At 36.7% G+C, this 72,089-nt stretch overlaps 4 protein-coding genes and 1 long non-coding RNA gene across 5 annotated transcripts; 2 read left to right on the top strand and 3 right to left on the bottom strand.

Annotated features, from left to right (window-relative positions):
- Positions 1 to 32,361: 32,361 nt before the first annotated feature.
- LOC121737447 lies at positions 32,362 to 36,107 on the bottom strand. Its single transcript, XM_042129125.1, has 6 exons — positions 36,093 to 36,107; positions 35,756 to 35,963; positions 34,955 to 35,155; positions 34,805 to 34,873; positions 34,371 to 34,553; positions 32,362 to 34,058 (listed from the first exon to the last, which is right to left on the bottom strand). The coding sequence occupies exons 1-6, from the start codon at positions 36,105 to 36,107 to the stop codon at positions 32,362 to 32,364; spliced, it is 2,373 nt and encodes a 790-aa protein (XP_041985059.1).
- A 4,411-nt stretch (positions 36,108 to 40,518) lies between these two features.
- Positions 40,519 to 42,812, top strand: LOC121736975 (cuticle protein 3-like). Its single transcript, XM_042128467.1, has 4 exons — positions 40,519 to 40,530; positions 40,954 to 41,336; positions 41,737 to 41,867; positions 42,631 to 42,812. Exons 1-4 carry the CDS (start codon positions 40,522 to 40,524, stop codon positions 42,741 to 42,743), a joined length of 636 nt encoding a protein of 211 aa, XP_041984401.1. The 5' UTR covers positions 40,519 to 40,521; the 3' UTR covers positions 42,744 to 42,812.
- A 768-nt stretch (positions 42,813 to 43,580) lies between these two features.
- On the bottom strand, positions 43,581 to 47,193 carry LOC121736978. The gene is made up of 3 exons (XR_006037089.1): positions 47,140 to 47,193; positions 43,746 to 43,754; positions 43,581 to 43,594 (listed from the first exon to the last, which is right to left on the bottom strand). It is a non-coding gene; the product is annotated as an uncharacterized LOC121736978 (long non-coding RNA).
- A 5,326-nt stretch (positions 47,194 to 52,519) lies between these two features.
- On the top strand, positions 52,520 to 56,224 carry LOC121737446. The gene is made up of 5 exons (XM_042129124.1): positions 52,520 to 52,528; positions 53,918 to 54,063; positions 54,298 to 54,516; positions 54,890 to 55,020; positions 55,554 to 56,224. The coding sequence occupies exons 1-5, from the start codon at positions 52,520 to 52,522 to the stop codon at positions 56,222 to 56,224; spliced, it is 1,176 nt and encodes a 391-aa protein (XP_041985058.1).
- Positions 56,225 to 63,046: 6,822 nt separating this feature from the next.
- LOC121737445 (cuticle protein 2-like) lies at positions 63,047 to 65,891 on the bottom strand. The gene is made up of 5 exons (XM_042129123.1): positions 65,874 to 65,891; positions 65,036 to 65,233; positions 64,746 to 64,957; positions 64,206 to 64,336; positions 63,047 to 63,240 (listed from the first exon to the last, which is right to left on the bottom strand). The coding sequence occupies exons 1-5, from the start codon at positions 65,880 to 65,882 to the stop codon at positions 63,047 to 63,049; spliced, it is 744 nt and encodes a 247-aa protein (XP_041985057.1). The 5' UTR covers positions 65,883 to 65,891.
- Between the last annotated feature and the right edge of the window lie 6,198 nt (positions 65,892 to 72,089).

Here is a 72,089-nt window from a genome sequence, read left to right as displayed (position 1 = left end):
ATCATAACAAAGCACTATTTAGTATTGTTATGTATGTCTGTGAGTCATTTGCCCATGAACCTGTAATCACTAATAAGCTCTGACCTTATCTAGTTAGGACCCTGGATGTCATTAGCTGACAGGTTAAGAATAACATGATGGTACCAGATGGTATATTTAGTTATGAATGGTAAAGATTTTTAAAGTTTTAAGCGTGGGAGAGCCATGCTTTGGCGCAAATGGGCTGGCTCGACCGGAGAAATACCACGTTCTCACAGAAAACCGGCGTGAAACAGCGTTTGCGCTGTGTTTCGCCAAGTGAGTGGGTTTACCGGAGGCCCAATCCCCCCTTTTTTTTCATGAAATAAAGGGGCAAACGAGCAAACGGGTCACCTGATGGAAAGCAACTTCCGTCGCCCATGGACACTCGCAGCATCTGAAGAGCTGCAGGTGCGTTGCCGGCCTTTTAGAGGGAATACGGTAATAGGGGAGGGTAGGGATGGGAAGGGAAGGGAATAGGGGAGGGTAGGAAAGGGAATAGGGGAGGGTAGGAAAGGGAATAGGGTAGGGGATTGGTCCTCCGGTAAACTCACTCACTCGGCGAAACACAGCACAAGCGCTGTTTCACGCTGGTTTTCTGTGAGAACGTGGTATTTCTCCGGTCGAGCCGGCCCATTCGTGCCGAAGCATGGCTCTCCCACGTAAACCCCTACCCTATTTCCTTCCCTACCCTCCCCTATTCCCTTCCCTGCCCTCCCCTATTCCCTTCCCTACCCTCCCCTATTACCCTATTCCCTATTAAAAGGCCGGCAACGCACCTGCAGCTCTTCTGATGCTGCGAGTGTCCATGGGCGACGGAAGTTGCTTTCCATCAGGTGACCCGTTTGCTCGTTTGCCCCCTTATTTCATAAAAAAAAAAGATCAAAGTTTAGTTTTAGCTAAAACCGCTTCCTTTATCATCAAAATATTATTGTCTGAAGTTGAAAGTTATTAATGACTAAGAAATATTACTTTTGTTTTAATAAAATGAAAAGTTTAATACTGAATTTGCAGTCTCCATTTTCGGTGACGGTAACCAGTTTCATTAAAATCACTGACACTAAATATATAATAATATTATGTAGGAAATAGTAACTATAAAATATGAAAATCATTAAAAATAAGATTAGTAATAGTAGTTTGAGTAAGTTAGTGTGAATTTGACGTTTGCTTACTCAAACTTTGGTATATAGGCTGTAATTCTAAACCGGCTATACTCAACCTACGGCCCGCTGGGACTTCATCAGTGGTCGGTTGAACCTTGAAGTTAAACCATTTTAAATTTCAGCCCCACCGGCAAAATCGTTGTGAAAACCTTGAAAATTTCCACTTTTAATTCGTTAATTTTAAAGAATTATAAGTATGATCTTGAGACTAAAACTTTTTGGTTGAGACCCGCCAAAACTTGTTAGTGGCCCGTATAGAAAAAAGGTTCTGTTCTTAACTGAAGCTGCGGTTTTACCGAACATGGCAATGGCCGAATGGCCGCGAGGCTGCTGGCATAACTTGAAATACTATTTCTAACATACAATTATATTATATGCAACACTCCGGTTGAAGTTCTGAGAGATTCTCTGATCTAATCATTTTCTATGAAATAGGTGCTGTTCGTGAACTATGCGTGGTGAAGGAAATCCCATGTGCGGCGCGGCGTGATCTTTCGCCACGTTAAAACAACGGGTTGCTCTCCCAGCCAACGCCTCCGTGGTCTAGTGGTATAGAGCGCGGCTCTTGACTCGGAGGTCGTGGGTTCGATTCCCTCGTTGGAAACATGTTATTTCCAAGTTTGGTTAGGACAATGCAGTCTGATCACCTGATTTTCTGACAAGTAAGATGACCCATGCGTCGGATGGGCATGTAAAAAGTCAGTCATGCGTCTGATCTCTCGCCAGTCGTATCGGTCTTTCGTCCCACTGGGTTATAAGAGTAAAGGAATAGAGAGTGCTCTTGTGTACTGCGCACACACTTGGGCACTATAAAATTACTCCTGCGTAGCTGGCCTGGTTTCAATGAAACCGGCCACTGTCACCGAAACCGGTGTGGGAACTATTATTATTATTATTGCTCTCCCAGAGTGCCGACAGAAGAGAAACTTGATAATTTGTTTTCGTCGCGCAGATCCATATTCCTGTAAAAAGTACAGAATCAATTTGAAACTGATTCAGCAGAAAGTACAGGATCGATTTAGTTAAACGATATGGGACGCTATGAAAGTTGAAAGAATCAGTGTTAGCTATGGCCACACTGTGCACTTTCTTCGATTTTCGTCATCAACTTTCATATTGGCGCATTCAATAATTGAATGCGTCAAGGAACGCAACGCCAATATTGTCATTTTTGAAGTTTTGGATACGGTCAGAGCATGAGGCATGAGGCATGCCCGCAACGCATGCCGCGTTGCGGGCATGCCTCATGTGCGATGTTGACTGCGCTATAACGCATGCCCTTGACGAACAGAAAAAGGCACAGTGTGGACAAGGCTAATGGTTTGTTGACTCCTACTACGGTAGACGCGACGCTGATTCGACGCATTATACTACTTCGTAGGAATTTTTATGACGCTTTTCTATGACTTTAATGAATCTCTCCAGAGAACACAGGAACCCCGAAGATGGTACGCCTGCAGTTTGAGAATATTTTAGGTGACCTAATTCTCATCCAGGAGATGCGAGTAGCAGGAGATCGGTCATTTTGGCGTTCATTGAGAGAGGCCTATGTCCAGTGGACGAATATAGGCTGATATGATCATGATGAATTCTCATCCGTAGAAATGTTTTAATAAAATTTGAGAAAACAATATTGTCATTGTCAAATTCTGGCCTCGAGTTAAAGATGAAATTATACACCGCTTACTGTAAAAGTTTCATTATGAAGGTTACTATAATTATCACAACAATAGCCAGTCATTTGATAATAGTAATATGATCCCGTCTAATTTTATTTCAAAATTTTGGGTTGAGGTACAAGTTGGAACCGAGCGGCACGCGACAACTGCAGACGACGTGTCGTCGCGACACTACTGGTTTCTATGTATTTCTATGAAATACCCTCCGCAGCGCGCGACACGAAGCTAGCGACACTTATTTATAGAAGTACATAGAAACCAGTAGTGTCGCGACAACACGTCGTCTTTTTTTTATGAAAATAAGGGGGCAAACGAGCAAACGGGTCACCTGATGGAAAGCAACTTCCGTCGCCCATGGACACTCGCAGCATCAGAAGAGCTGCAGGTGCGTTGCCGGCCTTTTAAGAGGGAATAGGGTCATAGGGGAGGGTAGGGAAGGGAATAGGGTAGGGGATTGGTCCTCCGGTAAACTCACTCACTCGGCGAAACACAGCGCAAGCGCTGTTTCACGCCGGTTTTCTGTGAGAACGTGGTATTTCTATGGTCGAGCCGGCCCATTCGTAGAGGTCTGCTGCAACTTCATGTAGCCTTCCAACTTGTACCTTTATACTTGATTAGTGTTTTGGAATCCATACCCCATTCTTAAATATGGAGTATATTTAAATCATGTCAGTATAATATCTGTCGGTCGTCGGTTCACTGAGTGCAATGAAATCTGGTATGTAGATACATTATGTCCCGGGAGTGGACACAGGATACTTTTTATGCCGGAATAAATGTACGGTTCCAGCGATATACGACGGAGTTGTGGGTGTCACGTAGTATATCATCATCATAATATTAATACGCGAACGAAAAACTTTGTAACCCTTTTTATGAAAAATGGGGAAACGTAGGTGAATGAAATTTTGCACAGTTATAGTTTATATGGTGAAGGAGTGCATCGAACTAATATTATTTTGAAATTATGCTTTTATCATACATTTTTTTAACAAATAAAACATTACACACACTACAACACACACACATGAGACATGATAGATTTTTGAGTGACAAGCCTATACATACGAATTATACTCTTTTATTTATGGTTGAAGTCCGTTGACAACAAATTGACAAATTAAAAATGGATTATAGTTTTTTTTATGGAATCTAAGATACTATTAGACAATGCTTACACGGCCAGTCTGAGATCAGCTAAGTCCCAGAGACAAAAGTTGGAAAAAATTATAAAGTCAATATTTTTTACAAAATGTAGGTAGTAGTCCTAAACTCCTAATATCGTTAAAATTAAGGTCGAATTTCGACCATTGGGCGATCTCTAGTTATTATGTTATAATTACGCGAAAGTCTGTGTGTCATTTTGTATGTCTTTCTGTAACCTATTTTCGCTTAAGCTAATGAATTTATTAATATTATGGTAAACGCCTCCGTCGTCCAGTGGTTTAGAGCGTGGCTCTTGACTCGGAGGTCGTGGGCTCGATACCCGAGTTGGAAATATGTTATTTCCAAGTTTGATTAGGACAATGCAAACTGATCACCTGATTGTCTGACAAGTAAGATGATCCATGCGTCGGATGGGCATGTAAAAAGTCGGTCCTGCGCCTGATCTCTCGCCAGTCGTGTCGGTCGTTCGTCCCACTGGGTTATGAGAGTAAAGGATAGAGAGTGCTCTTGTGTACTGCGCACACACTTCGGCACTATGAAATTAGTCCTGCGTAACTCGCCTGGCTTCAATGAAACTGGCCACCGTCACCGAAATCGGTGTGGGAGTTATTATTATAGAATGCTGCTTGGGCTGCCATGGCGCTGCAGTGCGTCAAAAATGTTTGCTGAGTCTGGCGTTGACGGCTTTCACGCAGTGATGCGCAAAAAGGTAGCGTCGTCATTGCATAGACTTCGTAGCAGTGAAAACAGCATTCTGAAGGTCATTGCCTCTAAATTAGACTGTCCCATTCAAAAATACTGGATGGAGATAGGGATAGGCTTGATGTCGTAAATATTATACAGACTCTACTAACACTACTAACATATTTATATAAGATAATTGTTACTAACTATCTCTAACAAATCTATGGACAAATTAGTCTGAAATAAAGTTTTATTTATTTATTTATTTATTATGGACATTAATTGGTTTATGCCTGAAGAAATAACAGATATACAAACACACAAATGTTCAAATGAATATTAATAAAAAAATTAAAAAAATAAAGATGTCTTTATTTCAGGTATCAAAGACCCATAACATGTAAAAATTTCATTAATTTAGCATTACATAAAAATTCAAAAATCCACAATTAAAATTACCAATAATCTAGTTCATGCAATATAATTATGATAAAATAAACTTAAATGAAATTAAATTGATTAAAGTGATTAAAGTTATTATTATTACTGTAGTATTATTAAGCATATAACAGTTTTGGTTTTAAAAGGCATTTTGTAACTGGATGCACCTATTTCTACCTAAGCTTAATCTATATTTAACAAACATAAATACAGATTAACCCACGTCGTAGGTTTGACCTGATGCACTAAATCTAGACTAATCTTATGCACCTGATAACTAATTTCCAATTGCTAAAGATGTGCAAATTGTGTGACCTGAGACTCGCACGCACAGTGATTTATAGCATGCCTGCCTAGCATACGCAAACGAGATATCTCACATTCGAGATAATTAAAAACTACTCGTCTCATAATGTCAAAATCTCGACATTATCTCGACAAAACTCTATAAAAGTGTGTTATTTCGATGATAGATGTAGATCTACTAGATAGATAGATGTAGAGCATGACAAACATTTTTTCTCGCGTAGGCGAGAAAAAATGTTTGTCAAGCTAGGGTCAATAGAGATGAAGAGACAAACCATCAAAAATCAAGAAAACATCAGTGAGATATCTCGTTGGCGTATGCTAGGCAGGCTGATTACCTTAGACACCTATCAGACAGAAAGCGGTCACGCGTTCAAAAGTTCTGCGTTCGCATTCTGCGTTCGAGAGGTCAGTCACACAAGAGGAACTCTGACGCGGTCAGAACGCCCTCTATGTGAGTATAGATATACAGAATGTTACAAAACTAAGTGATAATAATTTAGGGTGTGTACGTATTCCTTGTAGAGAGTTCACTGTGAAAGTAGCAGTGCTGAACGACCAAATTTTTTTTCACTTTCGTATCTGCAAACGCCTCAGCGTCACGAGTTTCCCCATACAAAAGTGAAAAAAAATTGGTCTTTCAGCGCTGCTACTTTCACAGTTCTCTACAAGGAACACATACACACCCTAAAGTATTATTACTTATTATTACACTTAGTTTTGATACATTTTGTATAACGTAATACAACACAAAGAACGCAAAGCTGACCGCTTGAATGCTTGACCGCGTGACCGCTTTCTGTCTGATAGGTCACTTAGTATGGCGATCCCAAGTATATTCTTCGAAGAAATAGACATAGAACTTAGTAATACCCTTTTTAACCTTTGGATACGGAACCACTAGAAGTAACACCCACCGTTTCTGACTCTTTGCAGCAATAAGTCTAAAAAATATAATCGGCCAAGTGCGAGTAATTGGACTCGCTCACGAAGGGTTCCGTACCGTTATAGAGCAAAAATAGGCCAAAAATTGCGTTTTTTGTATGAGAGGACAACTTAATTCTTTATTTTTTTTATATTCTTATTCATTAATAAAGTATACATATAATCAAGGATTTTGTAAAAATTTCAAGTGCCTACCGGTTACTATTATTGACATCTAGCAAAAAGGCCAAAAAAATCACGTTTGATGTATGGGACCCCTCTTAAGTACATATTTTTTTACAATTTTCAGTAATAGGGTCCGGACTCTCGTTTTTAACAACAATGCAAATTAAAGGACTGCAGCTGCTAGAGTACCTGTTTTAACTAGATGATACAAAATTGCAAAATTACTTTGTAGTATGTAATGACTACTGATATAATTATATTAATAGATCAATTACATAGTTCCGTCTTAAAATGGATCACGCTGTAAATAGTACTAGTAGTAGTACTAAAGCTAAATGCTAATACTACAGAAAATAGCACCAATTCCTAAAAAAATGGCCATTTTCAGGAAATGAAATCCGACTTTTTTTTTAATTAACTAATAACGACGACGACGACGACGACGACCTCCGTGGCTCAATGGTTAGAGTGTGTGGCAATTCAAGCCGGGGGTCGCGGGTTCGAATCCCGCCGAGGGAACAAAAAGTTTTTCAATGTTCCTGGGTCATGGATGTGTATTAAATATGTGTATGAAATAATAAAAATCTTAAATATATGTATAGTATAAAAAAAAGTATTAAATGTATTTCCGTTGTCTGGTACCTGTAACACAAGTCCTTCAGGTACTTAGCACAGGGCCAGACTGACGTGGTGTGAAGCGTCCATAGATATTATATTATTATTATTATAATAAATAACCCTCTACTTTTTGTATTTTAAGTCGGATGGCGTCACTCCAATGACAAAAAATGTAGTTCACAACGCCCTCTACATTTTTATTTAAAAAACTTTTACCTAAAACCAATAGTTTCCGAGAAAAAAGCATTTCAAATTTTTTTTATTGGATTTGTCAAAAACAGCAATTAGCGCGCCCTTTTTTAATTTTTCTGTGCCTCCCTAACGATTCATCACGTCAACTAACGGCAGGTCTTTGTTCCGAGGGCAAATTACAATATATTGATTGTACTAGGACGAGAAACTTTTTCGAATGAACATGAGACCTACTCTTCCCTCTCCTGCGCAGCACCAGCGATCTAAATTTTACGAATTTTAATCAGTTCATGTGCTTGATAAGACTTTAAGACGGGGATTAATCTCAATCAAAAACGATAACCTTGCACACAACCAAAGACCAAGCGTATATGCATCGCAATAAGATTCATTTTAGCTTAGCATAAAACTATAGGTTCTCGGGCGGATCTTCTCTATTTTTGCTGTTTTTTTTAAATATCTTTGGAAATAAATATTAAGAAACAAAATTGTTCGGTTAAAGAATTTTTAATATAGATTTACTAACAATTTATTCAAATAAAATGTACAATTATCCTAGTTAATACTTATATTTCGATGAAATAGAGTTTTTTCGGAGGTAAGTTTGTAAATTAATTACAGCCAAAGTATTACGTTTTATTAAAATGTTTATGGTTTAAGGTATTTTAAATATTGTGCTTTATATCTCATATTTTTTAACACTTCGTTATTATATTGGAACTAGGTAAACCGGGAGTCACGGAATAACAAATTGGGGTTTATCCTCGCCTTAAGATTTGTTATTATCAACTAGATAACGTCCGCAACTCCGTTGCACTAAAATTCGATCCATTCCGTATATTTTTCCGGGCTAAAAAGTATCATAATGTTAAGTACTTTCCCGGGACAAAAAGTATCTCCATACCAAATTACAACAAAACGGTTCAGCGGTTTGGGCATGAAGAGGTACCAGACAGGTAGACACAAATAGACAGACCGACAGACACATTTTCGCATTTATAATATTAGTGTGGATCCTGTAAAAGTGCATAACGCCGCTAAAAAGATTTCGATTTCAAAAAGGTATGCAAATTTTTAAAACAATTATAAGGATCATAATAACGCAATTTCACGATTCGTGGTAAATGAAGACATGAAGCAATTGTGTTATCCGTAGGCGTTATCATAACAAAATCATAGCAATTACAGAATCACAAATTCTGAAAACATACGGGCATATATTCCAATTTTTATCACGAATGCACTTTTGAAAAGTTCTTCAATTTGAAATTGTTAGAACCTCTTATTGATCATTGAAATTAATGAATTAATATAATATGTATTATCTATTGTAATTTTACCTCGTCAGTCTGATCTCGTGCTAAGATCTCGAATAAATTGTGTTGCGGCCTACGAAAGACAACGGAAAAAGCTTTTTACTGTACTGTGTATACTATAATTTAATTCGTAAGTAAATTATTACGAATTAAATTAGAGTATACACATACTTAATACATATTCATGGGCCAGGAACATTAACGCTCGGGGTTTATCCATCGGCTGTCGGTTTTCGCGCGAGCACAAACGCTCGTTTGGACAATGCGCTTTGAGTTCGTGTACCGTCCACACTGTTGACGCTAAATTACACGTAATCTTACAATACACATAACACAATTCTGGACCCGGCTTAATACATAGGCAGATGCTATTAATGATACTATCATTTACTCTAATAGTACAACATCAGAGAAGTTGGTTCATAGGAAGAGAGCTGCGGACCTACGTAAACAGCGCTTGCGCTGTGTTTCCCCGAGTGAGTGAGTTTACCGGAGGCCCAATCCCCTACCCTATTCCCTTCCCTACCCTCCCCTATTCCCTTCCCTTTCCATCCCTACCCTCCCCTATTACCCTACTTATCACTCTTAAAAGGCCGGCAACGCCAATGGACACTCGTAGCATCAGAAGAGCTGCAGGTGCAGCTCTTCTGATGCTGCGAGTGTCCATGGGCGACGGAAGTTGCTTTCCATCAGGTGACCCGTTTGCTTGTTTGCCCCCTTATTTTATAAAAAAAAACTGCCTAATATGAATCAATTTCTCCAATGGTACTCATGGTACATGTACAATGAAACATAAACGTGTTTTACTAAACGCAGCGATTTCAATCGTTATTTTCACCCGTGTGTACACAACGAGTCGCGTGAGATATCTTATTGAAAAACCATTCATTTGTTTGTCCATCTTTTAATGTTTATATTAGCAATTGTTAAGCAATTTGCATTAACTTATTAATGCTTGTGTAAGTTTATTCCCATTGTATAATTAATTCTTGTAGATTGTAGAGTAACATGTTGTTTGGAACTTTGTGCGTGTGAATTAATAACTCCCACACCGGTTTCGGTGACGGTGGCCAGTTTTATTGAAACCAGGCCAGTTACGCAGGAGTAATTTTATAGTGCCCAAGTATGTGCGCAATACACAAGAGCACTCTCTATTCCTTTTTCTCTCATTACCCAGTAGGATGGAAGACCGACACGACTGGCGAGAGATCAGGCGCAGGACCGACTTTTTACGTGCCCATCCGACGCACGGATCATCTTACTTGTCAGACAATTAGGTGATCAGCCTGCATTGTCCTAACCAAACTTGGAAATAGTCATGTTACCAACGCGGGAATCGAGCCCACGCCCTCCGAGTCAAGAGCGACGCTCTTAACCACTGGACCACGGAGGCGTTCATGTGTGTGAATTAAGATCACCCAGTGAGTCTACATTATTTTGCGATAAGTATAAACGACTTTATAAAAATAAATATCCTGCAGTGATGTAGCTGATGATTATGAAGTCTTAGTACAAGAGCACTAGATTTTTTTTATTGCTATCAAGCTATTTTTTTAGTGAGTAGCTTCATTTTGATAAGACGAACAAAATTTTATTTTGAGAAAAATCTCGAAAGTGGTAGCTAGCAGAAAGGATTTCATACTTTGAATTGATGGTCCTAAAATATGGACTGTTTTATTAGTAGGACAACGTTACTGAAAATTATATGACTATTAATCTATCAATATACAAAAAATCAGCTCGTTGGGGTTCCGTTATAGGGTTCTGTAATCAAAAAAGCTTGGTTGATGAACTGAACTGAAACTGAACGTAGGTATTATCTCTCATAATAATTTATATCAGCTTTCAAACAAAAAAAATCTACATCAAAACTGGTCCATCGTTTGGAAGCTACGATGAATTGAATTTTTAGTATGTCTGATAGTATGATAATGTTAGTGTTACTAAGGGTCAATTCAGACCACAACGCGACGCGTAGATGCATTTCTAAATTTGTATTGATTAGACAGATTTGGAAGACGTCTGACACAATTGAAATCTGTCAATTCAGTACAAATTCTTGGTAACGAATCAACGCGTCGAGTTGCGGTCTGAATTGACCCTAAGGAGTAAGGAATGTTAGTGTTTAGTAATATTAGTAAGTTTACTAAAATCCGATGATATGATGGGATGTAACAATGTAGCGTCTTCGGTCTGGGTGGCTCGGGTGCACCTTTCACTAACTGCATCTAAGCCTGTGTTCATAATGGACTGAATAAAATTAAATTGGTACTCAGTTATTTAAAATTTTATTATTTGGAATTAGGTTTTATTTAAAATATAAGGTTGTTTGTAAAAAGTAAATATATGGATTTTCTATTGTTTCGAAGTTTTTAATAACATTATAGGAAATTGAAAATGTACCTATATTTTTTTTTATTTTTAGTTACTTACTAGATGTTTCTTGGAAGATTATACAGCCATCCAATTTTGAAACCACAGGACCGATTTCATGAAATGTATGGGACATTTCATGAAATCGGTCCTGTGGTTTCAAAATTTATTCAATGCCACTCAAAACAAAACAAAAAAATCTTTTTTTTGTAATAATTATTGTGTAAGCACGAGTACACAACTAATCTTTAATAAAATTTAACCTTTTCTATCCTTTAAAATCTTAACATACAGAGGATATATATTTTTTTGTGGCATTATCTCTTTTATCCTTTTAGGAACGAAGCGTCATTACCAAAGGGATTAACTGGTTTTGATCTTATTTATTTTTTATCTGTTAGAATTCAAAACATTCAAGACAATATAAGTATTATTTTCTTGTTTTTTTTGTGTGTTCATTTATTTATTTATTTATTTATTGAAAATCACAATACACAGTACAATCAAAATAATTATTACAAGGCGGTTGTTTACATTGGTATCTAAGCTGGATTGTAACGTAAAACTATGTGCATACAACTAATCTAAATTTATTAACAAACTTAAGTTCCTATAATACTATATTAATAATTATAGCATGATATTGTGTTATGTAGTAATGTTAAGTATATTGTAACCTGTTGTATTCATTATATAATAACTAACCTTACTAACATAATTTTTAAGATATTGTAAGTAACATGATTACTAACACTATCACTAACACTACTAACTTAGTCTAAGAAAATTTGTTAGTAACTAAATAACTAACACTTATGGATGAATAATGTCCGAAATAAATGATTATTATTATGAACACACCTTTACTCACGCTTCATTGATAGCATAGGTAGCTCACGGCGATGCACGGCGTTATATTGAGAGTGTGCAATACCGGAGCGCCATATTTCATAGCGTAACTTCCTGCGACTTCGCTCGTTTTGGCCTGTCCTATAACCGGTCTGTGAAAGTGCTGAAATTCAGTAAACGGACAGCAATGTCCAATAACTGTATGTTTGAAAAAGAGTTGCATTGTTTCAAGTTACTATGTTGTATCTTCTTATATAAATAAAGTAGCAATTTTAAAGTTTGAGTAAAACTTGAAGAACCAATTTTCTATAAACACAAAATATTTAATAAAAAATCGCAGTAACAGTTTCAGAAAAAAATGTATCCAGCAATATGTTTTTCTTATTTACCTCAATTTTGCTCTCATATTTAAAATAAATTACAATTTAACTAAGCAATTAAAATAAATTACAATGGAGCACTTATTTAAAGTTGTTTAAATATTTTATTACAATATTATGTCCAGCAAATGATTTTAAATATAACCTCGTTTCCCAAGTCATCTCAAGTTTCATAAGGATCATTAGGTTTTGTATTAGTAATATCGAAGCAAAAACTTGATAGACCGACACAACATAGGACCAGATTGCTAACAAAAACTAAATAAAGCCTTCATAACTATTTCATTAAGTTCAAGTGCAACTAAGACGATGAAAAAATCATTTGTTGATGTGGCAATATAATCCATATTAATATTATTACATATTTTTATTAACGCCTCCGTCATCCAGTGGTTCAGAGCATGGCTCTTGACTCGGAGATTGTGGGTTCGATTCCCGCGTTGGAAACATGTTATTTCCTAGTTTGGTTAGGACAATGCAGGCTGATCACCTGATTGTCTGACAAGTAAGATGATCCATACGTCGTTGGGCATGTAAAAAGTCGGTCCTACGCCTGACCTCTCGCCAGTCGTGTCGGTCTTCCGTCCGACTGGGTTATGAGAGTAAAAGGAATAGAGAGTGCTCTTGTGTATTGCGCACACACTTGGGCATTATAATTACTCCTGCGTAACTGGCCTGGTTTCAATGAAACCGGCCACCGTCACCGAAACCGGTGTGGTAGTTATTATTATCATTATTAATATTATAAATGCGACAGTGTGTGTCTATTACATCTTCACGCTCAAACCGCTGGACCGATTTTGCAGAAATTCGGTATGGAGAGAGTCCCGGTCTGTATCCACTTAAGATACTTTTTATCCCGACAAAATGTACGATTTCTGACGATTTCCATGCGATAAATGAAGCGCAATGGAGTTGCGGGCCTCTTCTAGTTTAGTGATAAACTAATAATGTCCCAGTTAATAATATTAGTATACTTAGATAAAAGGATTACAGCGGAAAACAAAAATTATTAAATTCCCTTATAAAAATTACACCAAGCAAAAACCTAAGGTAATCTAGATCAAAGTTTTAAGCTATATTCAAATGTGAAGGGCCTTTGACCTAGCTACATATTTAACGAGAAGACGATCCGAAGGTGAGATCGAAAAAGGCTTCGCGCTATCGCATACCAAGGTGACTGGTACTTCAATAGGCAATCAGTGATTTGGACGATAAGCGGATAAGTACTTTCTGAGACGTCAATTCGACGAAATCTATAGCAACATAAATAAAAATTAATTTAAATTTTGTGAGGCTCGCTAAAAATCGAGAACAGATTTGCTTAATTTGAGTCTTGGAATATACGTGGAAGGCCAGTTTATTGTAGGTATTAGGGCTTACCCTCACGTACCACAACCACACCATAACCACACCACTTTGTCGGGCGTATATGTCGTATTGTAAATGAACTGGACTATTCACATTTCACACGTACCACATATTATTTTTGCAGTCGTTGTCGATCTCTTGTATGATACCGACCACATCGCAACCACAAGCGAACTAGTGGCCGACCACATCGCAACCACAACGTTGCGTCGATGCAATGACAGTATGCGCACACCGCCCGCGCTCTCCCCCCCCCCCCCCCTCCGTTTCATTGCCTTTCGTACATCAGTCGTAACCACATCGCAACTACTGGCAACAACGCAACCACATCGACATTTTGTCGGTACCACAACGCAACCACTGCTTGACGGTATTTTGTCGTTGCGACGTGGTGTGGTTGTGGTACGTGTGGATTGGCCCTTAGGGGGAAGACATACGAACCATCTAGTCATCTAGTCTTTAATAATATGATCAGAAAAGCCCCAAAGGTATAAGTTTTAAGTTTTTGTCACCACTCAAGTTTAAAAGCGTTAACTTATATGTATGGCATCAACACAACGGCATAATATGACCGTGACTAATATTTACTCAATCATTATCTTAGAGGACATTAATTTTCGTCTTTGACTGAAATTATCCAGAAAATATTTTTCTTTACTACATTAATCTTGATTCTTGTCCAAGTCAAGTTTCAGCAATAATTCTAAGTATTTCGTATGTACGCATTAGCCTAAAACTTACAATAATAATTTTCTGAAAATCATTACCACAAAATATTTTAGCATTACTCTGACACTTATTGATCAGAAAACGTTTAAATTACCTATACACAATATAAATAACATAAAGTAGGCCATATTGATACTAAGTTAATCGGAATGGGCGTATGCACATTACTTTTACATTAATTTTCTAAAATGGCCACTTTAAGTGAATTATACAATTTTGATACAAATATTCCACACTTTTTTTTTTATTTCACCCATTTTACATATCAGCAGAATGACGCGCACGTTCTTCAAGAAAACTGTCCGAATCAGTGATTTTTTATTTGATTTCACATTGGATCTTTCTACTAAATCCGAAATGAAACGTAATTTTCCTATAATAATTAATCTACTCTCTGCTCTAATTGTTGTTAACTTCTTCCATTGTTCCTTGTTATATTTTATAATAAAACAACAAGATGAACACACACTAATTTTATTAGGATCACTTCACTGTACCAAAACTCAACACAGAATGAATCTCTTGAGAAGGACTCTGCTCTCCCTCTATTTTCCCCTCTACTTCGACCACCTAAAATGGCGGTTGCTCCTGATTGGTCAAAATATTTGACCAATAGAAGAGCAGTTTCCTGTTCAAGAAAATCATTATACTTATTACAAATTATAAATTAAAATATTGCAAATATCTCATAAAATATTATACATTTTAATATAAATAATAACAATATTAAACAATTTTTAGAGTCATGTTAAATAGTTTATAAAGGTACCGGAAATTGCCAAATATTTTAAGTGCATAATTATAATTCCTATAAAATATAATAATTATACTCAGTAACATTACAATTCGTCCATCCTGACTAATAGTCACGTCCTCGTGACTGAAGTAATTATAAATTGAAATAACACTCGAATCAACGATTTGACATGACCCAATAATAACTAAAACTTATATTATGTATTATATTAACAATATGTATTTATTTTAAATTTCATTATCAAATATTTTCAATTTAAATACCATTTCATATATATAAATTTAAAGCACCCATACTAGACCATACTAAGCTATCTAAATTTCATTCAAATTTCAATACTAGACCATACTAAGTTACATACTATAAATTAATTTATATATTCCAATACTAGACTATACTAAGCTATTTAATATAAATTCGTATAAATTCCAATACTAGACCATACTAAGCTAAGAATAATATAATATAAATTCATTTAAATTCCAATACTAGACCATACTAACCTATTTTTAAATAATTAACATTTTTTACATTCCTTTTATCCTTCCATTTCAATACTAAATCATAAAACATCCTTCCAACCATTTATTATTATTAACTTTTGTATTTACTTACCCAAAGTACATTAAAACAATTTAGTAGAACAAAACCTTTTACATCAATAATCACAATATCATTATAATAATAACCCCCTTTTATTAATTCACCAAGAAAAGAACTTACTAAAATCATTTAAAGTTAAATTTACATTGCAAGTTGCTATAACTGTCAAGATGATAATATATTTGTTCATTGAGCATTATTAACTTCATTATTTTCATTACGTTCATCGCATATACTATCACAACTTGTATCACTAAAATTATCATCACTATCTTCAAATCTTTTAAAATTTAACCATGGATGTATACGCTCTACTGGATATATACCTTTGTAATTTGCTTTACCCTTTCTTTTTGTTATAGGAGTATCTTCTACTAAAAAACGATCATTTTCTAGTTCTTTTACAATTCGATATGGACCAAAACATTTCTGTACAATTTTTTTACTCTTCCCTGGACAAACAACGGATCTTTCAACCCTAACAAGATCTCCTTCATTAAATTTTCTTGGATTACAACGACTTTTATTAAATAGAGCCCTCTGTCGTTGTTGATCCTTTTGAATATGTTCACTTACTTCATCTCTTATTGCTTTCAAATTATTTGAATCATATTCTTTAGCATCATCAACCACAGATTTAAGTAACCCATCTGATATTCCACTCAACTTTTTTCCAAACAACACCTCGGTTGGGGTACGTCCTAACCCTTTATTGATCGTATTATTTAAACCCCATTGTACATCTAAAACCTTTTCATCCCATAAATTTTCATCGCGCCCATGATTCATAGAAGTTAAAGCATCTAAAATTGTACGATTGTATCTTTCCACTTGCCCGTTTGCACGTGGAGTGGCAACTGCATTCATAATATGCTTAATACCTAAATTTGTAAAAAAGTTTTTTATCTTTTTTCCAGTAAACGTAGAATACCTATCCGTTATTAGTCTAGTTGGCAAACCAAAAGTCGCAAAATATTCTCTAAAAACTTTTATTGTGGTTGAAGCTTTTGTGCTTTTAACAGCTTTAAGAGATATAAATTTACTAAAAGCGTCTATAATCACCAAGATATATTTGTTTTTGCTTTTACTTTGATTAAAAGGACCCAAGTGGTCTGCATGAAGGGTATGGAAAGGTATAGATATTTTTTCTATGGAATGTAAATAACCAGATTTCTTTCCAGAAGGGACTTTACTATGAGCACACTCTAAGCATGATTGTACATATTTTTTAATAAATTTGCGCATTTTAGGAAACCAGTAATCTGTAGAAACTTTTTCATAAGTTTTATCAAATGAGAAATGACCAATATCGTCGTGACAATATTTTAAGATTTGCCAACGTACTCCCTTAGGTACGAGCCATTTAAGTCCATTTTCAGTATTTCTATAAATATTACCATTTTTAAAAACGTAATTCTTTTTAACTTCTACCACATTACTAGCTTCTGAATCTAATAAAATTTCTTTTATACGTTTTATTTCATTATCACCTAATTGAACTGTTTTTAACCAATCACTAGTAATATTAAGTACAGACGGAAATTCTATTTCATCAAAACCCGTGGAAATTGGATTTCTACTTAAAGCGTCTACATGGTTCATACTTTTGCCAGATTTGTAAACTATGTCACAATCATATTCTTGTATAATACTCCACCAGCGGGCAACTCGAGGAATCATATCGCGTTTTAGAAAAGTTGCTCTTAGAGAATTGCAGTCGGTTATTATTGAAAATGGCATACCCTTTAAATAAGATTTAAATTTTTCTAGTGAAGCTACTAATGCTAAGGTTTCTAATTCGTAGGCTGAAAAATGTTGTTCCTCTGGAGATGTCTGCCTACTGTAGTAAGCAACGGGTTTCAAGTCACCATTCGGTTGTTTTTGTAATAGGATTCCACCAACTCCCCATTTACTGGCATCTGTATGCAATTCAGTTATGAAATTTGGATCATATAAAGCCAAAACTGGACGGGACACTAATTTTGATTTTAATTCATCGAAAGCTTGCTGTTGTTCGCTGCCCCAAAGCCAAGGATGATTACTTTTTGTCAATTTTGTTAGCGGTCTAGCAATAACAGCAAAATTCTTTATAAATTTTCTAAAAAAACTAGCTAAACCGATAAATTGTTTAATATTGTGAACATCTTTAGGTACCGGAAAATTTTCAACAGCCTCAATTTTCTTTTTGCCCGGCCTTATACCATCAGATGTAACTTCTAAACCTAAAAAATCTACAGATGTCTTAAAGAAGTAACATTTCGATAATTTTAATGTTAATTTAGCCTCACGAAATTTTTCAAAAATTTTTTCAAGTTTAATTAAACCATCATTAATTGTTGCTGAAGGCACTAAGATATCATCCATATACGCTACAGCTGTATTAAATCTTAATGACCCTAATGCCTTATTAACAGTCCTTTGAAATATAGCTGGCGCATTAGCCAAACCAAAAGGCATTCTGTTAAACTCCCACTGACCATCGGGAGTAACAAAAGCAGTCTTTGGTTTAGAGTCTTCACTTAATGGTATTTGGTAGTACCCACTAGCCAAATCTAACGTTGTATAGTAGTTATTACCGGCTAATCTATTCATTTGATCCTCCATATGCGGTAAAGGATAATGTTGTTTTATTGTTTTCTTATTTAACATTCGATAATCAACACATAATCTTTTATCGCCTGTCTTTTTCTTTACAACAATAATGGGGCTAGCATAGGGGGAATTTGATTCTCGAATTACTCCGCTTTCACAAAGATCATCCACCATTTCCTGTACTTCTTGTCTTTCTTTCTGAGAAAGCCTATACGGCCTGTACACTACGGGTTCATCATTATTTAAATTGATAGTCATATGTTCTATGTCAGTACACCCCAGTTCATTTAAATTTACAGCAAAACAATCTCTATATTTATTTATCAAATTTAAAAGAGCTAATTTGTCACTATCAGGTATGTCTCCTATGGTTAATTGTTCTAATTTAAAAGGGATGTATTCGCTACGTTCTACTCTATTTATTTGGAATAACTCGAAAGAATCTAATACAATATCTGCTCTAGCAATTAGTTCATCCTTATTGAATTGTATTGGTTTATTTGAAAGTGGAGAAATTAGAATAGCCCCTTCCCCTTTTTGTAAAGCGTAAACACCTTCTTCAACAAGATACTCGCGATTAGGTTGATCTCTGTAACTACCACGTACATAAATAGATCCATCATAATCCGATCCACAATAGACACGACAAACATTAGTTTGTGATAACGAAATACTGTCTTTTACTTTTAATTCCAAACGTTTAACATTAATTTTTTGGCAATCATGAATATCCAAAACTAGAAGCTCCTTATCAGTTTTTACCATTCGAACGTGTTTTTGTTCGCTAAAAGATTGACCAATCAATAATGAATATTTCAAAAGATTATCAGGCACAATTACACACGAAACGAGAGCCTCTACGTTTTGAATTTTCAATTTTGCTACACAAGATCCCAAAGAATTTACAACAGTGCCCCCAAATCCTACCATAGATCTATTATCAAATTTATTCCATTCTTCAAAAATTTCTTTTGCGTCAGTCTCTTTGATAAGTGTTAATTCACTACCTAAATCAATGAGTCCTAAACGATCTACTCCGTTAACCGTAACAGTTTGTACATATTTATCAAATGAACTTTTATTGCTCTCATTAATAGTCATGACATTTTTTTCTGGGATTTTGTTACGATAACATTCTGTATCTTCATGCCCTATAACAGAACACTTGGAACACCTTTTAATAGGCTTAGGGCACTTAGATACAGGATGTCCCTCCTCTTTGCAATTATAGCAACGCAATGCAGATTTAGTATTAGTTATAGTCTTTTTTAAGTTTACAAATTGATTATGGTTTGTATTTACCACCTTTTTATTAGAAAATCTATCAACTCTATACATTTTTACATTTCTTAAGTAAGCTAATAGTTTATCTGGGTCATTATACTGTGCTGCTTCAGCGCCAGCACGAACAGATCTATCATCAATGCCATGTAATATACAATCAACCGCTCTTTTACCACTAATATCGCAACGATTTATTAAAGCAACTTTTTCATAGAAGTAGTCCTCTAATGACTCCCCAAACTTAGCTCTCCTATTAAGCATTTCAAACAGCATTTGTCCGTAATTTTCTGTCGCAGGAAAAGCAGAACGCAACTTATCTTGCCATTCAGACCATGTAAACAAAACCGACTGTAATCCTTCGTACCATTTCTTGGCTACTCCTGCCAACTTTGGTAGAGCGTAGTGTATAATTTGCCTATCAGTCCAACCGTAAAGTATTGAACATTCATTAACTTTAGTCAGCCAAGTATCGACGGTCTGATTCTTCATGGATGGATTGAATTCAGGAATAACATTAATATTAGTAAAGTTCTCTTTGGAACTTAAGTTACTATTGCTAATATCCCTCATAAAATCAGTAAATTGTGAAAACAGCTCACGCGCTCCATCAGTGCTCGCACCACGATCATCTCGACGTGACCGGTGTCGATCCTCCCGGCGAGGTCGCTGTCGAGAGGGACTGCGGCTCTGACTGCGGTCCCGAACATGACTCGAACGTGATGCCCTATTCTTCGGTCGTGACGACGTGTGATGGGCTGTATCTCGTCTTGAAAATTCTCGACTGCGGCTCCGTTGTCGGCATCCTTCTGCGGGTGAAATGCTCCTTGCACACGGCAATATAGGGCTTCGACTGCGCCTGGAAGAACGGCTGTATCTCGAAGTTGAATGTGCAGCTCGACGGCCAACACTATCTCTACGAGGAGTGCGTAGCTCTCGCCCTCTATCATCGTGACGTATATTTGATGCACGCCTTGAATTTTGCCTTGCAGCCTTGTAACGAGACCTGAAATGGGAAATTTATGCCGACATAAACTGCTCAAGTAAATAGATGTAATAAGTGTCTGCATTTAAGAATATTAAAATTAAAATAAAATCAGCAATTAATACATAATGATTTGCTATATTTATTGTTTCATTTAACTGGTAAATTTACATTTATCACTAATTAAACCTTGTTTATTGATCAATCGCGAATAAAGAATTCATATGAACATTTTAAATTACAAATTTAAACGTGAGGGTAAAGACATTATTGTAAATAATAATTATGTTGTAAATTATAATAATAATAATAGCAATCACAAATTATTTAATTAAATTTGAACATTTTCCCATCATTAAAGATGACCAAATAATGCTAAAACATTCTAAAACATTGTCATAAGATATTTAAATTTTAATATATTTTATATTTTTATAATAAAATAAATATGAAAACAGGCTTATAGCTATAAAAACATTACTTACGTGTTATCGTCCCGCTTCTGAAAATTGTTAACTTCTTCCATTGTTCCTTGTTATATTTTATAATAAAACAACAAGATGAACACACACTAATTTTATTAGGATCACTTCACTGTACCAAAACTCAACACAGAATGAATCTCTTGAGAAGGGCTCTGCTCTCCCTCTATTTTCCCCTCTACTTCGACCACCTAAAATGGCGGTTGCTCCTGATTGGTCAAAATATTTGACCAATAGAAGAGCAGTTTCCTGTTCAAGAAAATCATTATACTTATTACAAATTATAAATTAAAATATTGCAAATATCTCATAAAATATTATACATTTTAATATAAATAATAACAATATTAAACAATTTTTAGAGTCATGTTAAATAGTTTATAAAGGTACCGGAAATTGCCAAATATTTTAAGTGCATAATTATAATTCCTATAAAATATAATAATTATACTCAGTAACATTACATTGTTTATCTGTGGTCACTGCCATTGGTCTTACATTTACTGTATACTTTATTTTATATAAATATATAATAACTTTTAATGTAAGACTGTTTGGAGATCCGTATAAATGAAAATAAATTAAGTAATCAAACAATAAAAGTAATCATTTTAGATTCCCGTATCAAAATGCGTCTCAAACTCGTCTCTGCATTTTTTTCCATTTTATTTAAGGGACTTTTTTCACAGTGTGATTATGTCAGTCCCATCGTAGCCTATACAATATACATTAGATACTATCTATGTTGGCTATACAATGCAAACAACATACTTGCAGCAACTGATTTTCGTTCGGACAACAAACCGTGAAAAAAAAATATATCCACAGCCGAACATATAACCTCCTCGTTTTTTGGAAGTCGGTTATAAAGCACCCGTATCTTGTAAATCTCTCTGCATTTATCCATTTTGAATTTAAGAACACGGTTAGGTTATTCTACTATATGAAACAATACTATGTGTAAAATAATATAAAGTATCGACACAGTAATATATAATAGTGCATTCCACCAGCCTCTAGACTCTGCCGCCCGCAATTTAGTTCGACACAGTTACCGCGTAAAGCTGAGGACACACTGAGAGATGCTTATTTACTAGACGACCCGGTGAACATAGTAATACTTTCCTCCTGAAATAAACCTTCCCTGGTTCTTACGAATATTTCAAGACTAAAATTTGGCAAATCGGTTCAGCCGTTCTCTAGTTTTAACGAGATTAGTAATCTACGAAGTTCTTATTCTATAATGAGGTGCTGAGGTGACAATTTTACCTTTTTTTACTGTTTAAATATTCACATTTCACACTGTTAAATATTATACGTATAATATTATCATTCTAAATACAATAAAATAACATGAGCCACTTTTTATAAACAATAAAAATTCAAATTTATAATTTAAAGCAGGTAATTTATGAATCAAACCATCTACTCTAAGCTTAACAAGGTAAAATGATGAAATTCGTAGATAATGTTATATTAACATTTCCGCATACTGATCGCATTAATTAACTAACGCGCACACCGTCACCCTTCTTTACTATTTAATTACACCGTAATTAATTAACCTTTACTATGTAATTTTAATGAAAAATGAATTATACCGTAAAAGGTTCGTTATGATATTATATCCTTATTATCTGTCACACTATCGTCGATTATGGGCAATCAAAGACGAGTCCCCTTAAGGGCCTTCCCTACGGAGATTCCGGAATTTACCGTATTTAAAGCCTTATAAACTCATAATTTGAAAGCTATAAAGTTAAAATAAAAATACAGCAATAATCTTCAGTAAGTATATCAACATTCCTTTCCCCGTTTCAAAGTTTCTAATTTTGTTTTTTATGCTCATGATATCAGCCTCCAAAGTAAAACCAATATATTAAAATTCAAGCATACATTCAGCATCTCCTTAGGATTTACAAATTACTTTTATTTGAAACACACGCCAATAGATCGACAATATCATAAACTATATATTCCCCGTTTTAAATTTTTTTAGGTCAATTTTCAACTAAGATAAGTAAAAAATAGGGTTTTTGTGCGATCTCGGCAACGCGGAAAATATATGGCCAAGGTCGTTTTCTCGGGGGAAGGCCTTAATACTTCATAGTCCCTTTTAACCATCATAGGCCAACGTAAAAACATCAATCTGTGGATTGTGCACTCAACGGTCAAAAAGCGTATTACCTATCATGCTTACAAAACTAAGTGAAAATACTTTAGGGTGTGTATGCGTTCCTTGTAGAGAGTTCACTGTGAAAGTAGCAGTGCTGAAAGAGCAAACTTTTTTTGGTGAATTGTATTGCTTGCCAGCGCGTTATAAATTTTTCCATACACATGAAACAAAAAGTTACTCTTTCAGCTCTGCTACTTGAAAAAATATTTCATCGTTCAGCGCTGCTACTTTCACAGTAAACTCTCTACAAGGAACACGTACACACCCTTAAGTATTATCACTTATTTTTGTTACACATGTATAGAAAACTAAAACACACCCTAAAGTATTATCACTTAGTTTTGTTACACCCTGTATAAAAAATAAAAATGAATCGCAAAATATGAGTGTAAGCTCTTATCTTGAGAACGCCTGAACCGATTTCGAAGTCCAGGGTAGCTTTATATCGAGAAGTGGAACGAAGCTAACTGAGGCTTCAGTTTTGAATAAAAATAATTTGATTGTGAGAATTGCCGTAAAAATACCTGTAACCAGTATACCCACAGCCTTACAGAAGGGAACGTTCAAGGCCGCTCATCTCTATTTGCAATAATTATCAAATCTTAACATAACATGAGATAGTTTACGATCACGACGGCTCGTCGGGTCAGAGTTTTGTAATTTAGATTGTACTGTAAGCGATATGTTTAATGCCCATCCTAAAATATCAATTACCGCAGTCTGCAGGTTGATTTTGCTAAGCTATCTTACTTCATAAGCTAATATATGACGCACGCAACTCTGTTGCGTTTAAATTATTTATCGTACGGGAACCGTACATTTTTCCGGGATAAAAAGAGTCCTATGTCCCTTCGAGGGGCTCAAAGTATCTCTATAACGAATTTCAGCAAAACCGGTTCAGCGGTTTGGGCGTGAAGAGGTAAGAGACAGACAGACACACTTTCGAATTTATAATGTCAGTATAGATTACTGCAGTTTGATTTGTGATGGGTCTGCGACATGGATAGGACATGTAATAGGTTCTATTGTACCCACAACTCTGCCTAAAGCGGGGTGTGGAGCACCATGGGGTGTTAGTGGGTTGGCCGTACTGGGGAATGCCACATACGGGGGTATATCCCCAATCCGCCGAGGATGTGTAAGCATTTCCTCATGAAAAAAAGGTTGAATCAAAAATCAGATTCAACATTTAATTCAATGGATACTTAGTTTGTATAGTAATATGAACAGTTCAGTTAAGTCAAATTGTATTCAATAGTAAGTTCGTTGCGATGCAATTTATCATGCGCTGGTTCAGATCGTCAGATCAATTTAAAGATGTTCATCATACTGCATACCTCTATAAGATTAGGACGAGTAATACCTTTATTAAATCTAAATAATGCGTTGGATTGATTTAAGAACGATATCATTAGTAAAATTAATATCGAAAGATACGGAGTACCCCCGGGTACCTTACTTTGACTGATGGCTTTTGTAATTTATGCAAATGAAAATTCTGCATAAATAAATATGAATTTTAAATTTTGTTAGTCTCGCTGAAACTCGAGAATGGTTAGCCAATATGGCTAATTTTAGTCTAGAAATATTCGCGAAAGTCTAGGAAAGGTTTATATTACGAGGAAAGTGTTACTAAATTCACCGGGACATCTAGTAAGGTAATCTAGTAAGGTAAAGGATGTTTGCTGATGCAGGAGTCGACGATTTCTATGCGATTATGCGGAAAAAGGTAGCGTCCGTGGTGCATAGAGTTCGGGAGAGCCGGAATGGGGTCCTGAAGATGATAGCGGAGCGAATTGACTCTCCACTCCTTCGCAGACTCACTGAGCTACATGTCAGGGTAGCAAGATGAGCTGATGAGCTGCATTGTGATTATTTGTTTAGTTCATAATTATTTTATTGTCAAAAAATATTTATAATATGGGCTTCTTTGTCTGAAAATACATTTTATTTATTTATTTATTTAATATTTATTGTGATATAGAAGGAATGTCTATAATTTCCGATTACAGTTTACACAAAAGTCAGAAGCTATTACTGGGGGGTCAGTTAGGCTGTTGTAATGTAGATTGTATGATAAGCTATGATGTAAGTAATCATTGCTACGTTTTACGTCATTTGACCATTATGACTCCGTATGACCTTACTGATTTCATTAGTAAAATTAGCGTAGATATTTTAAACTAGTTGACTCTCAAGTTACCCTAGTTAGCCGTCATGCCCACGTTTATCGCGTGGGAACTGTGCATTTTTCTGAGATAAAAGTATCCTATGTCCTTTCCCGGGACTCAATATCCATAACAAATTTCATCAAAATCTGCTCAGCGGTTTTAGCGGGAAGAGATAACGGACACACAGACAAAATCACTTTTCTCATTAATTATTACAGTATATTCAGAGCGAAGTAACCACTCGTCAAATACTGTAGTGTCAACAAGATTTAAATGTCCGTATGTTTTCCCGAGCACATAGGTTATTCTTCCAACGTAGTCGGCCTAGTCCTGAGGAATGAGCAAGTCAATACTCTGGGACCTAATCATGTGCTGGTTTCCTTCCTTCCTGGTTTCCTTCCTTTACGTCCATATAATGTACTTGAGATCTGAAAATCATTGGTACACGCCTTTTTTTTATGAAATAAGGGGCAAACGAGCAAACGGGTCACCTGATGACACTCGCAGCATCAGAAGAGCTGCAAATGCGTCGCCGGTCTTTTAAGAGGGAATAGGGTAATAGGGGAGGGTAGGGAAGCGAAGGTAAGGGAATAGGGGAGGGTAGGGAAGGGAATGCAGTAGGGGATTGAGCCTCCGGTAAACTCACTCGGCGAAACACAGCGCAAGCGCTGTTTCACGCCGGTTTTCTGTGAGAACGTGGTATTTCTCCGGTTGAGTCGGCCTCCACCCGGGATCGAACCTGCACCCTCTCATGTGCGAACCAAAGGTCAATCAATTAATCAATCAATCAATCAAATTATACATACAGTACTCATAATATAAAAAAGCACAATACAGGAATTTTATTACTATTACTATTATGCACTGTATTTATTAGTAATTATGATACAGTGTTTTTTCACTTTTATTTTCTTTAAAACTTTAGATTTTTTACAACTATTTTAAGACTCAAATTATCCTAATCGGTCCAGTCGTTCTCGAGTTAGGTATAATGCAATGTTTATGTAAGATTGACATCAAATTCTAAAAATTATGGACAATCTTTAACGTCTAATTATATCTTTAAATATCTTTAATTCATATTCACTTAATGTTTAAACGTTTAACTGACCTCTCTGATAACCTTTGCCTAGAAAACGAGAGCGAAAGGCGGGTATCGTATAAAGGCATAACGCAGATGGCACCGCTCATCTAATTGTGAATGTGTACAGGGTGTTTAAATAATGTAAATAAAATAATCAACATTTGAAGTAGACGACGCCCGAAATCCGAGATAAAAAGTTTAATATGTCCTTTCCCAGGACTCAAAGTATCGCCATTCGCCAAACCGATTTTAAGCGAAATCGCTGCAGCGGTTTGGGCGTGAAGATGTAACAGACAGACACACACTTTCGCATTTATGATATTAGTATGGATAACACTACAGACCCAATCCATACTAATATTATATGTGCGAAAGTGTGTCTGTCTGTCTGTCTGTCTGTTACCTCTTCACGCCCAAACTGCTGAACCGATTTTGCTGAAATTTGGCATAGAGGTACTTTGAGTCCCAGGAAAGGACATAGGATACTTTTTGTCCTGTAAAATATACGGTTCCCGCGCGATAAACGAGTTTTGGCGCAACGGAGTTGCAGGCGTCATCTAGTAAGCAAATATTTGAAAGTCTTCGGAAGGGTTTGGTGGCAAATACCGTGACACAAACATATTTTATATTATTTTAAAACTGTTACTACTTATATACTATTGTTTCTCTTTTTTTTTTTAATTTAATAAGGGGGCAAACGAGCAAACGGGTGATGGAAAGCAACTTTCGTCGCCCATGGACACTAGCAGCATCAGAAGCGCTGCAGGTGCGTTGCCGGCCTTTTAAGAAGGAATAGGGTAATAGGGGAGGGTAGGGAAGGGAATTGGGCATCCGGTAAACTCACTCACTCGGCGAAACACAGCGCAAGCGCTGTTTCACGCCGGTTTTCTGTGAGAACGTGGTATTTCTCCGGTCGAGCCAGCCCATTCGTGCCAAAGCATGGCTCTCCCATGTATATTTTATTTATTTTAATAAGCTAGTAATCGTGTATCGCGCGGCAACCGACCATGAACTATCCGGGATAAAAAACTATGTTTTGTCTTTTCCCGGTACTCAAAGTATCTCTATACCGAATTTCAGCAAAATCGGTTCAGTGGTTTGGGCGTAAAGAGCTAACAGACAGACATACTTTCGCATTTATAATATAGGTATGTATGTTACATCTAAAGGAGCTGTTGAAATTTAAAAAATTAGGAATTCGTAATTTTTAATTAAAAACGGGAAATTTTTTATTCGTAATTTTGCACGATCATCCTGTACATTGCAAACGAAGATCGCAATTAGCATGAAATTTTGCACCAGTTACCGTCGCCCTTTAGCGCGGCCATTCATTAGAAGATACCGTCTTTCGTGATGCATGTAGCAATCATATTCGAATATATTTCAGTAATTATTGTGTACGTCATACGCTAAAGTGGAACTGGGCTGGTCACGTAGCTCGAAGAACAGACGATCGCTGGAGCAAACTTACTCTGGAATGGAGACCAAGGCTGGGTAAACGGGCTGTAGGTCCACCTCCAACTAGGTGGGACGACGATCTACGCTTAGTAGCGGGCCCATGTTGGATGCGAGTACCAAGAGATCGGCCATCTTGGCGTTCATTGAGAGAGGCCTATGTCCAGCAGTGGACAAATGGCTGATTTGAATGATTGTGTATAGGACTCAAAGCAAATAATTGGACTCAAAGTTTGAACATTATTTGAATGTTTCTATTTCCTTGTTGAAGGTAAAAAACAGTCATATTACAATTTGGATTTATAAGATAATATTATGGTATTATGTAAAAGCTTTAGTAAGTGACACAGGAACAAAGCAGAAGAGTGTTTTCTAAGTAGACTATAATTTAAAGTATGTTTTCTTTCGTGTTTCCAAAACAAAATTACCAATCATAAATAGGGTTTTATTATCAAACCCATAAAACAATTTCACTATAAACCATCGCTTGCTAAAGCTCCCGATCGTTGTGAAATTAACATCTTTATTCCCATGATAGACTCGTTTCAAAATTTCATAAGGTTAAGTCTAAACTTGGTTCAGTTATGATCCTCGATAATAAATATTATAGAAGAGTAATTGTACCATAAAGAGATACCAAGAAATGCAGAAATGAGTGCATTTTGTGGAGCTATCGCACTTTTCAAATCAAATCAAATCATTTATTTGGGGCATCAGAGGCCCATATAACAAATACCTTAAATCTGACATTCATATCAATTATATAATAAATACCTTAAAACTAACATACATATTTTATATATACTTAAAAACTAAAACTGTCACGTTTTGCCGGCGACGTGACTCGCTTCGTTCCGGAGTCTCCCCCGGAACCTCCGATAGACTACATCCAACTTTTAGTTGACCGTGAAACTAAGATCGGTCACACAAATTTCGTTGCCCGAGGTACTTTTTTATGACAGTAATTTTAATAATATTAGTATGGATTTGACTCTTGGGCAGTCAAATCCATACAAATATTATTAAGAGGATACACCAGGGGAGAAGAAGAAGGCAAAATTAAAAAAAAATTGACAATCCTCATTACGGTTCCCGCGCGATAACCGAACTTTGGCGCAAAGGAGTTGCGGGCCCCATCTTTTGTAAGATTGTAACTGTTCTATACTGTATTGTATTTCGATGGTTATGATTTAATCTCAGTGTCAGAGTTCAAAACATTAACGTCTCAAAAACTCAATGACATTTAAGAACAATGGGTACTGGAGTCTGGACAAAAGTTGGTTTCGCCATAGTTTTTGTATCAATTTTAGATTATCGACCGAGTTACTTTAAAGAGATTTTCTGATAAAAGATTATGCTCGCAACTCCGTTACGCCAAAAGTCATTTATCACACGGGAACCGTACAATTTTCACAGATAAAAAGTATCCTTAGTCCTTTCCCGGAACACGAAATATCTCCATACCAGTTTTAGGGAAATCGGTTCAGCGGCTTGGACGTGAAGAGGATAGATACAGATAAACAGACAAACTTTCGCATGTATAAAATTTGTATGATGAATAAGGTTCAGTAAATTTCACAAATTGCTTAGGCGCTACAGTGTTACAAACAACCTAGGAAGGACTGCAAAAATCTTTGATTTTCGTTGTATCTCGACTAAAATCTTTGATCTTCGTTGTTGTTCGACTAAAAGACTTCAACGCGTTACAACGATGATGGCAATTAGCATAAAGCATACATAATTGACGTCGATCTTAGGATTTTTTTTGCCCCTCTTCACGTTCATAGGGCCATAGTGCTGAGGCCATATTATATTATTTTAACCTAAATCAATACTAATAACATTATAAATGCAAAAGTAAGTCTCTTTGTCTGTTATCTCTCCACACCTAAACCGCTGAACCGATTTTGATGAAATTTGTTATGGAGATAAATTAGACCCAGTAAAGGGCATAGGATACTTTTGTCTCGAAAAAATGTACGGTTCCCGCGCGATAAACGAATTAGCACTACGGAGTTGCGGACTTCTATTACTTAACTAACGGCCGTTCCCAATATTTGATCTATCTCTGGTTTTGCCCTACTAGAGATAGGAATAGCTCACATTAGACATTAGAGACATATATAATATATTTTTATGTCAATTCAATGTCAGAGTGCGATCGGTTGTATGTCAAACCAGAGATAGATTGAATATTGGGAACGGCCGTAAGTACTAATTATACATAGCAATCTGTAGTTATGGTACGGTTAACATTTAAAACAAATGATCACGCGCCTAGCAACTACTCCAATAAAAACTGTTTCAGTGTTCACAAGGCTGTTTTGGCGCGTGGCTATAATCAAAACTAACACTGCCATATTGTAAAACTTGTGCGCCAAAATTCGTTTATAGCGCGGGAGCCGCACATTTTCCGGGGATAAAAAGTATCTTATGTTTTGTCTCAGGATTCAAAGTATGTTTCAGCAAAATCGGTTCAGCCGCTTGGGTGCGAAGAGGTAAGATTATACAGACTTTTGTATTTATAATATTAGTATAGATCACAGACATAGATCATGATAGATACATGTGTATGTACTTCGCGTGCCATATCGCGCTCCCAAACGACGAGCAATGCTCGTCTTTCCAAAGTCTGTTCTTTAGTTTACTATCGGAATCGGACGCCAATCAGAGTTTTAAAAATGCCTAAATGCCTAAAATTGCCATATTGAGCTGTAGAAATTCAAATAGAAACGTTGGCCATGATAATGGACACGATTCTTATCATCGGTACGTCACAGTAGCTATAAAAAAGTGACACGCTCGTTTTCATATGAGATAGAGCTGTTTTAGAGTCTCAGCTACCTAACTCTTAATTTTTAGCGACATTTTCATACCTGTATTATCTACAACCCCAATGACAATGTAATTTTGAACAGACTTCTAAAAAGAACGAGATTTCAATTCGACCGTATACAGGATGTAACAAAACTAAGTGTTAATACTTTAGGGTTTGTATGTGTTCCTTGTAGAGAGTTCACTGTGAAAGTAGCGGCGCTGAAAGAGTAGCTTTTTTAACTTTTGTATGAGAAAATTCATGACGCTGGGGCACTTGCCCATACAAATCTTAAAAAAATATTTGATCTTTCAGCGCTGCTACTTTCACAGTGAACTCTATACAAGGGACACTTACACAACCTAAAGTATTATCACTAAGTTCTGTTACACCTTATGTAATAATATGTTTTTTTTTTAATTTTATTAGCTCAAGTTTAATTTTATGTAGGTATATTATGTTGATCAATACATCCTCGTAAGTCGTAGGTCTACATCGCTATTTTTTGTCATAATTATAATCATATTAGTAAGACAGTTGGTCAAAGCTTTTTTACGTGATATATTTAATTTTTTCTGGATCCTAATGGATTTGAACACGGAACTACAATTTAAACTTAATATTACCTTTTTTTAATTAATTGAATTAACCTTGACAGGTATGAAGAGGATCTGACCTTTGACCTTGATTTTAGCCACATTTTTATCCTGTAACGTAATATTTTAATAATTTAAGTGTTATAATTATATTTTAAATCTATACTTAACCTAATACAAATTATAAAAAAGGAATGTTTGTTTTTTATGTATTATCTGAACGGGATATTAGATTTTTTTTAAACCATTTAAAATTAAATAATATTATACAAGCTATCTTTCATAATAATCATCATTAGTATTTTTCTTATACTTATATAAAATTCTCGTGTCACAATGTTAGGCTGTGTACTCCTCCGAAACGGCTTTACTGATTTTAACCAAATTTTATATGCATATTCAGTGGGTGATGGGTCTGAGAATCGGCTACTGGGTACTCTTTATATTGATAAGTGTATTTGTTGAATAAATAATAGTAAATAATTACAAGTCGAGACTGACGGCGACCATTGTTTGTTCGACGGGATAGCGATGGACGTTGCCATGGTGACATACTTATTTAGTCACTTCAATAAAATAATACGGGCGAAATACTTTAAATGGCAAAGAAACGTTTGCCGGGACAGCTAGTATGGTTATAAATTTTAACGTCCAACGAAGCGGGAATGAGTTAGCTAGTAATAATTGTAATCATACATTATATCTGAACTAGACATAGTAAATAAAAACAAAGATACGTGGTAGAAGATATTATGTAGGTGGCTTATTAAAAATTGTTTTATAAGAATGCAAATGCAGAGTTAAAATAGAGCCACAGTAAAAAAGAGGCAGCTTTGTTATTTGGGGTTTAAGCAATACTTTGTAGATTTAGTGTTGATAAGTAAATAAAAAAGTATGATTCAAAGACTTTTATTTTGCATAAGGTTTTAGTATAGGGCAAGGTGATAATAATAATAATAACCATATCAGTAATGGTAACCAGTTTCAGGATCGTATCTTTGAGGTTGCTTAGGTCCACTGAAATCTTCTCCAGTTATTCTTTCAGTAGAAGAAGGACCGTAGTATTCAGTTGGTCGACCAGTGGCTGTACCAAAGTCTTTGATTCTTTCCGTAGATGAAGGACCGTAATACTCATTTGGTCGAGCAAAGTCTTTTATACTTTCCGTAGACGAAGGACCAACATCGTCAATCGGTCGACCAGTGCCTGTATTAAAGTCTTTAATCCTGTCAGTAGACGAAGGACTGTAGTAGTCAATCGGTCGACCAGTAGCACTATCAAAGGCTTTTATTCTGTCAGTAGACGAAGGGCTGTAGTAGTCAGTTGGTCGACCAGTTGATGTACTAAAGTCTCTTATCCTCTCAGTTGACGAAGGACCGTAATAGTCATTTGGTCGACCAGTGGCAGTATCAAAGGCTTTTATCCTTTCAGTAGATGAAGGGCTGTAGTAGTCAATCGGTCTACCAGAGGCAGTATCAAAGGCTTTTATCCTTTCAGTAGATGAAGGACTGTAATAGTCAATAGGTCGACCAGTGGCAGTATCAAAGGCTTTCATTCTGTCATTAGACGAAGGACTGTAGTAGTCAGTTGGTCGACCAGTAGCTGCTTCAAAGTCTTTCAATCTCTGAGTAGACGAAGGACCGTAGTACTCAATCGGTCGGCCAGTGACAGTTTGTTTTGTGGAAGTTGGACCATAGTAGACGCTTGGCTGATTCAAAGAACCACCTGGTCCAGAATAATCGCTAGGTTTTCCCGTAATAATATTCACTTCGTTTATTCTTTCGGTAGATGTCGGTCTATATCTGTAATTAGTTGGTCGAACAGTATACGTTCCAATTTCGTTTGTACCAATTGTAGATGTAGGAGTATAGTAGTCACCTGGTCGAGTAAAAGAACCAGTCGGCTTTACTCTTTCAGTAGATGAAGGACCATAATAGTAACCTGGTCGATCTGTGGCCTCATCAAACTCCTTTCTTCTCTCAGTAGACGTTGGGCTATAATAATAGTCGTTGGGCCGGTCAGTAACAAAATCTTTTCTTTGAGTAGGCAAAGAGTTGTAGTTGTTACTAAGTCTATCCGAAGCTTGATCAAAGTCAATTGTTCCTTGCGTTGATGAACTATACACATCTTTTGGGCGACCAGCAGATGTACCAAATTCGGTATTTGTAGACGAAGGACCATAATAAGTACTTGGTCTACCTGTAGCTGTGTCAAATTCGCTAACTACTCCTGTATTAAAATCATCTGGTCTGTTGGTGTAGGTACCAAATTCATTTACACTTCCAGTAGATGTGGGATTATAGAAGTTATTCTCAGGTCGATTAGTATACGAACCAAACTGCTGAATTGAAGTTGTTGCGGGTCTATTACTGTAGTTACTTGGTCGAGTAAAGGGACCAGTTGGCCTTATTCTTTCAGTAGAGGTTACTCCATCAGTAGATGGGCTATAGTAATATCTGGGTCTATCTGTGTATGTATCAGGTCCATTAAATCTTTCAGTAGTCGAGGGACTGTAGTAGTCTTTTGGCTGATCAGTAAAAGTAGAAAAATCTCTGACTCTTTCGGTAGAAGGTGGGCTATTGGTATAGTCTTTTATACGGTCAGCATTTGCACCAAAATCTTTTGCCTTTTCTCTGGTCAGAGTATTATATTCGGTTGGTCTACCTGTGGCAAATTGGTTTGTTTTTTGAGGATACCCTAAATCATTTTTATTTTGATCAAATATTGAGGGTTGGTTTGGAATTCGTTCACCAAATTGACGATTGGGATTAGGGTAGCTGTATCCATTCTGTGTTTTTGTAAAAGTATTTTCAAGATCTGGCTCATTTTGATTTTGGTTGTTAGTCACAATGCTGCCTTTGGGACCTGACAGTCCGTCAGCGTCATAATAATTTCGATTTTTTTGATCAACTTTTGTACTAGAAGGTGTACTATAGTTTTTATCCCTTGGGTCATTATAATTGTAAATTCTGTTACCTGGAACCCGTACATTATTTGGAAAGCCTGGTTTTTGAGAGTCTTGATTATATTCATCGTTGTAATCCCTTGCAGCTTCATAAGGGCTTTGATTTGTCGACTCATTAGGTTTGATGACGTTAGTGCCCTTTTGATTTTCATTATAGTATCCATTTCCTTGAGAGTTTGGTAAAGTTACTCCATCTGTTTTGGAACTTGTATTGCCTTGAGAAATTTTATTAGGCCTTGATGATGGTTCTTCCTGAGGGCCATTATTTCCCAAAATCCTATCTCGAAGAGGGTGATATTTTTTGAATCCATATTTTTTTTCATTGTAAGAACCTGTAAATAATTAAAATTATAATAACATTCAACAATAAGTCTTTAATTTTTTTTTCTGTATCAAAATAAAATCTAGTTTGCAATATTACAATTTAATTTTAATTCATGCTTACCATCATCAAATACGCCATTGTCTCTATCTTTTGCTGCTTGTTCGATCACTTTAAGTATGGCGTCTGGTACTGGTGGAGGAGTAGGTAAATGATCACCTCGTGGTTGAAAACCATATTCATCGGCAGAATATGTTACATTATATAGTTTACCATCATCACCGATATACGAATATGAGCCATTAGCTTTCACACCATCAGAAGCTGTTCCACTTTCATCAGCATGAATACCATTAGATGTATCAAAAGAGTACGCAAAATATCCATCGGGAGTTATAATATTCACGTTGTTTAGTATAACAGCATTCCTTTCAGCTTCTTCCTGGGGTCTTGTTTTTCTTTCAGGATATCTAGCTGCACCAATTTCTTTGTTATTAATAAACGAATTTTCTCCACCATTATTATTTGCAGTGCTCGGGAGTCCAAATGATACAGGTCGACGAGTATCGTAGTCGTCATTTTCGAATTGGTTTTCACTCAAAACAGGCAGCTTTGTATTCACATCTTTAGAATATTGATTTGGGGAGAAAGCATTTTCCTCATTAGGCTGATTCGACAATCCATCAGTACCTCGATCAAATGATTGTCTATATGGGCCTGGTGTTGTGGAATACGAGTTGTAATTAGATGTAGTGGAAGGGTAAGTGGTTGGTGCATAAGTGGAAGATGTAATCCGTCCATCAGAAGTAGGTTTATAATTGGTTGATGTTATTTTCCTATTGAAATCTGGTGCGTAAGTAGATGTTACAAGAATAGAAGGTATGATTCTCCCATCAGGAATTGGAGGATAAGTAGATGATGTGAATCTTCCATCGGTAGTTGGTGCATAAGTGGAAGGTACGATTCTTCCATCGGCAGTAGATGCATAGGTTGATGGAATAATCCTTCCATCAACAGGTGATGTGATTCTTCCTTCAGAAATTGGTGCATAAGTGGAAGATGTTATCTTCCCACCCGATGGTCTATCAGATGTTACTCCTCCTTCTCTGAATATTCCTGGAGTCAATCTGGTCACATTTTCATCTTTCACGCCAAAGTTTCCCACTGGGACTTCAAAAGGTACTTCATTGTCTCCAGCACCTCCAGAATAGTTTGCTCCAGGTGGTGGTAAGTAAGCTGAATTAAGTTTGTCACCAGCAGTTAGAGACACGAAGAGGAAAATCTGAAAAAAAATCCATTTATCAATTAGACAAAATATAGAAAAAAAAATTGCATTGCATGCATTTGTGCTATATTTAAATTTCGAAGAAAAACATTTTTTTGTTTAATTTAAATAAATTAAGAGCCAAACCAATAGAGCCTTCATCTTGATGCTTGGGATGGTCAAGTCAGATGTGTCGATTGCCGTCCAAATATTGTTTTATATACCACATTTAATTTGTGAGACGTGACAACGTGACAAAAATCTAATTGATGTCAAAGTTCGGGGTACGGACCACACTTATTATTTCGAACCATCGCGCCATTGAAAGTCGGTAACTGTTGTACCTTGACATTTAAGAAAGCTAGATTTTAGGGCACATACGTAGGTATTATAACCAATTAATATCTTATATATAAAATTCTCGTGTCACAATGTTAGGCCGCGTACTCCTCCGAAACGGCTTTACTGATTTTAACCAAATTTTATATGCATATTCATATTTTTATATTGATAAGTGCATTTGTTGAATAAATAATAGTAAAATATTACAATTCGAGACTGACGGCGACCATTGTTTGTGCGACGGGATAGCGATGGACGTTGCCATGGTGACATACTTATTTAGTCACTTCAATAAAATAATACGGGCGAAATACTTTATATGGCAAAGAAACGTTTGCTGGGACAGCTAGTTAAAATATAATATTGTGATTACATTTTTCATCTTTCATTTTAAAACTCAGATTAGGATAGGATGTTTTGAGAGAAAAAAGCCCATTTAAGTAGATTTAAACCTCTAATTTCAAAATGGCCCTAATCGTTTTTGACGTGGGAGAGCCATGCTTCGACACGAATGGGCAGGCTTGACCAGGGAAATACCACGGGCTCACAGAAAACCGGCGTGAAACAGCGCTTGCGCTGTGTTTCGCCGAGTGAGTGAGTTTACCGGAGGCCCAATCCCGTACTCTACCCTCTTAAAAGGCCGGTAACGCACCTGCAGCTTTTCTGATGCTGCGAGTGTCCATGGGCGACGGAAGTTGCTTTCCATCGGGTGACCCATTTGCTCGTTTGCCCCCTTATTTCATTAAAAAAAAAACAATTTTTAAAGCCTTTTTGGATGGAAGTACTGGCTTTACTATAGATAAAAATACTTCCGTGTGGCAAAACTGGCAAACAATTTGCACGTTTCGGTACCATCATTGCTTTATTATATCCATTATTTAAATCATTTGCGCTGGATCGTGTAATGAAGTCATAACCATCAGCTTATAACAGGTTAAGAGGTAATTTGTTTGAATCACCATCAAATTAGGATTGTTAAATCCATTTTTGAAACCAACTAGAGAGTTTTTTGCTACTCTTACACAAATCCACCTTCTTACTATATTATTATTATTAGTATGGATAGGGCTACTAAGCTCATTTTTAGTCATAAAAGATAATGATTTCTTAATCAGACAAAATAGTACAAGTAATATGACTATTTATTAGAAGCCGTAGGGCAGATTGTGATTATGTCAAGTACACAGGAGATGAGAAATATTTTAATTGCTCACTTAAATACGTTTAATTATCTTGTGAGCATTAATCATTAAATGATGATTGTGCCGTGGAGTCATCAAATTCGACCTTGAGGAAAATATCCATCCGTACATTTTTGATCTAATCTAGTAAAGGCGCCTATTGATAACTACAAATTTTAATAGAATTATTGTAGTTTAGACTATATTATGTACCATCGAGGAAGTTGATTCCTATGCAGTTGACAGACCAACGTTATTTGGTCGAATATGTCAATTCAATGTTAATTGTGATCTGTCAGCTGGGTTTGACGTAACGCAACCAAACTACTTAGGTCCCCAATTTGCATACTAATCAACTTCTCTGATAGTACATTGATCTGATAAGGCCCACTTGCGCCAAAACTTTGAGTTAAATAAATAACCCGGGGCTTAATAACTCAGTGTTAACGTTTTTAATTTTTAACTCATACTACATATTGCACCAGAAGAATTTATCCCAGAGTCAACTAACCCGGGCTTATGTCATGTTCATTCATTCTTTTTACATCCAGCCAAATATGTTAGAGCGAATGCTGAATAATTTAAGTGTGCTGCTCTCTCTCGCTCCACAGTACTTTAAATAAGGCTATCTCCTTATGTCAGATTTGAAATGACACGTGGTTGTATGTCGCAGTGTGTTGTGAATTGTGATATTTTGTGCAAATAAATTAAGCGGAAAATGATAAAAATTGGGAAGAAACACTTGTGTCCAATGTTTATCTAGTATATGTACCTATTTATAAAGGAGTTCACTAAAGACGCACTAATCCAATGATATTATTATTAAACTTTGGTAGGGAATTACTTTTTATGCTCATTTGTATATTGCAATTATTTTCAATTTTATTTTATAAAAAGAGAACAGTTTCTTTTTCTAGGCGAAATCTTCGATGAAAATCTTTGTCTCTTTGTAAGTAAATACGGGACCCTAAACAGATCGGTCCGTTCTACAATTCTTCTGTAATACGAGTCCGAACTAATGTACCTATTTGATAATTTCTTCATCATCATCAGATAACAACCACTGATCATTTATCGTGGTTAAACACAAAATAAAACCGGTACCTATTACTGAACACAACAAAGTACATAAGTCATAACCGAAAAATCTCAGTTTTGATATTACTAACCCAGAGTTAGTTGATTTATCCCTCCGACATCGGTGGGTTAAAAATTTAAAAAATTAACTCGAGGTTAACTCCTAACTCTTGGTGGTGCAAGGCATGATGTGAATTTAAATCCGAAGTATAATTTAACGCAGAGTTAAGCGTGTTAACCCAGTCTGGCGCAAGTGGGCCTTAAAGTTAGGATTTTTTGTTGATATTCAGATTAATATCGTGTAAAAATTTAAAATGCCGGTTAGTTGCACATAGATCTAATTATATAATTATTTATTCTATTTATTTGTTAATAATAAGTATCAAAAACTTGTATACAACTGTGAAGTAATAAATTATGGAAAATCAATTATTACTCATGTCTAGCACATTAATAATAATTATTGAAATATCAATAGATAAATATCATATTTTTTTGAAATTTAGTTTTCAAAAATCAAAATGTATTCAATATTTAGTTTTTATCAATATGTGGCAAGCATAACATTTAAAATATTATTTCTTTTAGTTTTAATTTCATATGCCAATTTTTCTCTTTTTGCGCCATAACATTAGAACTGATCTGATATAAGTTCCATATATAATTATTTTTATCAATCTATTAGTAAAGAAAAAATTATGTCTGGCTGTCATTTAACTGACTGAGATTAAAAAGTGCCCATAACAACTTGCGCGGGCGCATTTTTTGTCACTGCCAGATGTAATATGACATAACAATGTGACCCAAGCTGTAAGGGTAATGTAACACTTATCTTAATTTAGAAGCTGCCGACAATTCTTCGTAGGAAGTTTATTATAATAATATCTATGGACGCTTCACACCACGTCAGTCTGGCCCCGTGCTAAGTACCTGAAGGACTTGTGTTACGGTTACCAGACAACGGAAATATATTTAATAATTTTATACTATACATATATAAATTAAGATTTTTATTATATTACCTTTGAAAACTTTTTCTTTCGTCGACGGGATTCGAACCCGCGACCCCGGCTGGAGCTACCAATAGCCCACCAACTGAGCCACAGAGGTCGTCAACTTACTGCGCTTCCGCTGGAACCTATTGATTTTTTTTTATTCAATCTATTATTGCAGACATTGGCCCATAATTATTATATTCGACTAACATACAAATATGTATGCTATAAAACTAACACTACACGCATTGTCTGCGACGTGGGGCGCGACGTGTCAGGAAGTCGTCCTCGGAATCTCCTAGACCCAATCGGCCAGAATTCCTCCTCGGGGATGATTCGTCGGGACTCGGGACTCTCACCACAAAGGAGCTAAAATGATGAATGAGCATGATAAATGATTTACTATCAATTCAATTCAATTCAAATTCAAATTCTTTATTAAGCATACAATACGATACAATAGTATAAAAGCTAGGTAGCGTACATCATGCTAATGCCCATGCTAAGTAAAAACTTGTGATTATTTGTTGATTTCCGGGATTCAGAGTATTTCTGTCTTATTCGATTCAGCTGTAAACTGCCAATCTGTTATCTCTTCACCGATCCGAATCTGAACAATTCGAGCTTTTCACGCTTAAAAAGCTGAACCGATTTTCCTGAAATTTGGTACGGAGATACATTGAGTCCCGGGAAAGGACAAAGTATACTTTCATACTGTAAAATGTACGGTTCCCACGCGAATTTTGTCAAAACGGAGTTGACGTCATCTAGTCATACATAATTAGTATCGTTTAAGCAAAAGCTCAGCTGTATTACGCTATGGCTAGTAAGAATTAGTAATTGAAAGTAATTATAGCAGCAATTATGCGCTCACCTTTACGCGCGGGTGTGACGCAACCTTTATCTAAGATGTAGAGCGAAGAGCAAGTATAAATAAAGAGGTCAAACCTCATTTTTTATCATTCAATTAGCGGCTGCACCATGAGATCGGTAATAAAAAATTTTCGAGAAGGAAAGAAAGAAAATAGAGATATTGTTATTGCTCCTTGGAAAAGTTAAATTAGTTGATTGATAAATGATATATAATAGTTATAAATAATAGTTATAAAGGATTGTAAACTACGATTTCTGGAATACGCTTTAAAACATTCTACATTAAAATATTGGTCTCCAAACTTTTCTAAATTTCGTATTGAAAGTAAATTATTGTGATATTGAAACTGAATGCTATATTCACATTGCCTTATCTACTTATCACTAGCTATTTATAAGAACCAAGCTAAAATATGAGAACAAGATTGCGCCACCCTGGGATATTGCTATTCCTCTTTCAAAGGATCACGCGTTCTTTTGCGTTATTATGCACCAACCAACATCGAAAGATTGACCAAGGATTAACTTCCCTTTTTTCAGTTCCTGGTCCTCGCTTTCGTCGCTGTCTGCCATGGAGCCAAACTGGACAGGAACTACCTGCCTCCATCCTTCGCCCAAACGTCTGGTGGCTCAGAATTTCTAGAAACGCCCAAATCTGGTGAAAACCAGTATCAGCCGAGCCAAAACTTTGGCTACCAGGCCAACTACGTTGAGAGCCAAAGGCCTGAGAGACCACAAGCTGCCTTCGAGAGGAACGCCGGTATTCTTCGTCTGGACAATGAGAACGACGGTGACAGGTACTCGTACGCGTACGAGACTGAGAACGGCATCGTGGCTGAGGAGAGCGGTATTGCCACAGACGGTGTGAGGGCCCAGGGTGGGTTCTCCTACGTCGGTGATGATGGCAAGCAGTACAGCATCAGGTGAGAGCAAAATATGTATCTTTTTAATTAGGAGAAGCTTTAAAATGTGTGTGTAGTTCAGTGGCTTAGAGCTTGTCTCTCGACTGGGCTAGGGTTTGTGTGGGTTTGAGTCAATAGAAATTTAAGATTCCAAGTGGGTTAGGACAATGCTGATGACTTAATTGTCTGACAAGATAAACGTTAAATGGCCTTGTAAAATGTCTAGTGCCTGATCGCTTGCTTTGCTCGGTCCAGGAGTCTCGAATACATAATAATATTATGCTGCTCGATTATCAATCTGACCCAGTTGATTGTTGAGCATTGTCAGATAAGAAAGAATATCCATGCATTTGATGGGCATATCTTGAGTCTTATAACGCCTCATCCCTTGCTTTACTAAATCCTGTATATAATGTTCCAGCTACACAGCTGACGAGAACGGGTTCCAGCCGCAGGGGGAGCACCTCCCCACCCCCCCGCCCATCCCCGAGGAGATCCTCAGGGCGCTGGAGCAGAACGCGCGGGACGAGGCCGCCGGCATCTATGATGATGGTCAGTATACATGCTGGCTGAGCAGCTTTATTCACTTTAGGGGATTTTGGAACGAAGTTCCTTATCGCACGTTGCGAAAGGGGGCTAGACGGAAAAAGTTGTAACGACATGACACAAAAGTGTCGGGTATATTAGAGCTAGAGCAAAAATGCTATAGTTGTAAGCCGTGCGGTAGCGCGTGTTTGTCTGTCTGTATGTCTCTCTCTCTTTCTCTTTGGTTTTTTTTATAACTTCGTTCCATCCGGGTGTCCCTTGACACCTCTTAACTTTTTTATAAAATAAGGGGGCAAACGGCAGCAAATACCATCGCCCATGGACACTCGCAACAATAGAAGAGCAGCAGGTGCTTAGGGTTTGCAGGTCGTATTGTCCGGAAATACTGCTGGTGGTAATCCCGACACGACAGTATTATAAAAGAGACGTGGTTGTATCTATTATAGCTTCATACCCGTAAGCTTATTTGATTTCCCCCCAGAAATCCCCTATTGCCCCTATCTTGGTCAAAAACACCCTAAATCTTGGTTAATCTAGGGGGAAATTCCCCTATTTTGCCCCTACTTTGCCCCTATCTTGGTCGAAAAGCTCCTAAATCTAATCCCAAATTTGCCCCTATCTTGGTCTCGAAAACCCCCTAAAACGTAATGGGAAATCCCCTGATCTGGCATCTAGTTCAAAAGTTGACAATGTATTCTCAATAAGCAGGTGCCGGTCCTTTTTATTGTCTTTAAACCAAGTAGGTTGCTATCATATTTTTTTCTTCCAGGTTCCTACAACGAAAACCTACACGGAGGTAACAATGGTTACGCACCAAATGGTTACGACAACCAGAGGAACAACCAACCAATAAGATCGTACCTACCACCGAATAGAAAATGAAACCGCTAGCTGAAATTGTAAAATATAATTGTAGAAAAATGTTAAAATAAATTATTGTTATTCAAGTTATGTCATTGTTTTATTCGCAATTTTATATATTGCCAAGCGCGAGTCTGTCTCGCGGGTTCTGTACACCTACGTAACAATTAAGTATTTTGTGAACATAGATAATATATTTTTTATGTAATAAGGGGGCAAACGAGCAAGCGGGTCACCTGATGGAAAGCGACTTCCGTCGCCCATGGACACTCGCAGCATCAGAAGAGCTGCAGGTGCGTTGCCGGCCTTTTAAGAGGGAATAGGGTAATAGGGGAGAGTAGGGAAGGGAATAGGGGAGGGTAGAGAAGGAAATAGGGGAGGGTAGGGAAGGGAAAAAGGGTAGGGGATTGGGCCTCCGGTAAACTCACTCACTCGGCGAAACACAGCGCAAGCGCTGTTTCACGCCGGTTTTCTGTGAGCCCGTGGTATTTCTCCGGTCGAGCCGGCCCATTCGTGCCGAAGCATGGTTCTCCCACGTTAATCATCAGTGTCTACTAAGTAATTATTTTTTTAATAAGTACTTACTTACTACGACGACGACTGTGGCTCAGTGGTGAGCGCGTTGGTAGCTCAAGCCGGGGGTCGCGGGTTCGAATCCCGCCGACGGAACAAAAAGTTTTCAATGTTCCCGGGTCTGGATGTGTGTACCTATTAAATATGTGTATGATATAATAAAAATCTTAAATATATGTATGGTATAAAAGTATTAAATATATTTCCGTTGTCTGGTACCTGTAACACAAGCCCTTTAGGTACTTAGCACGGGGCCAGACTGACGTGGTGTGAAGCGTCCATAGATATTATTATTATTACTAATAATTCAAGGCAAGAGCATTTTCGATAATACATAATATTATTATAATCATTTTATGTTGTTTCTACCAAGAGACAATTATTGATCATACTTAATTAATTTTATATTAATCTACTTTTAGTCTATCACGCCCTAGAATCTTTTTTTACTATTATTATCTTACCGCATATAGGCTTTATATTTAATTATTATAAAACAAATAAATCATAATAGATTTCTTAGTTATTAGATAGTAGATAAAATCACTAAAATATGGTGTTGTCACTGAATTCTTAGTAATGGGGGTCCCGTTCTTTTAGGTACGGTCTACGAATTACGGAATCCTAAAAGTGTACAATTAGAAGTATATAATATACTAGTCTATACCTGCAAATCCTACTTTCCCACGCGGACAAGGCCAAATAGAGTTTTTCTTTCATCCTACATGTCTATGATCTTTCTTCTTTTCTTCAACCTTCGCTATTTGCTTAGTGTATGATATTAAAATATAATCGTTCACTCCTAAATTAATAACTAGGCGAACGCTTAAAAAATAATTGTGAAGAATTTAGTTAAATACCAAATTTCATCATCGGTTCAGCAGTTGCACATGGAGCATCACCTAACCATTTTATTCTAACGTAGTCAGAATGTTGATAGTTTGTATTTTACACGCTTAGCGCCATCTGTTGGTGACTGGTTGAAAATAAAATATGTTGATAAAATTGACTTTGTTACGTCTATTGTTCATACAAACAAATTGAAAACAGTGCTTTAATGATTGTTACAGACAAAACTTAATTATTATTTATTAATTATAACGTTTTAGTAAACTTCGTTCATACGTAACATAAAAATTTGGACACGGTCAGCTCTTTTGATTGCAGCGTGCCGGGTCAAAATAATATTTAAAGGAAGTCCGGCTTTTGTAGAGCTTTGAATCTATTAATGTGTAAATCATACTAATTTTAGACGGTTTTACACCTTACTAGATGTAAAATGTTATCTTTTAGATGTTATACTTAATATTATTATTGTTATTAAATGTTATTAAAACAGCCCTTGCGCTGTGTTTCGCCGAGTGTGTGAGTTTACCGGAGGCCCAATCTCCTACCCTATTCCCTTTCCTACCCTCCCCTATTCCCTTCCCTTCCCATCCCTACCCTCCCCTATAACCCTATTCCCTCTTAAAAGGCCGGCAACGCACATGCAGCTCTTCTGATGCTGCGAGTGTCCATGGGCGAAGGATGTTGCTTTCCATCAGGTGACCCGATTGCTCGTTTGCCCCATTATTTCATTAAAAAAAAAAACAGGCTGCCGCCTGCCGAATGTATTGCGACATTGACAGTGACCAGGGGTTCCCAAACTTATTTTGTCACTTTGAGAAAAAAATATTTTTAGCGCCCCCCTTGTTTCAATTTAAAATGCATCCAGATGAAATGGATCACCCTCCAAGCCTCTACACAACGCCCCCTTTTTTCTAGGTCCCACACCGTTCTGGGTCCCTTTAGACCAGCGCCCGCAAGGGGGCGTTGTCGCCCACTTTGGGAAAGGCTGGTGTAGACTCTACAGTCGACACTGTAGAGTATAAGGTGCTCCCTCACCGGGAGCATTCGCTTGTAGTGTAACGTTACAGAGTCGAGCATTACATCGGTAAGGGACTCCCTCACCGATATAATATTCGACTCTGTAACGTTACATTACCCTCAGAGGGAGGAGAACCGAGCATTACAATGCGCACCTTGTAATGATACAGTGGGCAATATCGTGATACGACCATAAAGTTATACCTAGCGGAATAGAGTAACAAAGGCCTGAGCAAGAGAGTTGATGTCACTATCAGTAACACTGCGTGGTAAAAAGAGACGTGTGATACATGACAGCAGCACTCTTTTTTTTGACGTCCAGTCGGCACGTGCCGCACGTTGACAATTTAATCTCATAGAAATCATGTTCAATCATGCTTGTGTAAGTGTATACGTACACATATTTTTACACACAGATAAAACCAATTTCGGTTTCGTTTGACAGCTCGAGATTGTTGCTCTATACCACTAGGTATATTAACTTTATGGATACGACACAACATAACATAAACAACATAACATGATATAAGTAACTTCTTCTTCTTCTTTTTGACAATGGCTCCTTGGTGAGTTGCCAATCTCAGAGTGAATGATATAACTCGTAACATCAATGCTACGTCATACGTGACAGTATATAATATTGATATAATTATATAAAATATAATATTTTTCGAAACTTTGAATGGCTATAAAATCAAAACTACTAGGTATTTTTGACTGCAACAAAAACTAGTGTATTTGTATACATACAGGCTTTACTGTGACAAAATTTCAAGCAATTTGGCATACCTAGTAACATTCTCCATTTAGTGCTCAAAGTTAAATCGACGCCCCCACCGAATAATCAGACAATGTGCTATTGTGGGGTTTTTGCTGTTATGCGATTTTTGGCATCTAGAAAACAAAATACATCATGTGAATTTTTTTCAGAATTTTTCTGTGGATATTTACAAAGATATAAAAAATTATGTGTTTATTCCATAAAAATATTTATAATTGTATTTTACACCAAAAACTGGGCAATAGCCTATTGCGAAAAAATATGTCAAAACGAATTGTCGATAAACGAATACTGCATGACTATTCGGGTAAATAAATTGCTGCCTACTGCACACTTCCACTCCTGCGCATCTCACACTCCTTCCACTCGGTTAGCCGCTGATCACCCGCCTCAGGTTCCCCAAATACCTAACTTCAGCTAACCGAACCTTTACAGCTGGCCACCAAGCATTGTCGAAGGCCCTCTCTGTGTCCAGCGATACCACAACAGAAATTTTCTCCTTCTCTCTCTTCTTTCTGATGTGGTTCAATAACCTATAGAGAGCGTCTTCGGTGCACCTTTGAGGCTTAAAGGCATATTGGTTGGGTTTTATTTGAGACAACTTGTAGAATCTGAGTCGGACGACCATCATATCGCGGTGATCATCTCAGTCCACTCACCTCCAGCCTCCAGTCTCAGACCAGCATCAGACCAGTCATCGCAGAGGAGAGGACCCAAGAGTCAGGAATTGTCAGACTTTCTTCATTAAAAAAATAAGAATATCTGACTGTCCTGGCTAACTTTTTTGGATGTCTTAAGTCGTCATAGACGTAAGAACGACCAGCGGTCGTTTTGGAAGACATCAAGTGGTAAAGTCCTTCCTAATATTCGTTAAATTATGAACATTGCTCATATTTTTATTTTATACTTTACGCCTATTGTGGGAATCCGTCTTCTTCAGTTTTCAGGATATATAATCATAATATGTTTCGATTTTTGTAATCCACATACGGGTTTTCTTACAAACAAGGATGTATGAGCAATACTTGCTACAAAATAAACTAATCGTGACCGATCAGCAGCGAGATCTGTTACAAATTAACGAGAACGTATTTAGATATCTTCTTCTTTCGCAAAGACTCCTAAGAAGTGCTTAAAACTGTCACGACAGCACTTGTTACAGTTTCACGCCTGCAAGCAGCTGTCAGACAGTCAAACATTATTCGTGGAAGTTGTCCTGCAGGTCCTAATGGGACCCAATTCAGTATTTAATTAGGAATACGATTGCTAGCTACTATAAGATGTGCTGTTATAGTGTGTTGTGTGAATATTGTATTGTATTGTAACTTGAGAAGTTTTTAACTTAGTTTTGATTTTGATTACATTGAACTGTATTACGATGTAGATAGAAGTCGACGATTAAAGCACCGACATATAAGAAAGGCCTATGATGCTCTTGGAAGACTGTCTAAAGCAATTTCCTGCCATTATCATTCATTTTATGAGAACATAATATGATTTTGATTACTGTGACACCAACTCTGGTACTCCGGTGGCGATGAGGGTTATGATTAACATTTTAATTAACTGCATTCATTGCAGTTAATTAAAATGTTAATCATAACCCTCATCGCCACCGGAGTACCAGAGTTGGTGATATCATATAAGTACTATTAAAATGATAGAGCCAGTCTCCAGGAGTGTATTTTTTTGAACCAAGAGCTGTTTCGATGGCAAGAATGTCATTATGACAATAATTGAATGCACTTAGCTGATATTTTGTAGTTAATAACTTTTAACACCTACTTCCTAGACTATTTATATTTTATTATTTTAAATGGTTATTTATTATTGTTATTTGTTATAAGTAATTATGTTTTATAATTTTATAATATAAACTATCTTATACTTAATATAGTGACAAGCGACAGTGGACACCCTGTTCGAATCGAACTGGGTACACCAAAAATAAAGTGTTTCTTTTTAAAAAACGTCCAATGAAGTTATAAACTTGGTTCGACTAACCCTGATACTAAATAGGCATAAAAATACCGTTAGTTAGTTTTTTAACCGCTTGTCGCCATCTGTTGGTGACTTGTTGAAACGCCTTAATATTTTGGTACCTACCTAGTTCTACCAATTAAGTAATCGCTACGGATTCCTAAAATCCAGTGGCAAATTATTACTGTGGTAACTAATTTTAGAGTTTAAAAAGCTGCAAACATTTATACTTAAAGCATGGATATTAATAACGAGCTATGGATAAGAATTAACAAGGAGCCACGAATAATAAATTAAGTACTTAAATATTTACAAGTAAGTACTAAAAACAACAAATTATTTCAAGCAAATTATTAAAATAATTACGAATCTATACATATAAATAAAATTGGAGTGTCTGTTTGTAATATTGAAAGAACCGTTTTTACTACATGCATATGCATAATCTATAAGTACAGTGTGTAACAAAAATAAGTGATAATATTTTAGGGTGTGTTTGTGTCCCTTGTAGAGAGTTCACTGTGAAAGTAGCAGCGCTGAAAGACGATTTTTTTTTTTCACTTTTGTATGGGCCTGAGCGTCACGAGTTTCCCCATACAAAAGTGAAAAAAAAATTTGGTCTTTCAGAGCTGCCACTTTCACAGTGAACTCTCTACAAGGAACATGTATAGACCCTAAAGTATTATCACTTATTTTTGTTACACCCTGTATACGATACATACAACATAACAACATTTTTTACAATTTTTGTCTGTATGTCTGTCTGTCTGTCTGTCTGTCTGTTTGTTCCGGCTAATGTCTGAAACGGCTGGGGCTATTTTGCCGGGACTTTTTTTGGAAGCTAGCTGATATAGTAAGGTAAGGTGTAACTTAGGCTACTTTTTAACCGACTTCCAAAAAGCAGGAGGTATTTTACTTTTTTCATATTTGTTAGCGGACTATCCATCTTTGGTTCTATACTATGTTGACGCGGACGAAGTCGCGGGCAACAGCAAGTTATTAATATAAACGTCTTGGTACCTCTTCGTATCTTTGGAGAGTGTAACTTATAGAAGTGATAATATAATTCATACTGTGCTCACATCGTGTACTACACATTTTTTGACAGGGAGTCAATGACTGCTACAGACAGAATTCCGCGATTTGAGAATTCAGAATCTTATAAATAAAAAATGATTTTCAAATGTGTTAGTCGCCCTAAAACTCGAAGACTTTTGTAATGTCGTGCGGTCAATGTTTAAAACACTTCTGGTTTCTTAGGTTAGCACTTTGAATGCATTTTGAAATGAGTAATTCAAAAGTATACTTAATTTGTACGCAAGAAAATACACATACTTTGCAAGAATTGAAACAGATAAAAATATAATTCGTCGGTTCCATTTTTTTAACTATTTATGCGAAGCTGAATAAGACAATAAACTGGTAAAAATTCAAAAAAGCATTCACTTGTCCAACCAGTTAACTCGAGTACGAGTTACGTGAATTTTAACTCGGTTAAATCGAAGACTTATATTTAAATTAGTTCAAAATTCAAATAGATTATGAAATCTTTGGGTTAAATCGAGTTTTGTTTTATTCCGAGTGGGCACATCACAAATCACTAGCTCTATTTCTTCCTCAATATCACTTCCCGTCCTGCCTAGTACTCAAGTTCTGTAAGTTAAAATCGCTCCCAATCTAGTCCCTAGACAGGACTAGAGGAACGCAAAAAAAATATAATTAGCGTTATTTTCATTTAATGCCAAATTTCATAATCGGTCCAGTAGTTACTAATAACGTATCGCCTAACCTTGTTATACTAACGTAGCCAGAATGTAGATAGTTTGTATTTTACACGCTTAGCGCCATCTGTTGGTAATTTGTCGGAAGTAAAAAAATGTTTCCAAAAAAAAAAAAAAAAAACATCGGACCTGCTTGTAATAATTATCGTAACTCGTAACCGAAAAAAATACTAGACGCATTTCTATGTTTGCAAGTATGTATTCTCTGCAAGACGTATGAATTTGATAGATTTGCAATACTTTTCACGTACTTACTTAATTATTTTGTCAATAATTCAGTTCAAATTAAGAAATGTATCTACGCGTCGCGTTGAGGTCCGAATTGACCCTAAGTAATGATTATTTCGGATATAACTATTTTTAATATTATTGTAATATAATGTTAACGTAAACTTCTTAATCCAACGTTTTATCTGTTGAAAAAAGTTGGTTCTTTTAGAGTTGGAGATAAAAGGAAGTTCGGCTTTTCTAGAGCTTTGAATGTATTTTAGATGTTTTTTTATGAAATAAGGGGGCAAACGGGTCACCTGATGGAAAGCAACTACCGTCGCCCATGGACACTCGCAACATCAGAAGAGCTGCAGGTGCGTTGCCGGCCTTGCTCTCTTGTTGAAGGTGTGCAGGTCGTATAGGTCCGGAAATACTGCTGGTGACCGTTCGTTCCAGAGTTTTACAGTGTGCGGCAGAAAGTTACGCGAGAAACGCACGGTGGAAGACTGCCACTCATCAAGGTGATGAGGACCGGATGGTATATTATTCGCGTGGGGCGATGGCGAAAAATTGCAGGAGGTATAATTCCGAAGTCCGAACAATTCCTCAGAGCACTCCCCGTGATACAACCGATACAGGTTTTACATCTTATAAGATTTAAAATATTATATTTTAATGGAGTTTTCCTCTTTTAGGATTCCGTACCCAAAGGGTAAAAACGGGACCCTATTACTGAAACTTCGATGTCTGTCCGTCTGTCTGTTCGTCTGTCTCCAGGCTGTATCTCAAGAACGGTAATAGCTATAGAGAGTTGAAATTTTCACAGATTATGTATAATATCTGTCGCCGCTATAACAGCAAATACTAAAAACAAAATAAATAATAATAATAATAAAAGTAACTCTTTTATACACCCGCTTAAATTTATTTTCTACGCCCTCTTAATCATTGGTTGACATACTCTTTAATTGGTTGAAATTTCCTCGTCGCATTGTAATGTGTATTGACCTTTTTCTACACTACTATTATAAAGAGAAAAGATTTGATTGTTTGTTTGTCTTGAAGCCTACCGAAACTACTGGACCGATTTGAAAGATTCTTTTACCATTGGAATCCTACATTAATTCTGCTGAACATAGGCAAAATTTTATTTTGGAAAAAAATAGGGTTCCGTAAGATATTTGGGATTTTCAGACGCAAGGTGTAAAAAATCAACCAGAAATGTTACCTTTTTCGCGTACGCTGCCTAAACTATAAAAGATAGAACCATAAAATGTTCTAAGTAATTGTAGATCTTTTAAATATCTACAAAAAAGTCCGCGACACACTATACCTATCTATGTTGAGTGAGGCACAATAACCATTTTTTTATTAAAAATTCTTGAAATGTTTTTGGACTACAATTAAATGCCTTTATTTTACTCATGGCAATAATTCTTATCAAAATAAATTATTTCATTACTAAGTACAGTTAATGTAGATAATATTTGGTCTTTGAATGATTAAAATTGGACGTTTGGTTTTAATGTTATGGCGAAATTAAAATATTACGATTTCTGCTGCACGTTGCGAATTGGGCGTCGTCAAGGCGCGCCGCGCGGGTGTGCTCGCCCGGAGAGTCCACGTAAATATTAATTATTATTACCTCGATCATGGGAATCGCAGACACAATAGATTTATAATATAATAGTTATGCGACAGCCGGGTGCCGCTTCATTGATGGGATAATATTATAGTGCTTCATTAATTCATTACGTTTTGAATGACTATTATTTTTGATTGCTATTATAATTAATTTCTATAACTATAAATCTCCAATAGCGACAGCCGGCTGCCAACATAATAATTATTGAAGATCTATTGTGTCTGCGATACCCACGATGTCTGAGATACCCACGATGCCGATGGAAGTATAATTAGGTCAGACTTTCAAATTAGTAGGTATCGATCTACGATAATAATGTTTTACTCATGGTCAACTATACGTTGGCCTATCCCTAGTTGGAGCTGCTGATAATCAATTTATTTTGCTGCCACAAAATAAAACAACATCAAATATCGTTTACAGGGAAGCTTTAACCCAATTTTAATGGAATCTTTTACACATGTATGATGTAGACCGTAAGCATAAAATAATAAAGCATAAAACTACAAAAAAAACATAAAATACTTTAAACAAAAAAAATCATATCTTCTGTAGGTAAGGATAAAATAATCAAACATAACACTTAAAATATAAAAAAAAATACAATAAAAATGCGTATAATAATTATAATATTGTAGTTACAGGCTAAATAGTGTAAGTAAACCATTTTTATGTTCTGCTTAACATAAAGATTGACTAAGAAATAAAGATTGAAAAAAAAAATATTTAAAAATCAATGTCCACCCGTGCGAAGCCGGGGCGGGCCGCTAGTCTAACAATAATTACGACAGGTCAATATGTAGATCTTATTGTAAGCAATTCAGGGTCATCACTGCAAGATGCTTAACTTTTTGACCGATGACGCAACGAAAGATATGTAGAGCGAAAAAGAGTAAGTATAAAATAAAGCAGTTAATTTTTTAACTCATTCAAGTCATAATCATCATAACAACAATACAAGATGAAACAGGTAAAACATTTATTTAAAAATTACAGACTTAATTGCGAACAACGTGTTTTCGTCATAATTAAAGTGAAACAGTGTAGTGTAACTAGCCAGTTAATGAGTATAAAATATAGTGAATTGGTGTAATTTCATTAAAAAGTTGTGTTTACCATGAAGTTAACATACCTAGCGGAATAGAGAGACAAAGGCTTGAGCAAGCGAGATGTCACTATCAGTAACACTGCGTGGTAAAAAGAAACGTGTGAATTGTGATACATGACAGCAGGACTCTTTTTTGACGTCCAGTCGGCACTTATCGGCGCGTTGACAAATTAATCTCTAAGAAAGATGTTTGTGTAAGTGTATACGTACACATATTTTTACACACAGATGTAAACCAATTTTGGTTTCGTTTGACAGCTCGAGATTGTTGCTCTAAACAGCTAGGTATATTAACTATATGAGGTTCACGAGGGATAATCGGGCGACAAAAATCTTGATATACAATAAACACGAGGATTGATTTACATGCGTCCGCGCGAACAAGCGGTGTGACCGTTGCACTACTGCATCACAAGCAATTTACGCTTGCGCTGTGTTTCGCCGAGTGAGTGAGTTTACCGGAGTACCCAATCCCCTACACTATTCCCTTCCCTTCCCTTCCCTCCCCTAGTCCCTTCCCTTCCCATCCCTACCCTCCCCTATTACCCTATTCCCTCTTAAAAGGCCGGCAACGCACCTGCAGCTCTTCTGATGCTGCGAGTGTCCATGGGCGACGGAAGTTGCTTTCCATCAGGTGACACGTTTGCTCGCTTGCCCCCTTATTTCATATTTAAAAAAAATGCATATAAAATGTAAATAACAGGGGACCGCGCTGATTAAATAAATCGTTACTTACAATTGCTTGTAATGTCGTATTGCGGCAGCCAAACCGCTCGTTAAAAATAGAGCTATATTTCAATGGAATATCATACCGGCACAACCAGTCGTCGCTACCAACAAAATGTGCAGAGCTCATGCACACACACACACACACAACCATACTAACATGTACTAACCTAGTTGCTGTTACATTATGTTAATGTAAAACGAATTTGGAAAACCTTTACTGATTGTTAGCTGATACTTATAGCACAGGTTTATCCTATTTTAAGTATCAGCAGAACATTAAATGTGTACAATGCACATACAGCCTGAACTTTCTGTATTATGTAAAAATTATAAAGGAACATATGTAATTTGAGCAAATAAATAACTTTTTACTTTACTCTACTAGCTCTAAAGAGTATTGCCCGTTTTGCGCCTCGTTTGTTTAGGTTGCCTTCCTTTGGGAGTATCTTGGTTGGTGGGGGCTGGTACAACCGCCATGAGGCCTGAAATTAATGTTTAATATGAATTTCAACTTCTTTTCAGATTCTACTTCTAGCATTTGTCGCATTCTCCCATGGAGCTAAGTTAGACAAGACCTACTTACCTCCAGCCACAGCACAATCTGCAGGTGGAACTGGCTTAGAAACCCCAAAAACTGCTCCAGGACTAGTCAATGGAATTACTGGACAGTACAATTCAGGAATTGGATGGAATAATGCAGGAACCGGATGGGATAATGTAGGAACCGGATGGAGCAATGCAGGAACCGGATGGGACAGTGCAGGAATTGGTTTGAACAATGCAGGAATTGGATGGGACAATTCAGGAATCGGACAGTACGATCTTGGAGGAATAAATGGGCAATTCGGAGGATACACCGGAAGTTTTCAGCAACCTATAAGTAATTTTGACAATTACAATAGTCTTGCTGCTAACTTCAGACCCGAGCGCCCGCAGGCTGTCTTCGAAAGAAACGCTGCTATTCTTCGATATGACAATGTCAATAATGGAGACAACTACGCGTACAGATATGAGACTTCGAACGGTATTACTGCTGAAGAGACTGGGATTGCCACCAACGGTGTGGTCGCTCAAGGAGGCTTCTCTTATTTGGGTGATGATGGTAGACAGTACACGGTCAGGTAAGACATTAAAAAAGAGGTAAAAAAGAAAAGCTTGAAAAAAATACAAAAAGAAATGGTCTAAATTTATATTGCTGAAGTGTCAATCTATATAGTAGTTGACAAGGAGAAAGATTGTTTATTTAGATCAAATAGGTTTCTGCAGTACTGGGCCTATTTTCGTGAAATTTGGTTTAGATATAGAGAAGAACGATAAAGAACATTGTACAGGTTGTTTCTGAGAAATATACAGCGGGGTATTAATAATAAAAGTTATTGATGAACTGCGCAAATTCTAGTTTTTGAATAGTCTTGTAATCATATTTTGCTCGGAGAATAATGTCTTCAATATCCAAAACGGAATAAAAGGGATTTAATTAATGCTATCTTCTAGGTACACCGCTGATGAGAATGGATTCAGACCAGTAGGCGACCACCTCCCCACTCCACCACCAATTCCAGAAGCCATTTTGAGGTCTCTGGAAAAGAACGCCCGTGACGAAGCTGCCGGAATTTATGATGATGGTGAGTTTCCAGGTCTTTGCAAAACTATTATAATTCTTCCATATGTGGCGGACCAACTATCACCATAATCCTGCATCGCGCTATTGAAATGCGGCGAAGCAATAAGTGTGGCTCAGTTGGTGGGCTGTTGGTAGCTCAAGCCGGGGGTCGCGGGTTCGAATCCCGCCGAGGGAACCAAAAGTTTTCAAAGTTCCTGGGTCATGGATGTGTATTAAATATGTGTATCTATCATATTATATTAAAAATCTTAAATTTAAGTATAATATAAAAGTATTAAAAATATTTCCGTTGTCTGGTACCCGTAATACAAGTCCTTCAGGTACTTACCACGGGGCCAGACTGACGTGGTGTGAAGCGTCCATAGATATTATTATTATATAAACACATAATATAAGCCACCTTATACTCTATTCAAAAACTTTTAAATGGAGGATTATAATAATGATGTACTTAATTCATTTTACATGAAACATTAATAGCGTGAGAGAAACTAATGATCGAGATCGTCAAAGTTTTAACATTTTTCATTGCAGGATCCTACAACGAAAACTTATACGGTGAGAAGAGAGGATACAATCGTGGCTATAACTATGCTACCAGTGCTGCCAACTTACAGACTATTAAAAATCTGGAACAAGCCAATATTCAGGCTCAGGCTATCAATCTTTTGGAGCAGGCCAAACAAGCGCAGGCCATCAATAACGCTGTACAAGCTAACATTCAGGCTCAAGCCATAAACCAGTGGGAACAAGCCAAGGCACAGGCTGTAAACCACGCAGCTCAGGCACAAGCTATCAACCATGCAGCTCAAGCCAATATTCAGGGCCAAGCAATCAACTATGCAGCGCAGGCCAACATTCAGGCGCAAGCTATCAACCATGCAGCGCAGGCCAACATTCAGGCGCAAGCTATCAACCATGCAGCGCAAGCCAACATTCCAGCGCAAGCTATCAACCATGGAGCGCAGACAAACATTCAAGTGCAAGCTATCAACCATGCAGCGCAGGCCAACATTCAAGCGCAAGCTATCAACCATGCAGCTCAGGCCAACATTCAGGCGCAAGCTATCCACCACTTGGAACAAGCTAAGCAGGCCCAAGCTGTCAAACAGGTAGAACAAGCCAAAGCACAGGCCATCAACAGCTTAGGCCAAGCCAAATCGACCGCAGGATCAAAAGCATACCTACCACCGAAAGAGCATTAATTACGAACTGATAATAGTGTAATAGAAATAAAAAAAATGTGTCATATAGTACACTGTGATTTCATTTTCATGCCCAAAATTAATTTTTCTATACAATTTTCTTTATTCAGAGGTACTTAAAGACTATTTAACCTATTTTTAAAGATTAAATTTAGAAAATACTGTGTAAAATCTTTGTTAAGATAAGTTACCAGTCCACTAAACCTTTCTGAGTGAAGCCTTGGTTGCTTTTATGTTGTTGAGTCAACAATAGCTATGTCCACACTGTGCACTTTCATCTTAAATTTTTTTCATCTTCTTTCAATAACTTTCGTTTCGTTTTCGCAATCCATAATTGAATGCGTCAACGACCGCAACGCCAACATTGTCATTTTTTAACCGACTTCCAAAAAGGAGGAGGTTATATGTTCGGCTGTGGATATATATTTTTTTATTTTTATTTGTGTATGTTCAACGATTACTCCGCCGTTTGTGAACCGATTTTCGAAATTTTTGTTTTGTTGTATTAGGTTTCACTCCAATTTGGTACCATGTTCACAAAAGAGGTGACCTGATGATGGGATCATTGAGTAAACGAGGGAACTCCTCGAAATTTATATGGAAACATATGGTGATTTTGGTTTTATAAGAAGCATCCTAAGCATATGCTACCAAAACGCAAGATTTTGCACCGAGGTATACTATGGTTCCGAAGATACTAAGAGAACTCTGGATTCCTTATAAATACAAGTTCGTGGGTTTAGGCGCTGTTTTAAGAACTGAAAGCATATGCTACTATGCAAATTACTTTCATAATCATCATTACCACGTCAGAGTCACCAATGTCACCAAAATTAAACATAACAAATTCAGCCTTAACTCCAGAGCTTAAGGCACACATTTGACATTACTTTGAGAAGTAAGCTGCTTCGATAATACAAGTAAGTACCATCTATGAAGTTGATTCCTATGCAATTGACAGACCAACGTTATTTGGTCGAATATGTCAATTCAATGTTAATTGTGATCTGTCAGCTGGGTTTGACGTAACGCGACCAAACTACTTAGGTCCCCGATTTGCATAGGAATCAACTTCTCTGATAGTACATGCATCGACCGGAGCGGATCATACGGCTCGACCGGAGAAATACCACGTTCTCACAGAAAACCTTCGTGAAACAGCGCTTGCGCTGTGTTTTGCCGAGTGAGTGAGTTTACCGGAGGCCCAATCCCCTATTCCCTTCCCTACCCTCCCCTATTCCCTTCCCTTCCTTACCCCTATTACCCTGTTCCTTCTTAAAAGGCCGGCAACGCACTTGCAGCTCTTCTGATGCTGCGAGTGTCCATGGGCGACGGAAGTTGCTTTCCATCAGGTGACCCGTTTGCTCATTTGCCCCGTTATTTCATAAAAAAAAATGTCTCACTTCCATACAAAGTTATACAAACGGCGCGAAATCGCCGAGATATTATTTACCTACTATTCTGGAAAACAACCTAATTTCAACCTTATGCATTGCGTTTAGCATTCATTAGTACAATAACTGTTTGCCGTCTCGCCTGTGGTCTCGCTTCATCTGTCAAGCGAGCGGCGCGGGGCCGGGCGCGCACAAGCGGCCGAGCCGCAGCCGCCGGCCATCGAGATAGTCATAGATACCTTAGTATTAGCAATCGCCCGCGCCTGGATAGATCACGCGCACCTGGGGCACAATTATCAGGATGTGAGAAAAGTTCATCTTCGAATAAAATACCGAATTATGAGATTTTACGAGCGTAACACAGTTTGTGTATTCTCAAAACTTCAAATTCAAAATATTTCGTGTAAAGATCGCTCGAGTCATACAACTTACAAGTGCTAGGGACCGGTAGATGTCCGAATTCGTACACAAATTCACCTCCTATTGGTGGATATCTAGCAAAGTAGTTGTCAAATAAATAAATTACGAACAAATATTCGTGCTTGTGTTTCTTTTACGATTTTATTTTCCTACTTATAAGTTAATGTATTTAAAAGAAACTATTTATAATTTCGTTAAGTTAGAGCAGCTTGTACAAATGTGTATTCTGTGGAGTTTCTGAATTAGACTATTAAAATTTTATCAGAACTTTTGTTCTATTATGTAGTTTATATACGTTTTAGGATAATGACGTTTATAATAATATGGGAACTAATTTTTTGAGCGGTTATTTAAATATTGGGAATTTTGAGATGTTATTATGATCAGTTTTAAAAAAATATTGAGCAGTTATTTAATTTTATGGCGGTTGATTAATTATTGCGACTGTAAAACATGGACAGTAATAAAAAAATTATTGAGCAGTCCAATAACTGAATGAGAGATAAAAATGATGGAATGAGCGGTTCGATAACGACTTAACAGAAGGCCTACTTAACCATGGATACCGTAGCGGGGGAGAGGGGGGCTACGCCCTACGAAACAAAGAAGCTACGAAACAAAAACAAACACAATCCAGAAAGTCCAAGAGTAGGTTAGGTTAGAACTTAGACCACAACACAAAGGGAGCCGAGCGAGAGCAGCGAGCGTGCTGCGGCAGCTGCCGGCGACCGTCTTAGGGTTGATTCAGATCGCAACGCGACGCGTAGATGCATTTCTAAATTAGTATGGATTTAACAGATTCGCAAGACGTCTGACGCAATTGAAATCTGTCAAATCCATACTAATTTAGAAATGCATCTACGCGTCGCGTTGCGGTATGAATCAAACCTTACTTTCGCTTTATAACGGTACGGAAACCTCCATGGGCGAGTTCGACTCGCACTTGGCCGATTTTATTATATTTTACAACCTCATTGTTTAAAAAACTGCTTAGAATGAGATTTCTTACTGACAAATTCCGTAACCACCCATTCATTAATTTTTACCGCTCATTAAAATTATTTTACTGTTTTCAATGATCCATTTCATTATTTTTTACAACTCATTTTTGTTTACTTTACTGCTTAGTTTTAACTGCTAAACTAGTTATTACACGTGCCATTTATAATTTTTAACTTACCAAAACTGCAATTTACAACTGCCCCTTTAAATAAGTGCCATATGATATTAATATTTAATTAAATAAATAAGTACATCTTCTTATCTTCATAAATTATTTAAAATTCTCGTGTCCTTACTCCTCCGAAACGGTTTTACTGATTATACTCCTATTAATCCTTCGACCGTGGATTCTTGGAAATATATTGTTATTCTATTATGTCTCGCTCACCAGTGAGCTTGTAATAAGATACGTAGAATAATATAGTGTATTAATTATTCTACGTATAGTACGCGATAGTTTACTAGGTAACTAAAAAGAGTGAAATTATTATTTTTAACCAAAAATTAAAACCGACTTCCAGGGTTGAAACAATCATAACATCCTTATAATATGAACTAAAAAGTATTATATAATTTTTCCTATCTAATAGTGCCTATTTCCGAATTCGGCTAAAACTCAACTATTTCTGTACTCAATCTTCATCATTTTGAAGTCGGTACCAGTTCCAAAAGTTTAAAATATTCTGACAGACTGAAGATTCAGCTATCTGGTACCGACTTCAAAATGATGAAGATTGAGTACAGAAATAGTAGAGTTTTAGCCGAATTCGGAAAAAGGCACTATTAGATAGGAAAAATTATTTAATACTTTTTAGTTCATATAGGATATTATGATTGTTTTTACCTTGGAAGTCGGTTTTAATTTTTTGTTAACAATAATGTTCAGTTGCAGTGTCTGTCAGATTATTTTAACATGTGCGACGAGAACAATTTACTGGGTGGAATATGTGCTGCTTATATTTTGGTCATAAGAAATTCCAAAACAAAAAGAACAAAGCGAAAGTTTTGGATACGAACAGAGCGCATGCGTCGCTGGCATGCCTCACGTGCACTGTTGACTGCGCTATAACGCATGCCCTTGATGAACAAAAAAAGGCACAGTGTGGACATAGCTATTGTGTACTTGTGAAGAAAATATGTAACCAACTACATGAAATACTAAAGCCATTAGCTTACTATTTTAGGCAACTATTTATTCACATTATTACTGGTCTTACCTTTGTCTGGCATATAAGAAAAGTCGGACGATAGTTATAAAGGTGATCGCACATTAATTATCAGTAAGCACGCGCCGCATTTTAGAATTCGTTGTATGAAAATATGACGTAAACTTTTGTAGATTCGTCCGCACCGTACGCGCCGCATTTCGTGTACGGTGCGTTCGACGTGTACGACGCATACTGTGCTGCAGCGGAGTTATATTATATTTACACGCTGAATAAATACACCTTTATTTGTAAAATAATTACAAGTACAAACATTTACACATGTAAGTACAGTCGGGCTAAAACATATAATTTTGTATGACGTCATAGTTCTGTATGATGTGAGTGTATCGTCATTCTCATAAGGGAACGTTACATACTACGTGATCACATTTTACCACACAATGTTACAAACGTAATAAGAAAGTTACATCAGTAAAAAATTATGTCACATCTAGATGTTATAATAATTGTATCCTGTATAATATAACTCTATATGAACAAAATGGCGCTTCAGTGACTTTTCCTTTCCAGTGTCGATATTTTCTCAGGGCTCATGAGGGTATTAACCATATCGTAGTATATTATCAGTGAAGAGAGATTAACCCGTCGATCCTGGGAAAACGAGACACAATAGACATGGGCGTACCGAGGGGGGGGCAGGGGGTAATTCCGCCCCCTGGATAATTTTGACGTCCCTGCTAAGTATCTTATCTAGTACTTTTATAGAAAACTTATAAAAGACATGAGCGATTCTTTCACATAAGACGTAATAAATCGATTTTCCGAAGAACCTAGAAAACGACTTTTAAAATAGACAATGTATAAATACCTGGTTAAAGAAATTATATAAATAATATGTATATAAATTTTTATTCTTAAAATATAACACCTATCTTATAAAAAATCTGATTTCAAATTGACCCCACCTGGCCCTCACAGGTCACGTAATATGGGTACGTTTCCTTAGCACTTACGCCAAGAACAATATTCCCATCAATGTGTATCATTATCGTAGTGTCGGGCAAGGTCAGTGAATGCAACCTTCGCGGTGAATGTCAGATGATCTATGAATCAGATCATCAAATCATCTGAACCAAATACCAGAAGAGTAATTACAGTACCTACCTATATGTATGAAGGTTCCATGACGAATCCCTATCTGATATTTCCAATCAAATTTCAGTAGGGCTATTGGATGAAATTTCTGCTAAAGATAAGGAGTACCTGTTGTTTCTGTCTGTATTTTATATTATCATTTTTATGTGCAACAAATAGTAAATTACAAAAACAACTAAGATGAAGATCATGTTTTTGTGGCACAGATAATCGGACATGATTGGAATTTAATTTTATATTTGACCTACTTTTTGTATGATACGTTGCTATTGCAATTAGTATGCTATAGACTAACTTTTTTAATTGTTGGTATGGATGCTAAGGGGTCATGAATTGTCCATACCAACTCTCAACTTGCCCAATGCCCTATACAAATAAATGCCCTATCAGTGCTGCTACTTTCACAGTCAACTCCATATAACACACACCCATTATCACTTTGTTTTGTTAAACCTTGTAAAAAAGTAAGGTCACTGGTCGCACTGGAACTTTCACAAAAAGCTATTTTTTTTTTATGATATAAGGGGGCAAACGAGCAAACGGGTCACCTGATGGAAAGCAACTTCCGTCGCCCATGGACACTCGCAGCATCAGAGAGCTGCAGGTGCGTTGCCGGCCTTTTAATAGGGAATAGGGTAATAGGGGAGGGTAGGGAAGGGAAAGGAATTGGGGAGGGTATGGAAGGGAATAGGGTAGGGGATTAGGCCTCCGGTAAACTCACTCACTCGGCGAAACACAGCGCAAGCGCTGTTTCACGCCGGTTTTCTGTGAGGACGTGGTATTTCTCCGGCCGGCTCGACCGGAGAAATACCACGTTTTCACATAAAACCGGCGTGAAACAGCGCTTGCGCTGTGTTTCGTCGAGTGAGTGAGTTTACCGGAGGCCCAATCCCCTACCCTATCCTTCTCTACCGTCCCCTATTCCCTTCCCTTCCCATCCCTACCCTCCCTTATTACCCTATTCCCTTTTAAAAGGCCGGCAACGCACCTGCAGCTCTTCTGATGCTGCGAGTGTCCATGGGCGACGGAAGTTGCTTTCCATCAGGTGACCCGTTTGCTCGTTTGCCCCCTTATTTCATTAAAAAAAGGCTTTTGGTTCACCAGCAACAAAAGCTATGGTATGGAAGTTCCACTGTTCTTACATAGATGGCGTAACATGTACTATAAAGAGCTTTTAAAAGCACGATATTGTCCAACTTTTAAATATTGCTACTATACAAATAATAAAAAATACTATAAGTACGGATTAATAATACAACATTAAATTCCACAAAGATCTAAGTCTTAGACCCTATTAATTCTAAGACTTTAGATTTTAAGGACTTAGGCAACTGAGGTCCTGCGTTAGAAAAGTGTTCGCCGTGGCTGATTAACTGATACAACAAGTAAAATTATTCATGCGTTAATAATTCACATGTAATAAGTCGGTCCTGCGCCCGATCTCCCGCCAGTCGTGTCGGTCTCTGGGCTATTTGAAGGAAGAGAGAGCGTGCTCTTGTGGACTGCGCAGACACAACGGCAGTATCAAATCACTCCTGTCTAAACTAAAACCGGCTACTGTCACCGAAATCGGTGTAAGAAACATAATTAATGGACTCTATAATGAAAACGGCAACAAATATTTTAGGTATTTCTATTTATTTACATTATAATTTAGTCGTTGGTAAGTTGGTAAGTATCGCTTAGTAAGTAGGAGGTAAGTATGACCTAAGGTTGTTGCCGTTGTTTCTGAAGTTGGGTCTGGTGTTGTATTGTTTAGCGTTGACAACTACAGCGTCGTCGTTGTTATAATTGTTGTTGTTGTTGTAGTTATTGTTGTTGTAGTTGTCGTATCCGTTGTTTTGTCCGTTGTTGTATTTGTTTTCGTTGTATGAGCCTGGAATAAAAAGTTTGGTTAACATAATATTTTAAAAGCGCAGTTGCGCATGCGCATTTTAAAAACGCAATCGGCGCATGATCACGTTATAATATTTAAGTTTCTTTATGAAAAGTAGTAGCTGTTTGCTTGAGAGTTCTCGTACGATTATTAAGAATACCACTGTGCTAACCTTTACACTTTTATCAAATAACAGTGAGTATTAAACGTATTATTATACCGCCTAATATTCGTTCCTATTGATAAAGTTAATGACTCTTAATAGTCTACTTCTAACACCCACCCCTCCTACACACACCTACCAACAAAACAATTAGTTTTTGTTATGTGTTATTGTAACCTTATCTTCTAATGATGAAATTTTTAAATTTGCCACATGATAACATTTTTCTACCAGCATATGACAATTAAGATACGTTAAGACAATATAAGAACATGAGCTACAACTGTATATTGATACAAAGTGTACGGTTACCAAGGAATCCCCTAAAACACGCATAAGGGTGTACTCGTACAATGTACCATAGAGGAAATTGATTCATAGGTAGTTGACGGACCTACGTCACATGGTTCTGACCAATTTCTGATATTATGTCAATTCAATGTTATTTGTGAGCTGGGTTTGACAAAACGCGACCAAAATGCGTAGGTCCATCTTCATGCATCATCTGCGTGAAGCAACTTTTCTGATAATACTATCAGAGAAGTTGATTTATAGGCATTAGGCAGATGGCGGACCTACGCATTTTAGTCGCATTATGTCAAACCCATCCGACAGATCACAGCTATCTCATTGAATTGACATAATCTTACCAATTACCGTAGGTCCATCCTATGAATCAATTTTTTCGATGGTACATTGATGGTATTTAATAAAATTGTCGATCAATACTCCAAAAACTTAGGAACTCATCTGCACTCTAAATACCCAGTGAAAGTTGGCTTCAGCCAGCATGTATACTGACCATCATCATAGATGCCGGCGGCCTCGTCCCGCGCATTCTGCTCCAGCGCCCTGAGGATCTCCTCTGGGATGGGCGGAGGGGTGGGGAGGTGCTCCCCCTGCGGCTGGAACCCGTTCTCGTCAGCCGTGTAGCTGGAACAGTACAGCAGTTGGTGGTTGAGCAGTACGTTCAGAATGCAGGATTTAGTAAAGCGATAGATCAGGTACAACTTGCAAGACTCCGGACATCCAATGCATGCCTTATCTTACTTATGTGACGATGATCATATTAGCTGGATCAATTTGATAATAATTATGAAACATAATATATTCAAGACTCCTGGATGGAGCAAAGCAAGAGATCTGGCGCAAGACTCTTTTTAACGCCCATCTTGTCAGAAAACCAAGTGATCAGTACACCTGTCCTAACCACACTTCGAAACCACATTGTCTATTGACTCAAACCCACAACCTCCCAGTCGAGAGCTAAGCTGTAAACCACTGAACAACACACACATTTTAGAGCTTCTCCTTGTTAAAAGTATACACATTTTGCTCTCACCTGATGCTGTACTGCTTGCCATCATCACCGACGTATGAGAACCCGCCCTGAGCCCTCACACCGTCTGTGGCAACACCGCTCTCCTCAGCCACGATGCCGTTCTCAGTCTCGTACGCGTACGAGTACTTGTCCCCGTCGTTCTCATTGTCCAGACGAAGAATACCAGCGTTTCTCTCGAAGGAAGCCTGTGGTCTTTCAGGCCTTTGACTCTCATCGTTGTAGTTAGCTTGGTAAGAGCCGAAGTTTTGGCTAGCTGGCTGATAGTTGTTGCCTGGGCTTGTTGGTCTCTCGAAACCATTGTAGTTGGCTTGGTAGTTGTTGCCTTGGCTTGATGGTGCAAATCCACCGAAGTTCCTCTGGTTGGAATCGATTCTTGGAGTCTCCAAGAAGTTTCCGGAGCCCCCTGAAGTTTGCGCGTAGGAGGGAGGCAGGTAGTTCCTGTTCAGCTTGGCTGCGTGTACGCAGGCAGCGACAGCGAGGATTATGAACTGCATAAAAAAACGTTGGTTTAAGTATGACACTGAAATGTAACAAGACTCAACGTAGCATTTTTTAAATTCCGTTTATAATGAACTTTACCACTGTAAAAGAAGGTTTTGTTGTTGTAAATAACTATTATTATTGTTCTAAAATATTACATATTCCTGATTACAATGCAAAAAAGTATTTATAAAATGTATGAAAAATTATTGTACCATCGAGGAAGTTGATTCCTATGCAATTTACAGACCAACGTTATTTGGTCGAATATGTCAATTCAATCTTAATTGTGATCTGTCAGCTGGGTTTGACGTAACGTAACCAAACTACTTAGGTCCCTGATTTGCATAGGAATCAACTTCTCTGATAGTACAACAAAATCAAGAAAATCATAAAGTTTTTTACGCTTTGTTTTCGTGATACACATTTTGCAGCTATTATTTTTAACAGACTTCCAAAAAACGAGGAGGAAGATAACATGTTCGGCTGTGGATATTTTTTTTTGTTCAACGATTACTCCGCCTTTTGTGAACCGATTTTCGAAAATTTTGTTTTGTCTATAAACAATTTAAACTGTAACAATTTTAACAAATATAAATGTTAACAATTAATTTGCCACATTTTTTTCAGTTGATTAAAAATGTTTACCAATTTCATCTTGTTAGATGTTCGATGAATGAATGATAAAAAAACAGTAACGCGATCTATATTTATACTAGCTATATTATCGGTCTAGTTGGGCGCACTTACCGATCACGGCTCTTGCATCATACCATCTCATCTGATTGTTGGGGACGATTCATGCGATATGGATGTATTATGCTCCAGTTTTAAAAATTAAAGCTTATTATAGATATTATTGTTGTTAGTATAGCTACTTCGTTTTTAATAACATTGTATAGTATTATTAAGCTATAATACGAGTAAACTTACAGAAATGTTCAATGTTACCTTTTTTATTATTTTAGGTAGAGTTAAGGTAGAGCGCAATTTTTAATGCTTTATATGGTTCTAGCTGGTATCTACAATAGAAAATATAGATTTTGTTTTGTCATATTTTGTTTCAATGTATAAGTAGCGCCGAAGTTAGAGATTGCTTAAGAAAACTGGTGATGTCAATCAGTGCATGAGTACCTCCTATTATTAACAATCTATACTTATAAAATTAGATGTCCTGACTGACTGACTGACTGATTCATCATCGCTGAGCAAAAACTGTTAAAGTTACAGTCACGAAATTTGGTAGGTAGGGTTGTTTTATTAAGTAGACACCCACTAAGGAAGGAATTTTGAAAATTTTACCCCGAAGGGGGTGAAATAGGGGTTGAAAGTCTGAATGAAAGTCCGTCATTTCTTAAGTTAGGAACATGAAACTTTATTTTTGAGTTACGGATTAAAAATGAATGAATACGTATTTGAGCGTTTTTGGTAATTCTACCCCCAAGGGGGTGAAATTGGGGTTGAAAGTGAGAATGAAAGTGTGAATGAAAGTCCGTTATTTCTTGAGTTAGAAACATGAAACTTTATTTTTAGGCTAATGTTTAAATATTAATGGATACGTGTTTAAGCGTTTCTGGAAATTCTACCCCCAAGGGGGTGAAATAGGGGTTGAAAGTGTGAATGAAAGTCCGTTATTTCTTGAGCTAGAAACATGAAACTTTATTTTTAGGCTAATAATTAAATATTAATGGATACGTGTTTAAGCGTTTCTGGAAATTCTACCCCCAAGGGGCTGAAATAGGTGTGAATGAAAGTCCGTTATTTCTTGAGCTAGAAACATGAAACTTTATTTTTAGGCTAATGATTAAATATTAATGGATACGTGTTTAAGCGTTTCTGGAAATTATACCCCCAAGGGGCTGAAATAGGGGTTGAAAGTGTGAATGAAAGTCCGTTATTTCTTGAGTTAGAAACATGAAGCTTTATTATTGGGCTACTGATTAAAAACAAAAAGATATATATTTAAGGATTTCCGAAAAACCTACCCCTAAAGGGGTGGAATAAGGGTTGAAAGTTGGTATGAAAAACCTATTGATTAAGAATAAATAAATACGTTAAAAAGAAATAAATTGTCATTATTAATACAGTTTTTAATTCAACTCCAGTTAATTTATGTATTTTGTTTGAATCCTCCGCTCGCCAAATACGATAAAATATAGACGACGCGACCCAACGCCTCACCGTAGTGAGGCGTTGGTGCGTGCGTGCGTGTGTGTAGTGTGGGGTAACATTATCAAGTAAGCGACCCGAACGGGCAGACACGTGAGGGCAGACGTCGTTGACGGTCGTTTCTATTTTCGCAATTTTGCTGTTGTATTTGTTTTTCAATGCGATACGACATAATATGTGTTTTGAGAATTGAGATTGTAGTCTATACTTATAAAATTACATGTCCTGACTGACTGACTGACTGACTGAATCATCATCGCTGAGCAAAAACTGTTAAAGTTACAGCAACGAAATTTGGTGAGAAGGGTTGTTTTATTAAGTAGACACCCACTAAGGAAGGAATTGTGAAAATGTTACCCCGAAGGGGGTGAAATAGGGGTTGAAAGTTTGAATGAAAGTCCGTCATTTCTTAAGTTAGAAACATGAAAGTTTATTTTTGAGTTACTGATTAAAAATGAATGGATACGTATTTATGCGTTTCTGGTAATTCTACCCCCAAGGGGGTGAAATTCCGTCATTTCTTAAATTAGAAACATGAAAGTTTATTGACGTTTGCGTTTGACGTTTGCTTAAATAAGGTCCCGTTTTTACCCTTTGTATAAGGAACCACAAAAAGGGGAAAACTATCCATCTTTGTTATTAAGTATGTTAACGCGGACGAAGTCGCGGGCAACAGCTAGTAACGTATAAAAAATCTGATCACTGATCTACTAATAGAGGTTATACTCCTCGCTAAAGATACCTTATTATCAAACAAACAATTTTAGGGAGCGGTCTTAACTTGAAAAATTATAGTAGTATTTATTTTATGGTGCTTTGTCGTTTTAGATTGCAAAAGCGCAAATTCCTAATTCCTCAATCAAAATACTTGATTATTTGATAAATTAATTATTTTATGAATAGTTATAATTATCCAAAGATTAATTTTAATTATTACATAATATGTCTTTCGAAAAATATACAATATAAATTAAACTTCTTGGCTTTTAACCGCATAAACACATCCCCGCCCAAATCGCACTCAAACTGACGTGCATTATAGACGAAGAGCCATTGGCCTTGAAACTCACAAAAGTTAATTACATTTGATATAGGAGGTGTTTGGTAATATTACACATATTATATTGAGAATTGACACCTGATGTATGAATGCCACCGTGTCATGACAGTATATGATACGAGTATGGCGCCCTAATGTAATAGATATGTTATTGTTTTATTAACAAAGTCATAACATAATACCTCTCAAAAACCAACCGTTTTGGTTCTAAGAACATCTCCACTCTACATCTGGTAAAGTATTGAAAGAAAATACTTTTATTATGTATTACTTAGTTAGTTTTTGATTCCTTCGATTCTAATTATAACATAATATTTATATAAGATGAAAAACGACGTATTTTGTTTTTTTTTTTTTTAATGTGTGATTTTAACTTATTTAAAAGTACTACATCGTTAATAAATAAATAAATTAAAAAAAAACTAAGTAATACATAATAATATTTTCTTTTCAATACTTTACCAGACGTAGAGTGGAGATGGTGTTAGAACCAAAACGGTTAGTTTTTGAGGGAGACGTTGATAATAATATATTATTAGTACTATAAACTTAAATGTATATTTACCTAAAACTATCTGTAGTCTGCATATATTTTTTTTAATTTCTTTAACTGTTAATGTCATTAAAATCATTATTCGAAGTATTTTTCATGATTTAGTAAGACGAGACAAATTATTTTATTTTATTTCATAACTTGTTGGGCACAATAAACATGTTTAAATAGATTAATTGCAAAGCAAAATTAAATACAGTTCAAGCTTTAGAAATAAAAACAAACCTTCAAAACGTATAGAGATTTATTGCATCGTATTTATTAGCGCCGAGAGCAAGTATCAAGATAATTAATTGTAATGATTTGTTGATGCAATAGGAGTATTCTTTGAGGTTATAACAGACGAAAACAGAAGGACTAGCAATTACATTTTTTATCTATTTATGACTATGATAGCTGTCCCGGCAAAATTTGTTTTGCTATATAAAGTATTTTGCCCGTATTATTTTATTGAAGTGACTAAATAAATATGGCACCATGGCAACGTCCATCGCTATCCCGTCGCACAAACAATGGTCACCGTCAGTCTCGAGTTGTAATAATTTACTATTATTTATTTAACAAATGCACTTATCAATATAAAAAGTAGCCAGAAGCCGATTGTCAGACCTACTGAATATGCATATCAAATTTGGTAAAAATCAGTACAGTCGTTTCGGAGGAGTACGGTGACTAACATTGTGGCACGAGAATTTTATATATTAGATAATATTGTGTTGTTATACATAATATTATAAATGCAATAGTGTCTGTCTGTATGTCTACCTTTTTAGTCTTTACACATAAACCACACCACAACCAATTTTGATGACATTTTCTTTAGTGAGAGCTGCTATTGTCGCAAATTGGCTAGTTACATATGGCTTAAAGTGATGTGAGCAAAGACTATTAAATTTTTTTATAAAGGTTTAATTTGTAATATTTACACTATATTATTTCATATATAACGCCTCCGTGGTCCAGTGGTTCAGAGCTTGGCTCTTGACTCGGAGGTCGTGGGTTCGATTCCCGCGTTGGAAACATGTTATTTCCAAGTTTGGTTAGGATAATGCAGGCTGATCACCTGATTGTCTGACAAGTAAGATGATCCATGCGTCGGATAGGCATGTAAAAAGTCGGTCCTGCGCCTGATCTCTCGCCAGTCGTGTCGGTCTGCCGTCCCACTGGGTTATGAGAGTAAAGGAATAGAGAGTGCTCTTGTGTACTGCGCACACACTTGGGCACTATAAAATTACTCCTGCGTAGCTGGCCTGGTTTCAATGAAACCGGCCACCGTCACCGAAACCGGTGTGGGAGCTATTATTATATTATTTCAAGTCGACCTTTGTGGCTCAGTTGGTGGGCTGTTGGTAGCTCAAGCCGAGGGTCGCGGGTTTGAATCCCGCCGACGGAACAAAAAGTTTTCAAAGTTCCTGGGTCATGTATGTGTTAAGTATTATGTGTATCTTATAATAAAAATCTTAAATATATTATATCCATACTAATATTATAAATGCGAAAGTGTGTCTGTCTGTCTGTTACCTCTTCAAGCTCAAACCGCTGAACAGATTTTGTTGAAATTTGGCATGGAGATACTTTGAGTCCCGGGAAAGGACATGGGATAGTTTTTATCCCGGAAAAATGTACGGTTCCCGCGCAATAAACGAATTTTGGCGCAACGGAGTTGCGGGCGTCATCTAGTATAGTATAAAAGTATTAAATATATTTCTGTTGTCTGGTACCTGTAACACAAGTCCTTCAGGTACTTAGCACGGGGCCAGACTGACGTGGTGTGAAGCGTCCATAGATAAAAAAGTACTATAGCTACAGAACTGATGAGTCAATTTATTTGAATTCTGCGTTATCAAGACTTTACTTAGTAACCTCATTGCTGCTTGCTGATGAAGGGACGATTTTCTGTTTTAATATTTTCAGTTTTTGACTAATTATTTACTTATAATTAGTCAAAAATTAAATTAATGAGTCATTATTTTATTTGTGCCTAATCTCAATTTAAAATTTTGCAACAGCGTGAAATCTAAAAAATACGATCCTTTAACACAATACTAGCTATTTGACCGAGCTTTGCTCGGTATTCGATAAAACACGAATAAAATGACATTTTCTAAAAATTATTCCTAGCTAGATCAATTTATCGCCCCCGAAACCCCCTATATACTAAATTTCATGAAAATCGTTGGAGCTTTAATGATACTACCAGTCTGTACTTCAAAAGATTTCAACGCGCTGTCTATAAGGTGCCTTCTTAGAAATATTATATTATTATCTTGGCTTATTCATTAGTTTTTGGGTAATTGCTATTCCTGATTTATCAATGTTAGATGTTTATAATTTTACAGACACGGCTGAGCCAGTGTACTGTATAAACTAGGTATAAGCAATTTTTCTACAGCAGTAAATTTTAACAGACCTAAGACATGTTTTATCAAGAATCATATGACGCCCACAACTTCGTTGCGCCCAAAATTCGTTTATCGTAACGTTTCTGGCATAGAAAATGTCCCGGTACTCTCCCGGTACTCAAAGTATCTCCATACCAAAATTCATCAAAATCGGGTCAGCGGTTTAAGCGTGATGAGATAACAGACAGACAGACAGAAACACTTTCGCGTTTATAATATTAGTAAATTTAATTAATGTATGTTTTATTTCCAGATACGTTACAAAATATAAACTGGAAAGAAGTAGAGTAAAAATATACGGACTTACTACAAAAGATTTAAACACCTGTTGAACAGTTGATTAGAGAAAAATTCAGTACAAAATGGTCTTAATTTCTTTTTTTTTAAGTTAATTGTTAATAACGTAATATTTTCTCTGTTAATTAGGTTTGTACACCTACACGATGTTATCAATCTCTTATACACAATCCGATAAACAAAAGGTTGACTGGAAGAGATTGCTTGTTAGCAATAAGTGCGCCTTTTGTGCATCATCTAGAATATGTTGTTTTATGTAAAATTGTTTCATTTTGTATTTTTTTTGTGTGCAATAAAGTGTTTTTTTTTTTTAAATAAGGGGGCAAACGAGCAAACGGGTCACCTGATGGAAAGCAACTTCCGTCGTCCATGGATACTCGCAG

Source organism: Aricia agestis, chromosome 20, assembly GCF_905147365.1.
Source record: "Aricia agestis chromosome 20, ilAriAges1.1, whole genome shotgun sequence".
NCBI lineage: Eukaryota > Metazoa > Arthropoda > Insecta > Lepidoptera > Lycaenidae > Aricia > Aricia agestis.
This window is presented reverse-complemented; position numbering and strand designations above follow the sequence as displayed.

Excerpts from the sequence above, each read along its gene's own strand:
- LOC121737447 (XM_042129125.1), bottom strand. Across the intron at positions 35,156-35,755 it reads AACATCTGATAGACCATCGG|CTAGATATCCTGAAAGAAAA; the intron begins GTGGGAAGATAA and ends AAATTGGTGCAG. Across the intron at positions 34,059-34,370 it reads AAATAATGTACGGGTTCCAG|GTAGACCAACCGAATATAAT; the intron begins GTAACAGAATTT and ends AATTTGCCACAG.
- LOC121736975 (XM_042128467.1), top strand. Across the intron at positions 41,337-41,736 it reads GGCAAGCAGTACAGCATCAG|CTACACAGCTGACGAGAACG; the intron begins GTGAGAGCAAAA and ends ATAATGTTCCAG. Across the intron at positions 41,868-42,630 it reads CGCCGGCATCTATGATGATG|GTTCCTACAACGAAAACCTA; the intron begins GTCAGTATACAT and ends TTTTTCTTCCAG.
- LOC121737446 (XM_042129124.1), top strand. Across the intron at positions 54,064-54,297 it reads GTCAATGGAATTACTGGACA|TCTTGCTGCTAACTTCAGAC; the intron begins GTACAATTCAGG and ends CAATTACAATAG. Across the intron at positions 54,517-54,889 it reads GGTAGACAGTACACGGTCAG|GTACACCGCTGATGAGAATG; the intron begins GTAAGACATTAA and ends GCTATCTTCTAG.
- LOC121737445 (XM_042129123.1), bottom strand. Across the intron at positions 64,337-64,745 it reads GGCAAGCAGTACAGCATCAG|CTACACGGCTGACGAGAACG; the intron begins GTGAGAGCAAAA and ends GTACTGTTCCAG. Across the intron at positions 63,241-64,205 it reads CGCCGGCATCTATGATGATG|GCTCATACAACGAAAACAAA; the intron begins GTCAGTATACAT and ends TTTTTATTCCAG.